We start from the raw sequence: 72,089 nt of genomic DNA, 5'->3' as shown, positions 1-72,089 counted from the left end.
CGTTTTCACTTCCATTCTGCTATTCAGGCCATTATCAATCTGTTATTTCAGATATTTTATTTTTTTAGTTCCAAAATTTCAGCTTGGTTCTTATTTACATATTCTATGTCACTAGTGAGGTTTCTTATTTTTTCATTCATCACCATTGTATTTTCTCTACCTCATTGAGCAGTTTTAACGTTTTGAATCATCTCAGGGTCAACCTCTGTTAATTATCTTTTCTCTTGAGTCCAGGTCACACTTTCCTGGTTCTTCATCTGTCATTGAATTTTGGACTGTGTCCTGAACATTGTCAAGGACATGTAGTAGAGACTCTGAATTCTGTTCTTAAGTGTGCCGATGCTCTTCTTTCAACAGGCAGCAACTTGGCTAAGATTACATTTCAAACTTGATCTCACCTGTAGTTATGTGGTGCCTATGTTCTCTGTCTGGACTTTGCTGTCTGCCCCATGTGTGAATGGTTCAGTGGTCTCCCACAGACTTTTCTAGATTTTATGCACACAGTTAAGGATTCCCATTCCATGCTCCCTCCTTTCTTAGATTTTTGCCACCCTCTAGTAGCCCTGGTTCCCCTGAGCAACTTCTCTTTTCTCCTGAGCCAGAATAATGGTTACTTTTGGTAGAAATTTTAATTGACCTATGATATACCACAACTGCAATTGCCTTAGGGCAATGCAGAAAAGATGGGAACTTCCCCCATGTTTGTTGCTTCCTGTGAATTTCAACTCTCTTCAAGGGTTCACATGCTTCCGTTCACTCCGTAGACTCCTTGGATAATTGATTTTATGTATTTTTTCCCAGCACATATAGCTGTTATCTGTGGGAGGTTGAATTTGTTACCTCAAATAGAACTATTGTTTGTGTATTTTTTTTTATTTCATTGATTTCTGTCTTGTTTTTGATATTTCCTTCCTTCCATTTATTTTGGGTTCAATTTACTATTCTTTTTCTAACTTCTTGAGGCTAGAGTTTAAATAATTGATTTTAGGCCTTTCTTCTCTAAAATAAAGACCTAAAGCTACAGAATTTTCTTTGAGCACTCTTATTGATGTTATCTTTATTTAAAATTTTTGATAGTTTGTCCATCATAGATTTTTTTGCATTAATTTTAATTTTAGAAAGCATTGCTTCAAAATATTTGTCTGGATTACTTAGCTTTTCAGCACCCCTTACATTTAGCACAAAAGGCAAATGTCTCATTATCTTACCTCACCCCACCCTAGTATTATCAGAAGAACCCATGTTGAGTCACTTATCTAGTGACCCAAGGACTGGGAACAGCCCAGTTGCAAGGCCTGGCTCTGGAGATACAGCTGAGCAGTTGTGGACTGTTATCTAGAGCATGGTAAGTTCAGTCACTTGTCAGGGAAGGCTTCTGAGAGGTAGGAGCTATGCATTATGGGGCGTCAGTAGAGTGGCCTGGAGCCCTTATCAAGGATATCATTGACATTGTCAAAAAAAGTTGTTCATACAAGGCAGTGAGCAGACCTAGCAGGACTTGGCCAAGGACATATCCCAGACAGAGGGAGAAGCATAACCAAAAGCCTAGAGGCTGGAAAGAGGAGGAAGCATTCAGGGAATTGAGCATGGTTCAGGAAGTCTGAAGATAGAGTGCAAAGCAAAGGAATGACAGTGGGGGAGGTTATGAAAAGCCAGACCTCAGAAAGCCATCAATCCCATTTTAGGACACACGACCTTTATTTTGAAGAGTCAGGTTTGGTGTAAGGATGTAATATGATCAGATTTTACTGTCATCCATTCTAGAACAACCACCCTGAGTACAGCGTGGTGGGTGGATTAGAAAGGAAAAAGACAAGAGACAATACAGCCACTGCAAAACTTTTCAGAAACATCAGATGAGGGAAGTTGGTGGCCTGAGTGAAGGGTGGAGTGATAGAATGAGACCCATGTCAGGAGTGCGGTGGGCAGGGACTGGCAATGGAATTAGATGCTGGTGGAGAGAGATGGGAGAAGCAAGGTGGGTCTCAGGTTTCCAGCACTGGGGGAGGAGATGGTTTGGGAATGAAAACGTGTAAGATCATCATTCTCAGAACATGTGATGTCACTTGATTCAGCAAAATGATGCAAGTGCAAGAACCTATCAAGTGTCCTTTAGCTTCTATACTGTTGGTCCCTGTAGAGCTGCCTCCAATAAGTATGCCTTAATTGAAAGGAGGGTTTTTCCTAACCTTTGTAGTAGGATACACAAAATGCCAAAAAATTGCAGACACAGAATTATGAAATGCATCTAAAAATCAAGTACTTTCAAGTCTTGGGAAATCAGCAAGCTCTTTGTGATAGCGGTTGGGGTGGTGGAGAGCCCAGTGTATGATGAACTTGTAGAGGCTATAGCTAGTCTCTGACTATTTGAAAACCAGTATCAAAAAGTCTTCCTGTGTATGAAGCAGTGGAAAGGATTCCCAGGAGGAAGACTTTTTGTTGTCTACACTGAGAGCCAGAAACTCTCTTGGAAGGAGAGTCTCAAGAGTGTCTCCTGCCATAGCCTGCATACAGTTATGATCAAATCACCACAGAACATCTGCTAGAGGTCTGCTTGGTCTGTCTGTTACGCAGCACCATGAGATTCAGGACAGTCAATATAACTGAGGGGAGCCTTTATCTCATCCAAAGAGGAGAATAAGAGGAAGGTTGAGTATAGACAAGCTGGTGATGAAGTCGATAGGAAAGAAGAATGTTATAGGTTGAATTTTCCCTTCAAAACGATATGTGGAAAGGACAGTCTAAATTAACCCAAGGCTTACATTCCAGAATGAATGTAAGATTTCCATGATTTCCATGAATACATGATTTCCATGAGCTTTCTCCAAATAAGTAAAGTACTTTTGAAAAAAAAAAAAAAAGATATGTGGAAGTCCAAATTCCTGGTACCTCAGAATGTGACCTTATTTGGAAATAAGGTCTTCACAAAGGTAAATCAAATCAAAATGAGCTCATTAAGTGGTCCCTAATTCAATATAACTTGTGCCATTAAATAAAAGGGAAAGACACACATTGAGAAGAGAAGATATGAAGACACAGGGAGGGGCCATGTGAAGACAGGGCAGAGGTTGGAGAGGTGCAACCACAAACCAAGGAATTTCTGGGGTTCCTCAAGCTGGAAGAGGTCAGAAGGAAACTGTCCTACAGGTTACAGAATGAGCACAGCGCTGATGACTGATTTCAGACTCATGCCTCCAGAACCAAGACAACAAATTTCTGTTGCTCTAAACCACCAAGTCTGTGGCAGTTTGTTACTGCAGCCCTAGGAAAAGAATATGAAAAGCGTGGCTTTTTCAGGAATCTGCTTTTAGCTCCTTAGTGCAAGGAATGTTGTCCAATCAATACTAATGTGGAGGTCATAACACTCCAAGGACATGGCTTTGTTATAAGGTGATTATTAAAGTGTTTGGCTTGGCTGAGCAAATATTTAGTGAAGCAAGGAACCACTTTTTCTGTCAGTAAATTACACAGCATATCTGGAAGGGTGTGGCTTGCCTCCCGGCCTCCCGGCTTTGCCTTAGGGAGCTCTGAAGCATGAGCTCTGATTTCCAGCTCTGACTTTTACTCAGGGGAACTGAAGATATGATAGGCTATTGGGTCCTCACCAAGACTACCTTGACCCAGCTCCTGCTCACTTTGAATCCTTCTTTCTAGGGAGGAAGCCACAGTATTTTACCCAGTTTCATTCCTATCTCAGGCAGCCTCTTTGTTCTGGAGTTCCAGCGTCAGGCTTTTTGTTCCAGAAATAAGATTTGCCTTGCTTTTCTTTCTTTCTTTTTTTTTAAAATTTCTTTTCAGCATAACAGTATTCATTGTTTCTGCACCACATCCAGTGCTCCATGCAATACGTGCCCTCCCTATTACCCACCACCTGGTTCCCCCAACCTCCCACCCCCCGCCCCTTCAAAACCCTCATGTTGTTTTTCAGAGTCCATAGTCTCTCATGGTTCACCTCCCCTTCCAATTTCCCTCAACTCCCTTCTCCTCTCCATCTCCCCATGTCCTCCATGTTCTTTGTTATGATCCACAAAGAAGTGAAACCATATGATACTTGACTCTCTCTGCTTGACTTATTTCACTCAACATAATCTCTTCCAGTCCCGTCCAAAGTTGGGTATTCATCTTTTCTTTTTTTTTTTTTTAAGATTTTATTTATTTATTTGACAGAGAGAGAGAGATCACAAGTAGGCAGAGAGGCAGGCAGAGAAAGGGGGAAAGAGGCTCCCCGCCGAGCAGAGAACCTGACGCAGGGCTCGATCCCAGGACCCTGAGACCATGACCTGAGCCGAAGGCAGAGGTTTAACCCACTGGGCCACCCAGGTGCCCCGGGTATTCATCTTTTCTGATGGAGGCATAATACTCCATCGTGTATATGGACCACATCTTCCTCATCCATTCATCCGTTGAAGGGCATCTTGGTTCTTTCCACAGTTTGGCGACCATGGCCATTGCTGCTATAAACATTGGGGTACAGATGGCCCTTCTTTTCACTACCTCTGTATCTTTGGGGTAAATACCCAGGAGTGCAATTGCAGGATCATAGGGAAGCTCTATTTTTAATTTCTTGAGGAATCTCCACACTGTTCTCCAAAGTGACTGCACCAACTTGCATTCCTACCAATAGTGTAAGAGGGTTCCCCTTTCTCCACATCCTCTCCAACACACGTTATTTCCTGTCTTGCTAATTTTGGCCATTCTAACTGGTGTCAGGTGGTATCTCAATGTGGTTTTTATTTGAATCTCCCTGATGGCTAGTGATTTTTTCATGTGTCTGATAGCCGTTTGTATGTCAGCATTGGAGAAGTAAGTGTCTGTTCATATCTTCTGCCCATTTTTTTATATGATTATCTGTTTAGTGTGTGTTGAGTTTGAGGAATTCTTTACAGATCCTGGATATCAACCTTTTGTCTGTACTGTCATTTGCAAATATCTTCTCCCATTCCCTAGGTTGCCTCTTTGTTTTTTTGACTGTTTCCTTTGCTGTGCAGAAGCTTTTGATCTTGGTGAAGTCCCAAAAGTTCATTTTCGCTTTTGTTTCCTTTGCCTTGGAGACATATCTTGAAAGAAGTTTCTGTGGCTGATATCGGATGTCTATACTGCCTAGAGCAATCTATACTTTTAATGCCATTCCGATCAAAATTCCACTAGTATTTTTCAAAGAGCTGGAGCAAATAATCCTAAAATTTGTATGGAATCAGAAGAGACCCCGAATTGCTAAGGAAATGTTGAAAAACAAAAACAAAACTGGTGGCATCACTTTACCTGATTTCAAGCTTTACTACAAAGCTGTGATCACCAAGACAGCGTGGTACTGGCATAAAAACAGACACATAGACCAGTGGAACAGATTAGAGAGCCCAGATATGGACCCTCAACTCTATGGTCAAATAATCTTCAACAAAACAGGAAAAAATATACAGTGGAAAAAAAGACAGTCTCTTCAATAAATGGTGCTGGGAAAACTGGACAGCTATATGTAGAAGAATGAAACTCAACCATTCTCTTACACCGTGCACAAAGATAAACTCGAAATGGATAAAAGACCTCAACGTGAGACAGGAATCCATCAGAATCCTAGAGGAGAACATAGGCAGTAACCTCTTGCCTTGCTTTTCTTCTTCATTGGCTCCTTGCTAGGACAGGGTTCTGCTCCTGATTTGGAGAGCCTGGGGCTGGGGGCCTGCGTCTGAAACTTCACTCCCTTGATCTCATCCTCTGTTGTGGATTCATACCACCCTTTCCTCCCATTTGCCCATGAAATGGGGAGATTTTCCCACCTGTCTTCCCTGGTGTCAGGACCCATCCATAGGAACGTTCTTCCACAGTCCACTCCTAGGGACTCCCTGTGATCTTGTGTTTCTAGCTTTTCTTGGTGTCTGGGTCCTGCTCACTCCCAACCCAATCCTGGTCATTTTTACAGTGGTGATGGCGTGTGCTGGGGCCAGTCACTTGTCCCCGACAGGCCCGATTTACTCACTATCAGGTTCCAGAGAGTTCCGCTGATTCTATAGTGTTTGCTGATACCTACAAAGCTGTCTTTGTCTCTTGCTCCATCAGACAAGATCTTGAAGTGATTATGCACCTTAGAGTTTCAGGAGCATATGAAGTTACTGAAGACCCCAGTATCAATTCTTACAACTCAGGTCTTTAGAACTCAGCAAAAAAAACCAGTTGGATATATACCACCCCATCCATGGTATTCAGCTCTTGAGAAAAATCCCTGATGATTTGAGTTGCTGTTCTTCAGCATCAATTTGGCACCTATAGGCCAGGGCTGTGGTGACACGGCAGCTAAACCATGCGTTTGATTTCACTTGGCAAAAACATTTGAGGGTCAAGCAAATGCTGCTTTGCTCCAAAAACATCAACCACTAAATCCCCCAGGATCCTTCAGATGTCTTGTGAAAGGACCCACCCAGGATGCAGGATAGGGCGTGGGGAAGAAGACAGGCTTTCACTTTGGTCAGTTCTGGGTTTTACTCCTGGCTCTATCACTTACTAGCCATGTAACTTTGGGCAAGTTACTTAATTTCTCAGAGCCTCAGTTTTATCTTCTGTAAAATGGGGATCCTAACAATGCTTACCTATGTTAAGGAGAGATGATGAAATTATTCATTACGACAATGAATATAAAGAACTTTGAATCAAACGAGGTATATTTGCTTGGTCACCATGACCTTCCTTCAGGGTTTTTTAAACCTGGCCACCCCCACAACTATTCTTTGACTGTTTGTCCCTACTTGGATGAGCAGCAGGGCTGCGGATTCTGTTTCAGTCTTGGTGAATGGCACTCATACCCCTTTGTCCTTTCCTTCTAGGATGATTGCGGAATGTCCTTTCTGTCTTCCAGATCCTTATTCTGTGTGCTTGGCTCCTGAATAACAGGCCCCTTGCAACATGCTACGAGTTCAACCAGAGTTCAACCAGACTTCCAGCCTTATGGAGTTCAATCAGACTCCCAGCCTTATGCTTTCCCCTGGGTGATCCATTCTGCCCAATTTTGACCTATGCCATATGGAAATCAGCTCCATAATGACGCTCTATGTTGTAAATTTAGGGGAATGTACATGAGAGCAGGAAGCAAAGCTATAGATGGCTGAACTGACTTCCTAGGTCACACTGGGTGAACAGTGGGGTCCTTCTCCAGTGAAGTAGAGGTGACCAGACATGACCTTCACCAGGTACACAGTGGACTAGTAAATGTTCAACATTGTTGAAGTGTTCAGAACCCTACAAGCATAGTATGGTTTATCCTCTGAAAATTCAAGGGGTGGCCAGAAGTCATGAAGTTGTGTGTGTGTGTGTGTGTGTGTGTGTGTGTGTGTGTGTGTGTGTTGTGTGAGCCAAAGAAGTGTACTGACAATAGAACATGCTACAACATGCTTCACATGTAGCAGGCCAGCCAGATGCATTGGGTGGAGGGGTAAGGAAAAGCACACAATGTTCTGTGTTGATGTAAAACTTGAGTCTGTTGTTTGTAGCAGACTTGTGGTAGATCTTTAAATCACATGTCAAGGGAGTTTATAGGAATGTTTGCTGTCAAGAGCAAGAGTTTCTGACAGACTCAGAAAGGCCAACTAAGAAATGCAGAAAGTAGTCTTCAGGTGAAAATAACATCTGGGACACTTAGATATACTAAGGGATATGTTAAGTTCAAGTAAAAATATAGAAAACTTGGCAAAACAACTCAAATGAATAAGAATTTCCAGGAAGAATATGGACTTTTGCATGAAACACTAAACCATTAAACTTGTCTGACATTTTTGAAGGCAGGTTACCAAAACCCAGGATTTCTGAGAAGAGAAATGACAGCAGCCAGAATGCCTTGTTTCCAGACCAGAAGCAAAGTTTCCCATGCTGCTGTGACAAATGTCTGTATTCACTGCCCCAGGGATATGGTGTGGTAAAGGCAAAGCTATCTTATGTCTTCAACACGGAGAGCTCAATTCCTGGCCAAGGTGACCCCACAAAGGTAAGAAGATTCTTGAGATAATGCAGTAGAAAAAATATGGGTGTGAGAAATTCAGTGCAAAATAAAATTAATAAAACATTTCCTGCTTATGAATCTCATTACAGTGTTTCAAATTACTGTACACTTTCTGGAAAACATTTGGTTTTCTTGCCCAGACAGCATCCTCAAATTTGACTCCTTACTATATATACCAGTCTTCTTTATTTTCAACCATCACATTCTTGCTCAAAGAACAGCCTTGCCGCCACTGAGAACACTGGAGTGGATGGGCCAAGATCCCAAAGGAGAAAGTTCCCAAAAGACACCTGTTGCAGGTCGCTGCAACCTGGGAGCCATGGGTGCTCCTCTGCTGTGTGTGTGTATGTTTTCCTCGCAAGGTGCTTCCAGGACAATAGCTGTCCCCAGTGCCTATCTTTGCTGTGCGGCGTTTAAGTCATTGTGTTGTTCCACAGTCACACCCAGACTGATGTCTCTAGTTACATAACCATACGTGTTCTTTCTTTTAATCCATCAAAATAAAAGAGCAATGGAACATGAGGGACTTTGTTAAGGGAAGAGGTGCCGAAAGGATGTTGTTCAATAGTTATTCGATCTTTAATCAGTGACAAAAGTGAAATGACTACTAGAGCATTTAGGCAAAAGGAAGAAAGGAGACAGGGTTAGCATTAGGATTATTTTCTTTTCTTTAAAAAGGAAGGAAAATACATTCTTTCAGGCCCGACACATAACCCCATCTTTACAAGGTTTTAGGACCTACTCAGTCCCAAATTATTGTGGTTGCTGTCATTGGAAACAGCCTCTGAGCTGTCCAGGGAAACACTAGGTCTCTCTCCACCAGAACGCCACTGTGACACCATTACCATTCCAACGAAACGAAAAGAAACTCCAGACTGTAAAATGAGCTTTATTGTACTTGCTATTGTTTCACAGACTAGTGAGATTCCATATATAAACAGGAAAGGGAGGAGATACCTATGAAAACAAGAAATGCCTTGACGAATAGAGGTGTAGGTTTGGACAATATGAAAGTACATATTTCAAGCTGATTGGTCATAGTCCGTTTGGGCTTGGTGGTGACATAGCGTACGTAGCTGTTCGTGTGACATTTCTAACATCCACCCGCAGTAACTCAATCCTGAGAAATGTAAGTCATGATTCTGCTTAAGCAAACCCAAGTGTAAGACTGGTTCAAAAGTCAGAGGGAAGCAAGGACACTCTTCCTGTGGCATGGTATAGCAATCAGACGTCATGCTGTATGTAGCAAGAGACTGAGGCGTGATCAAGATTTTGCTATGCACATACTGCCAGGGTTTATAAGTGGTGGGACTGTTTGCTGGTAAAATCTGCATGTCGTTTGGAATTTTGACCTCCATAAAATTCTCGTGAATTTGATTGAGTCGGTCCTTTTGGAATGGAGATGTCTGTTTACCAAAGCATACTTTTTGTAATTTACAATTCCATGACACCCTACAGAAATAATTCTTCCAAAATAGATCCAAGTTGGCTGTTATCCTGCCTTCCTGTCCTGCCTGCTATTTCATACTCTGTCAGCACACAAACACAGCTTCCTCTGGTGATCTGGAAGTTTGTTTTTGTAAAAAAGTCCCTGATATAGTCATGCTTCCTGTAATGATTTGATTTAATGCAACATCCTTAATCTTAAGATTTGATTGCAGATGAAAGAATAGAGTTAAATAATGGTGAATGAAAAAGAAATCACTCTTTTGAATTCCCCTCCAATCACCTTCTTGGAAGCTTTTTACTTTTTCCATAATATTAGGGACATTTGCAATAATAGTAATAATAAGCTAAGAGGTCATATTTCCTAGCTCAGAGTCAACAACTTCTGTTACTTTATTATTATTATTGTTATTGTTATTTTAGGGAAACGTACTCTATAATCAATTGTGGTACCTCCCTTGGAGTCTAATTTTGAGTGGATTCTACGTTTACTTGAGTATTTTGGAGGGGTGAAACTAGGCATCTTCAGGGGGCAGGGAGGCCTGGATTCTAGATATGGTTTGGCCCTGAATGAGGTCGAGCCCTTGTGAAGTTAACCATCCTGAAGCGGGAGCTGCTAAGCAAACCTTGGAGATGGAATTTTCAGCTGACTTCCCCAATTTTGACTTTGCCTACCCAGCAGTCATTGGGAATCCACCCTAACCATGGGCCTGATTCTCCAGCAGGAGTTGGGAGACAGGAATCCCGTACACCCTGTGGCCGAGGACTTTGAACTCATCATTCGAGGCCCTTCTTTGATAGACAGCCTCAAAGAACATGCTGTTTCGCACCACGCAGAATGTATCGGGGCCCTCCGTGTTCTGCTGAAATTTTCCTTTACAAATGGGGCAAGCCAGGGGAGTATCTTTCTAGAATACTCCCCTTCTTTACTGCCACTTGTGTGAAAACTGTTGCTTCCAAAGGAAGGGGCATCTGTTTGTTGCTCTTCTAGAGACGGGCATAGCGTGGGACTACATGAGTACCCTCTGCAGGGCTGTCAGATTTAGCAAATAAAAATACAAGACATTTGGTTAAATTTGAAGTATTTTACTAATCGGCTGTACAATTTTGTCATTTTTGTGGAGGTGGGGGATGAACACAGAACATTTACAGCTTCTTAATAAAGTCCATACAGGATGCAGTACAAAAATCATTAAATACAAGACTTATCCTGTAGATAAAGCATGCCTGGCGTTCTTCACTCTGGTATTATCATTACTATGCAGATTTACATGGCTTTCCCTTCACACATGACGTCTTTGGCTTTTGTACTCCTATATCAGTCTGTCCTTTGACTTTCACAGTTGTAATTTATTGTAATTTAATTAGGAATTAACTGTATTGCAATTTAATTAGGAATTAACTGTCAACTGCAATTACTAATTGTTTCTTGGTTTTCTATTTCTTCTACATTTGGCAACGTACCTAATGAAACAAAAATCCCTGCCCCCAAATTTTGGCTATCTAAATGTTCCCAAATTACTAATTTGACTTAATTCTTTTTAACCAACAAGGTAATTTGACTTGATAGAGCAGATAACAAAGATGAAGAAAAGCCAGTGAAGCACACGTTAAATAGAAAGGAAGTTGAGCTCAGCAGAACCAACAGAGGATGAAGGTGAAGTGAACTGGCTGAAGTCTTATTTCTGACTCCTGTCTCTTTGAGGGAAAAAATTGGACTTAAGCCATCAGTGTTTCTTAAAGGCTAAGAAAATTGCTATCCAGAAGTCCAAGGAGGGCTGGGAAGCCCATTCTGATTGAAGATGAACTGAAGTTCACAGAGGGTTAAATATAGGCAGTTAATCAATTAGGAGTGAAATGTTACACTTTAGACTTTCAAGTATATCTTCCCGGAGGAAGAAAACTAAGTGCATCTTGGATTTATCCAGAGTCAAATGCTGGGATTCAAGTGCACACCACAGAACATGGAAATCAGGACTTGAATGCTAACATTTCCTTTTAAAAAATACCATCCCAGAAAGCTTGGATAAAATAGCCTACATCCAAAATGACTCGCTTCAAATGTTTATCAGGCAAAGAGAAGTCAAGAAAGAATGAAAAACCAAGATTGAGAGATTAGCAGTCTTTGTGATGCCCATGGTCAAATGCCTGACCCTTTGACTGTAGTGACAAAATACAGAATCAAGCCCGAAAGCTAGGATGATAGTTTACTGAGCTCCCAGTGCCGAGGCCTCGTGCCTTCCTTGCTTTTTGCATCTCTTTCCTTCTTTCTGCAGAAGATATGAGTGCTGAGGGTCCAAGGAAGAGAGAGAGAATCGTACAGGAATAGAAGCGTCACTTCTTCAGATCTTAATTTACTTTTAATGGTATCAAAATCACATCAGTTTAAAAAGAAAATTCAATTCAAAGAAAAATCTAATGAATTGTCGTTTAAAGTCATCTCAACATCTGTCCACTTGTTCACGGCATTTTTTCACGTTTAACCAGTTATTTTACATTTCTGGAGTCTTGTCTTGTACTGTAATTCCCCCCTGCATGAGAAAGAGAACCAATATGTGACTCCACCCAGACTCCAAAGGTGGCTTCTTGGGAGGATCTGTGAGTGAATCTTGACTATGCTGTCTGGGACAATTGACTACCAGGTACCATGCATGTATAATTCATTTTCTTATTGAAATAAGACACAGCTTGCAGATTACACTGATGTGCTGCTATTTACTTAGTGGTTTTCCGAATGGAACATGACATTTTTGAATGGTCTCCCTGAGAAGGCCTGATGCATTAGAGATGTTTCAAAATACAAAAGCCTTTTTGGGTCAACAGTATTCCATTAGTTTGATTACTTCTTAGGTGTTGAGCAAGCATCTGTTTCAGTCAAAAGACTTCCAGATATAATCAAATGTTTGCCATCTAATACCTTTTGTTAGTACATTAACACAAGAGTATTGTATATAAAGAAATAATAAGTAAGGAAATGCTAACTTTCAAAACAGATGCAAGTGTAGGACTATTTACAGAATATTATATTACAATATGATTTATTGACTTGTACAAGCATTGGCTTTTAAGATACGGCATATTTGTTTTGTGTATAGTGCAAAAGATCAAACGATCAAGTCCTCCAGATTTGGCTGAAGTAGATATGCTAAATGAATTAAAAAAAAGCTTCTCCATCTCCCACACCATCAGTGCACCAAATACAATGTAAGTATGCAAGATTCCTAGTCTTGATCACATTCAAATTGGCACCGATGTAAATCCTGTGTACGGAATTTAACAGCGCAACAGAAAGCCTGTAAACATGCCTGTGGCATTATTTTCCTGTCGATTATAGCACAAGAGACAATAAAAAAACCACATATAATAACTAAAAGAGCTAATGTCTAACTAAACTAACATAATTTCTTTAAGAAATTAAAACAATCTGCCATTAAATTATCAACAGAAAGAGAGAAAAAAATCCTGAATAATAAAAGAAAAAGCTTCTTGTGCTTTGAAATTGCCCCTTAAGCCTCTAGAACTAACTCTACTCCTGTTGTTCTGACATTTGTGTTAGCCATTTGGCTCCAGGCCAGAGGTTTCAGCCATACCTTTTTTGCCATGGAAGGACTTTTGAAACTGTGGTAGCCTAAAGATATGACCACATTAGCTATAATCCATAGTATCCTTTCACTGAGAACCTGCAGTCAAATGCTCTACCACTGAGCTAAACCCTCTTTCACTGATAACCTGAATCCAGATTAATTTCCCCCTTTTCTCTGAGCCCCAGCATCCCCATTTTTATAGAATAAAATATATGTGCGTATAGTTGTTGATGACTTGCTCTCTTAATTGCAAACATCTTTCAACTTCCACAATTATGCTTGAAAAGCCAGGATGCGCCTGCATGTGTGTGTGCGTGCCTGTGTGTACATGTATGTGGGCTCCCGAGTACGCCTAGGCGGTGCCTACCCACCTACGGTCACATTCTTCGTGAGTGAATACGCAAGTCTGTCCTGGTCTGAATGAAATGAGAATTCACCCTTTACACATCCAGCCAATCCTCACCCATGCATATTCTTTGCCCTAAAGAAATGTGGCTTCTGGCCCCTAAGTTCTGCCAAGAGCAAAATGTTACCCTGTTCCAATCGGTTGCATGAGATTTATTTAGATACTAAGGGCATTCTTTACATATCATCAGATTACCAAACTCTGTTCATGCTTCAAGGAGTCATCAGTAGGTGAATTCCTCAGCTATTCTTGATCCTTAGGACCCCGTTCAACCTTGTGGACTTCAACATCTGAGCAAATTTCCAATTGTAATGTGGCTTCATTTTTCTTTTGTGCTCGTTATAGTCAACAACCATGTGCTTAGCATGAGTGAGACAACCATGACTCTCAAGCAATTGTTTTCAATCTTGGGTTATCGGTGCAGTTCTTTGGCAAACAAGTTATTTTAACAGACAAAGAATGAAGTGGCTGACAATGATATTGGCCCATAATAATAAGCTGAAGAAAGAAGGATAGGTCTGGAGGCCATGTGGGTTTGGGACCCAGAGGGTGCTGTGGCTTCAGAAAGTTCCCTTGAAAATGTTCCAGAGTGGACACTTTCCAGACTTTCATTCGTGTAAAAATGACTTGGAGGTCTCGTGAAGATGCAGACTCTGGTTCTCTAAGTCTGGGTGGGGCCTGAGAGTCGATACTGCTAATTAGCTCCTGGGTGGTGCCGATGCTGCTGGGTTGTACCCTACGTTTTGAATAGAAAACAGAAAATTACTGTGAACAAAAAAGTCCACTCCATTCGTATATATTTTCAGAACTATTAACTCCTGATTTGTTCAGTTTCACTCTGCACAATTAAATTTGATGAAAAACAGGTAAGAATGGAAATTTTTTTTGTGTGTGAGTAGAGTCCCCTTGACTCTGTTACCAGATAGCCTCCATTAAAGATAGCATTTCCCTGCTTGAAAAGAGGGTGTTGTAAAGAAATGGCATAAAAAGATACGAACTATCAACATTTCACATTTCACAACATTTCAACTTTCAGCCATAACGTCTTCGATAATTGTTTTTGAATAAATACCTTGAGTTACAGCTGATACGCTGCATAGAAATGCATATCCTTTCAACACCAGCATGGCTAAATGTCTGTCCACTGGACACGACATTATTTTAATTGCCCTACACCAAGTTTTTGAAAATATAGCCCCATTTTAGAAAGTAGGAATTTTGAGAGTTTGCTTCAGACAAAGCATTTGAAAAAGGAACCTTCTCAAACGTGGAAATGCTTGCTTAAGTCCCAGATCAAAGGAAAAAATGGATTTTGTATGTGTGTATAGTTTTTTAGAAAGAATCCACACATTCTCATTTGCACAGTGACCTTTGCCTTCAAAGGGAGCTCAGACATGGAAAGAGCTCACAGAGTTAAACCCAGGGCGACCACCACCATCAGACATTGCTCTGCTGTAACAGAAGGGTTCTTAGTTCCCTTTCCCTCAGATCCTCCTGCCTGTACTTCTCCTCGAGTTTCTGCTTCTCGGAATCCGCACAGTAGAAGGTGCAATCCGGGCTCTTTCGGATCTGTTCAAACTGACTGAAATCAGCCACATACTTTCCATTTTTTGAGAGAGAAACCACAGGCACAAACTCAAAGCCCCAGTAGATCTCCTCTGGAATATAAGATGTGCGGCTCTGGCAGACTGCGCTGGTGGATTCCACAGTGGCATTGAGGAGGACCACGAGTTCAAACTCCTTCTCCTTCAGGTTTTGGGGTGTGAGATCTCTCAGGGGGCTTGTCTCATCCAGTACGTGGTAGAATGTCATGGGCAAAATGAGGAAGGGGCTCTCTGAAGAGGAGTCCACATGAAATTTGACAGTGGCTTGGTTGAGAAGAATCCGTTCCCCCTCCTTAGTGACATGGGTCTGGAGGAGCTTGCCGGAGAGCTGGCACTGAATGAGGAGGCTCTTCCTCATGTTGGCCACCTGAATCACCAAGCAGAGCTTCCCATTCTGCTTGGTGATGACTGCACAGTGGCTGAACTTGATGGTCTCCGCCCGCTTTTTGGGTCTGGCAATCTTGGCCAGAAAGGTGCCCGTGATGAAGATCTCAATCAAGGTTGTGATGACCAGCTGAGCAACCAACAGGAAAATAGCATGAGGGCATTCCTCCGTGATGGAACGGACTCCATAGCCAATGGTTGTCTGGGATTCCAGGGAGAAAAGAAATGCTCCAGTGAGAGAGTCCACTTTCATGATGCAGGGAGTGTGATTTGAGACATCCTCCCTTGGTTCTAAATCGCCATGAATAAATGCAATGGCATAGTAGATCACTCCAAAAAGGAACCAGGTCATCACAAATGTGGCGGCAAACAGGGTGAGCTTGTATCTCCACTTCATATCAATGACGGTTGTCCACAAGTCTTGAAGATAGAGCAAGTATATGCCGTCCACTTTGTCAATTCTCACGTTGCTGTGCCCACTCTTGGACATGACTCGAGGTCTGTTGGTCTTGAGTCCAGCTCCTGCCGTGTGCTTCACCAGGGGAGCACTGGACATGCTGATGTGAATGGCGTCCATTGTCAGGCTATTGGGACCGCCTAAGGAAATGGCAAAGAAAGATGTTCCTTACTGTCACATGTAGTAGAACATCCAGAAAACAGAAATAGGATAATCACGTGAAATATGTAGGAATGTATATAGACATATGTAAGAAAGGAGAATTTGGAAGGCAAGACAAGTCTACTAGTACATGAGGAAGACAGTAGGTGTGAGGAGAACAGACTCCAATTTATTTGCCGTGCGCCCTGGGGGAAGCTATTTAACGTCTCTGGATCTCAGGCTCCTAATCTGTAAAATGGGAATACAACATACTCCTCAGGTTTTTGTGATGGTTGAATGAGATAATAGCTAGAAAGTGCCAAAACAAAGCATTATGATCAAAAAATGATGCTGATCTTCTCGTTGCGAGATCACACTCACATGCATCTACCCCACTGAGGATTATGAATATTTATGTATCGCTGGATAGCACAGATTTCCAATTTCAGAAAATTTAAAAATAAGTTGACTGAGCATAGGGTCGGTACCAATATAACTAAAATGTACCATCTATAAGACAGTTTTGATATTGCAATAGAGAATATTAATACATATTTTTAGAAGATTTTATTTATTTATTTAACAGAGAGAGAGATCACAAGTAGGCAGAGTGGCAGGCAGAGGGAGAGGGAGAAGCAGGCTCCCCTCCGAGTAGAGAGCCTGATGTGGGCCTCGATCCCAGGACCCTGAGATCATGACCTGAACCAAAGGCAGTTGCTCAACCAGTTGAGCCACCTGGGCCCCCTATTAATACATATTTTTAAAACTTTGGTAATATTATAAAATTTTGTAAAATCTTACCCTTTTGTGTGGCATTCTCTGTAACAGAAATTCATTTCCTCCCCAATCCCATGAATAATTTAGAATCCATGACCTCTCTTAGTTCTTAATGACATTGGAAAAGACTAAGTTATCAACCAACCAACACAACAAACACATAGTAAATAATTACACATTATTGATACCTTGACTGATATATTGGTTATCAAAATGTCATATTAGGTATGACATTTAGGTTGTGTCACAAAATTTCTGCCTCACTGCTTTAGAACTGACTAGAACCAACATAGGAATCTCTTGTAAAAAGCTAAAGAACAGGCATCCGACATTGTGGCAGAGCAGACCCACCTAGAAGCTGGGCTTGCACGCTGAGTCCTAGGGAATGTTCCCTCCTGCATCAACAGACAGGAACAAGCTGGGCGTGAGGCTGTACATCCCCTTATACTACCTGCCTGGAGACTGACATCAGTCACCCTACATTCTTTGGAAAGGATAATGTGAGTGATTACAGGGTAACTCTACCTGGTTGGCATTTTTTTCATCTCTTTGGTATTTTAAGGATAAAGGAAAAATCCCCCATTTAAAAAGGAACTGGATACAGTGGTCTGTGATTCATGCAATAATCTTTGCTGTTAAAGCAGCATTACCTCAACAGGAGTTTTGGAAGTAATCTTCTGGGCAAACCCTTTCAAGGAAACTGAAACCATCCATCAGAGGCTAACACTTCTTGGGGATGCAGGAGTTGTTGCACTTTTTAATTTTCCTGTTATATTAAGAGTGTGTCATTTATTGAATGGCCTTTGAAATGATTGTTTTTTTTCTTGGAAAGGAAAGTTACTTTTTCATTTTCGTTGCAAAGAAGGACCCTAAGCTCTTCACAATCTGTTTTTCTTGTGGAAGCCTAACCACTTATTTGGAAGTCAATTTGGAAGAAAAATCCCGGATATGCCTGATGAGCATAGGCTTTATCAGCCCCTTGGCAGCAATTCTCAGTAACTAAGAGGAAAGTGCCCACCACAAAAACTTGGGAACAACACGCCATGCTACCATGCCCAAACACCTAGTCAAGCTCAGAACAGGAGCAACGCCAAAAACAAATGCAGCTTATGTGCAAGTAAACACATGCACTTTACAAAGAGAGAGAGAAACTGCTAGGGGAAAGTGCATGCCATTCAATCCATGGAAATAAAAACAGAGGCTTAACTTTTCAAGTGTGAGTGACACACGAGTGTCCTGCGGGCATGAGAGCAAAGCTCCAAGCTCAGCTGTCTGCCAGATTCTGGAAAACTTGGCCCTGTTTACGTGAAAGCAATGGCATGAAGCTTCTGTTCTAACCTCTCTTTAAAAGGGACAATGTGCCAGGCTTGGGATGAGCTGGATCTTTTCCCTCTTTCTGCTGAAAGCTCTTTTGTTGCATTTCTGCATGTCTGGTGTTGGAGGTAAGGGCACCAAGAGCTACCCAAGACTGGTAGTCTTAATGGGGGAAGAAGACCTAGAGCCTCTGGAGCAGAGGTCTCGGTTTTAGTATCCGCCTGCGGAAAAGAGTGGCTGGTGGACCACATTAAAGGGTAAACACCTTTTCCCTCCCTCTCAACACCCTGTGCCCTCAGACTCTTTACTACCTTGTCACTCCCTCAGCAGGTCAGAAGGCGTCTTCTTCAAGGCAGGTGGGACGTCCTTGCTCTCCTTCACCCACCTGGCTACCATGGGATTCTGCTTCTGCCTGAAAGAAAGAGGGACGCGTGGAGTTCACAGGTGTTTACAAAGAGACCGACCCAGTGAAACTGACCCTTAACCGTCTCCCACACCCCCAGGGCTAGGGCCCTAGCATTCACCTTCCAATCCCTGATAATCTGGCATGGTGCCCAGAATAGATTAAAGGCTCAAGAATTGTTTTAAGAATTAAATTGAAGTCCCAACCATAGTCCTCCCTATAGAATTCCCACCCTCTGGAGGGAGCTCTATAGTAAAACACCCTGGAAAGAGTGGGTTAACTCACCCCCATTGAGGCCCACTATCAACTGACCGGCTAACAGGGAGGCAGGAAGGGGAAGTGCAGAGGAAGTAAACAGTGAGCATTGGAAGGGAAGAGTCTAGAATATTTTTACCGCCTGTGGAAATGCATTATTACTGTTGAGTCACAGAACATCAGAGCTGAAACGATTGTCAAACCCGAGGCATCTGACACACAGTTTTCAAACAAAGAGATAGACCTGGGAGGTTGGAGTGAATGGTCTGCATCACAAAGATGGTTCAAGGCAGGAAGAACAAGGTCCAGTCTTTAAAAGCTAGACCAGCATGCCAGAGTTCTTGTCAGAACACCACAAATTTCTCTTCAGCCTCCAGAGTTTAATGTAATCTGTTCTAAATTCAAAAGGGTCTTTCACCGCCTGCTTTTCTGGAGTACTTCTTCCTAAGACAGATATCTGTAGATCTCCACACACTTTTGTCTGTCTTACACCCAGGGGTATACATACCCTCCACAACCCTTTTCTGATCCACCAGTTATTGCAAATAGTTTACAATAAGTGCTCTCCGACTGTGCCAAGAGTGCCTGTTACCAACCTGGGTAGCCTCTCACACACTCGCTCCCACAGTGTGTTCACCGTGTTTGGTCCACGATTTCATGCATTTGCATCTGTGTCTATTATCATGGTGACCACCATCTGTGAAGACCCAGCGTGGCCTTCTTTGTACCCATCAATCTTACCTGTATGTGTTATCGTTGACATTTCATCACACGCTCTGAAGGTGCAGTATTGGGTTCTGCAGCAGACTTCCTTCATGAAATCTCTTTCATTGTTCATACCCACCCTCATTTCATATAATTTTATGTCGCTGCCTTGGATTGTTTTCCTTGGTGATTCTGCAATCTACCTGGGTTCACTTCTAAAATGTTAAGAAATAAGAGCAGCTTTCAAAAGTGAAGGATGAAAAGAACGCTGAAAGATATGCTCCTCTAAATTTCCCTGTCCTAATCCCACAAATAAGCAATATTCCATACAAGCCAGTATAGTTTTCTTTAGCCTCTGGATATTGTATTTATTTCTCCAGTTTTCACTATATTGTTCCAACCTGTGGGTGGGATTGTAATCTTAGAAAGGTGATATCTGTATTATAGTGAAGTCCTTGAAACTACTGAATGGAGAAGTCAACATTCCTCTCCTACTTCAAGCCAATAACACACACACAGGCACACACACACACACACACACACGGAATGAAGTCATTTATTGCTTGTGCTGTGGAGCATTTGTTTTCTGGAGATAAAGGAAAGGAAAACATAGTTTTGAAACAGATCTAAACAGTAGGTACATTGAAAAGGGTATTTAGCTATATGAAGAACTACACTTCCAGTCTTGGGGACAAAACAGTGAGAATAGAAAAATGAAAGGGAGTTCCCATGATTTCCTCAGAGAGGAAAAACTCTATCAAAGAAAGAGGGTCCTAAGAGAATGGATGATCAAAGAAATCAACCACACTGACCTGGAACATTCTGTCCTATCAGGCAAAAATCAATATACAAATGACCCAGAAAGCCACTGACCAATTAGAAGCAATATGCATGCAAGTAATAAGCATGAATAGAGTCAGAATACAGTTGGAAGTGGTCCAATGTGGGAAAGATGCAGATGAATAATAACAATGACAATAACAAAATAAAGATTGAGATATTATAATTATCATCATCATCATCAATAGATAACCCTACAACACCGTGTGCAGCCATTGTATGTAGTGCCCTCCATGCATGAACTTAATTAACCCTCATGCCAACTCCAAGAGGCAAACGCCATCACTAACCCCATGAGGAAAACACAGGCACCAAGAGGTTAAGTGACTCACCCAGGCTCTTAACAGCTGGCATGTGGTAGCAGTAGCCCTGTGAAGCTCCCATGCCTGCACTCTCTGCCCCCTCGAAAAAATGCTGAAGCTTCAGCTGCATCAGAATCACAGGAAAAGATCAGAGTTTCTGATTTCAGTAGGTTTGGGACGGATCCCAAGAACATGCACATCTAACAGCTTGCAGGTGATGCTGCTGCTCCAGGAACACACACATCAAAAACTACCACACTGTGATATACAATTCAAATAATATCAAGAGATTTTCCCCTCTTGAGAAGAACCCTTGTCTCCTCATTGTCCCTGAGCATTCTAAAATAACACTGTTGTACATAGTACTGAAAACGTCTGGTTGTTCATTTTCAGAAATGTCCTATCTCTACCATCCTCATAGGTGAATGCCAACTACCTAGTGGGCCAGTGGTAAGTGTTGATTTTTTAAAGCATTAAAGAATACCCCCCCCCAGTTAGTACAACCCACTGATTCCTTCTAAAATCTTAGTGCTCTGTTGAGTCAAATTTTGGGAGTTTTTAATTTGCCCATCTTGATAAAAAAAATCATTCCATGTTCCCTGGTAGGCAGAAAAATAACTAACTTCCATCTACAGAAAAATTGCTAATAACAAAATAGGGAAGCAGCAGAGCTCGTCAGCCAAAGCTCAAGTGACGTTATCCCACCTCCCTGCAAAGGGCTAGGGAGGCATGAAGTAATGAAATCCAAATCAAACTATAACTTTGGATTTCCAGAATTGCAGTTTGAGGGGATCTGACTTTAAAGCTCTATCAAAACAGCTTCTTGTTTGTAAGAAAAGTTGCTTCAAAAGTTTTCTTGGACATCATGTATTTCTAACAAAACAGTTTTTGCATGACCTGTCTCTTGGCTATGACTCTGAAATACCTGGATTAAATTTCACTTTAAGGAACCATGGGCTTAACTAGTAAGTAGAAAAAAAAATGCTCGTCAAGAATGTACTTGGGGTTCACTGAACTCAAAAGGTTTAAAAATAATTGAAAATAAAATCCATGAGGCTTGGCTCTCTTTTCTTTGGATCCTGTGACTGTGACCACACAAATACATGTGCTAGGACCTTTGGCTCTGGTCTCATGCCATACTCTTCCCTGCCCTTCAAAGCAGTCTACCACTCTCTTCAGTGGCTGGTCTGACTGTTCTTAATGCAGTCATCAACTCCATCCATGTCAGCTGAGGACACTTGACTTTGCCCAGGTGGCCTCAGAAATGGGCATGTCTACCGAAAAACAAGAATGTGGACAAAGTTGACTCTCAGCAGATTCTGAAGGGTGGCTCTCTGGTTCTTCTCTGTCGAGGAAATGACTCTTTTCTTCTGCAAACCCATTTTTCCCATCAGGCCATTGAGGACTGAGATGGCTGAGAGGAATGACAGCTTCTGGGAAGCTGTGGAATTGGTCCTTCTTGTCCACAAGAATCTTAATGATCTGAAGGGAAGCACCAGCTGAGATGATGGGAAATTTACTACTGAATTTCTTCTGTCTCGCTCTGTGTTTTGAGGATAAGAACATGGATCCTAACTGACAAAGCTAGGGTCATTGTTGGTTGTTGTAGCTGATTGTGGCTTCTAGGTGTTTGTGCTTTTCTCTGCTGGGTCCATCTACAAGGAACCCTTCCCTGGGCCTGTTCCTAGGGGTGAAGGGGTGGACAATCTGTTTTCATCCTTTTTTGTCAGATGTAGTCATGTGACTGTGTTGGCTAATAGAGTGTGAGCTGAAGTGACTCACGCCACTCCTGAACAGAGGTGTCAGACTTGGGGCAGGGCCTCAGGTGGTTTCAGATGGGCTGTTCCTTCTTCTGGGGAATGGGGAGAGGGAGGCTTCTGCAGGTGACCTATAGCTGAGCCAAAGCTTACTTGAAACACAAATGACAAAAAAAAACTGGTTGCCACTGGATTCTTGGAAGTGATTGTTACTGAGGAAAAATCTAGTGAAAGCCTGATCACAGAGACACACTTACTACATGTTTTTTGTGTCTTAGGGTTATATGCCTGATCTAAAAGTTACTGTATTTTAAAGGAAATATGGAAAATCTTGAAATACCCTAATGTAAACTTTGAATGCTGGTCTATGGCTAAACACTAAATAGAAAAAGAAACCCAGCTCTAACAAGATTCAAGTAGGGAGAAAGATCTGCCTGACCTCTAAGACAACATAGGAAAAACAAATAAATTCTCTGTAAATTGCTTCTGAATCAGCATTTGTGTTTATATTGACAAGACAACTTTTCAGGGCGAGATAGAAGGGCCTTAGATGTCATCACTCTAATATTCTGCAGAACAAGAGACCTTTAGTTAAGGTGATGAGAGACAAACATTATCACTATATGAGTGACAGCTTTCATTCAGGAAGGGGATACTTAAAAGGAACTTCCCAAAGCAGTTAAAGACATTATGGTATTCCATTCTTTCTACCTTGTGAAGAAAGTATTTTCTCTCTTTTCTTTTTCTTTTTTTTTTTTTTTTAATTTTCTAAGTGAGGAAATGAAGCCTAGAGAGATGAGATAATTCACACATGTTCATAGAGTTAGTCCATGGAAGACCTTGTTGGCAAGACAGATCTGTCTGTCTCTATAGCTGTGTTCCTGTCTAGCCACTGTGCCCCTCGGTCATCAAATTCAACTACCAAAAAGCATCTCTACTCATGATGAACTTTGATGCAGGATGAGGTAAGTTCCTGCTCACTCCATGTGAGTCCCCTTTATAGAATACATAGTTATATTTGCTTTTTTGTTGATATTATGCCAGACCTTACAGAGGTATCACATATTAATTCTCACATTGATTCTGAAAGAACCTGCTCATTTTTGAGGATTCCAGGTTAGGAAACTATGATACAGCACAAGGTTTGTTTGAGCCTGTACCCCATGTCTCTAATCTCTAAACCATGACTTCTCTAACTTCAAAGGGCGTCAGAATCACCCAGAGGTCTTGGACATGAGTGGGCCCTACCCAGAGTTTCTGATTCGGTAGGTCTGGAGTAGAGTCTGAGAATCTGCATTTCTAATGCGTTTCCAAGTGATGCTGACCCTGCTGCTATTGGGAACACACTTTGAGAGCATGATCTGCACTATGCACCACTTAATGAATTATAAAAATGCGTAGAAATTCACAAGCACATAAACTGGGTTGTCTCCAGGTTCAGTCTCATTTCTTTCAAAGAAATGGACCCTTTGGTGTAAGAAAAAAGAGAAAGTCAGTGGGGTTAAATATACCAGTATGATAGATGCCTAGTAGGGTTTTCGATTGCCAGAAGTGTCCTAGGGGATAGAAGTTCAGGCACATTATTGAGGGGAGAAAATGAGAAATTTGGGGGAAAAGGAAGGCAATTGGTTGAAAATTGCCCAAAAGTTTCTTCCCTGGATGGTGGGTATGATCCTGGAGTGGATTTTAGAGTTCACTGGCCGAGAATGTCAGAGGCCTGAGGAGTGAACCTGGACTCTCTCGCCGAGGGAGCTAGAGCTGAAGGGTCTTAGCGGTCCTTTATTAAGTCTCCTCCCAGGTGTGTGGTACAGGCATTCCACAAATAAAGGGATTTGTACTCAGGTAACTTGGGGACGCTTTGCCCATGAAACATCCTAACAGCTTACAGTCTGCACCCACTGGAGATGGACGCCTCCTGGTTGTATATTGCAAGGTCTGAGAAGTCCTACACAACTATCCCTGGCACTTACATAACATTGGAGAACACTTTGGGGAGTGCTGATCCAGTCTAAACTCTGCACTTTGTACCTGGAAGACAAGAGGACCAAAAGTTGTGTGACTTGCTCAAGGTCACTGAACTAGTGGCAGGATTAGGGGAGGAAGCAAGGCTCTGTGCTTCTCAGTCCGTTTGACAGGCAGGCATCTGTGTTTGTTGTCATGAAATATCTTGAGATGAGCTCTCCATCTAACTGGATACTGATGACAGGGTATCATAGATAGGGTGACCCTTTCCCCCCAACAACTGCAGCATCAGCACCACTTAGGAGCTCATTTAAAATGTCAATTCTTAAGTTTCACACTTCAGCTACTGAATTAGAAGCTTTGCAGATGCCGCCCAAAACTGGCAACTTAAAAAGAACCCAACTGCCCAAAGGATTATGTGGCCAGAGTTTGTCAGTGATGCCTTGGTGGGTTGGCAAGGTCTTCCTTTTGAAAACCAAGGAGTATTCCTTTAAAGACAAATCCCACATTTTGCATTGCATGTGAGTGTCTGATGATCCAGTTTGCCTCTGCGGTCAAATATTTAGCCTTTTCTCTATGTTTCCATTCCATTATTATTGTTTCAAATTCCATAAGTACTAAAAAAAATCCATTTCCATCTCTAAATGTGGTTTTCATCATTATACCCTTTCTTCCTCAATGCAGATTCTTTTTTAAATTTTTTTTTTTAATTCTGTAGAACATCAACCTTTCTCTACTCGGCAAAAACAAGTTTAAACAGACACAGGGTTCAACAGGAGACTCATTTTCCATTTTCCATGGCAAAGAATCTGAGCCCTGGAATAAGGCAGAGGTATCATTTGCAGAATATTTTTGTAAAGACAGTTTAATTTCAAGCCCTTTATTTGTGAAAGAGCTGGCTAACCTAAATGAAACATTGTACATCTGTCTGTTGTTACAAGTGACCAACTTCAGCTGAACGTTATTACTTAATAACAGCTAACTTTCCTATAGAGTAAGAATGTGCAGCAGCTAAACAGCAAATGGAAATTTCCTTTGGTTTACCACCCTTGATCTCTCCGTGCTCCAACATGTGAAGAACTTGGGTAATAAGCATACTCTCCCCTCTAATCACAGCATGGCTTGGACATGCATTGTTGTGGAATGACTGGTAAAACAGGAAAATTTATGTCTGAGGGGGAAAAAAACCCAAAGCGAATTGTGTTGCATTAGTTTCTCTAACAACATCGCCTTCGATTTTCTCATCAGGGAAGAGATTTCTTTAACTAGCTCATGGACACTCACTATTCTCATCTGTATTAGTTCAAATATAACAGAGAATGTGGCTCAGCATTGTCCCCTTCAGATTTTAGATAAGGAGAAAAAAAGGCAGAGCCTTTGGGTTTGTTTGAACGTAACCTGGAATGAATCAGAACGGAAGGCATCTGTTTTTGCAGACAGTGCTTGTAGAGAAACAAGTATTTTGTTTGGTGTATTCTGTTTAATAAAACTCAAATTGAGCATAGTTGGAGCATTAAAAGAGGAAGAGAAAAACGGGAAGCAAGCCAGGATGTTCGTTTTCCCGAACCTTCATCTCCCTGCTTGAAAAGTCGCTTGAGACTAGAGCACTGTGCTGTTACAATGTATCATTATATAATTTGCAAAATTTCAAGTTGATCTTCCCCTTAATAAATCTCTCAGTCACCAAGACATTGGATCGACCACCTTTAACCTCTCACATCTTGCTTTGCCTCACATTTATATTTTTACTCTAATAAAGGCATAGAAATATAGAAAGAATATCACATTATAAATATACATACCGATTTCAGGCTAGCTTGTCTTTCCGGCTGCAAGCTGACTACTTTTTCTTCTGCTTAGAATTAATTTGGAATTGTTGGTCTCTATCAATTGATGATTAATGGCCTTTGTTGTGATTCACCTGGACACAAGAGTGGAATTCTTGTCCTTGGTGATTTCCATGCTTATTATTATCATGATTGGAACCTCATCTCAGATAAAGGAAATTCGGACTTTTGCTTGATTTGGAACCAGGTTATTTAACTATGGGATGAGTGTCAAAAGGTTTTGAAATTCAGTTTCACTGTCGATCTAAACTTGGACTACATTCTCTAATAGAGAAACTGGATATTGCAGTATCACAAGGGGACACAGTTTATACCCAGATTCTTGGATTTGTGGTCAGTTACTTAAAGAGTTGGTCATATTTCTGAGTTGTCTGCTGGCCCCAAAGTTGAAAACATAGATGCTTATGATCACTGAGTGATAAGAAAATCTCAAGCTTCAAAATCCAGCCCGATTTTCATGTTTTTAGGGTTGCTAGGTAAAATATGAGATGCCCAGTCAAAACTGAATTTCAGATGGACAACCAATAATTTTCTGGCATAACTATGCCCCATGCAATATTTGATATATACTTACACTAAAAATTATTCATTTTTATCTGAAGTTCATTTATATGTACTATATAGATATAGTATAAAGGAAACCTACATGTTTTAAAGACTTTATATATTTATTTATTTATCGGAGAGAGAGAGAGAGAGAGAGAGGGAATGAGTGCACATGTAGGGGGAGCAGTAGGCAGAGTGAGAAGCAGGCAGGGAGCCTGATGCGAAACTTGATCCCAGGACTCTGGGATCGAGACCTGAGCTGAAGGCAGACACTTAACCCACTGAGCCACCCAGGGGTCCCAAGGAGAATCATATTTTTATTTACTGAATCTGGCATCCCTAGGGAGGAGCAAATGATGTTCTCAAGAGGAGCTCAAGAGGTCAAAAAAGGCATGGCTCACCGGAGCAGTCAGGAAGTCTAGCTAACTCCTCTCATTTTTAATCTTTCAGCTCTGAGGTCCTTGACCATTTTAGTGTTGTGGTCCTTTGGGTCAGACTGCCTTCTCCAAATGGGTTTAAGTACATAAAAATAAGCTAAAGAAGATTACAGAAGACATCAGGAATGTTAAAACACACTCATTAAAATGTTAAAAAAACCGAGGTTCTTTTTAAAGCATTAATTAATCAGCACTGACATTTTGAAGGTGTACTGAAGTGAAACCTTATTTCAACATATCTGAAACAAATGCATTGTGAAGTGGAAAACCATGATTCCTGCTCTGACCAAGTCGCAGTTGGGACTGGTAGGATTACGGTGTGTTCCCCATTCATAGTAATATATATATATATATATATATACACACACACACACATATATTATATATATATAATATATAAATATATAAAATTTTAGTTGTAGGTGATTGACAACAAACTGCTCCTCCCCCTGCCCCAGCCTAGGTCATAGATACCCCTGAATATTCTGCCCCTAATCTCTCCAGGCTCCATGGACCTGGGTTTAAACCCTGTTGTGAATGAGGCTCTGAAAAGCAGTGCTTTTGATTCTGTCACAGAAGTAAGGCCAACATCTTGAATCCCCTTGCCTGATTTCCCCATAGATACTCTTAACATTTTTAGCAATCCTTGTCTCTTTTAGAAGAATAGTTGGGATCCCTAACAATTAGAGCCACAGTTCGTTCTTTTCCAGCATGCTGCCACTGCACAGTTAGTGTTGGCAATGACCGTGCACGGGTGCACGGGGACTGGAACGACAGTACTCCTGGGGAGACATCCCAACACCCCCTACTTGGAAGCGATGGTACAGTTTCTTCTTACACTGGAAACAAAGGCGGAAAAGACAGCTCAGATGCACACACAGCTCTCTGTCTTCAGAGCCTGACACATTGCACTTCTCAGAATTGTGAAGCTGGATTTTGACAACAAGTATGCTGTTCAGACGCACCCAGCTTTATCTTACCGTGATTTCCTCCTCATTCTTACCAGGAAGAAAGAAAACTACTCATCTATGGAGTAGCCACCCCAAGAACACTCCCCTTTGTAAATCCTCCAGCGGCCCACTGCTGACAGGACCAGTCCTGCACACCTCTGCAAAGCTAAAGGCTCGATTAAGCCTGGGCTCTTGTTCCCTTCAGGATATAGTCTGGCTGCATACTTGCCTATTCCCTGTGTGCTTAACGCCCTCTGAGCTCCTTGTCTTGGACAAGCCATTCCTTCCTAAAGGTTCTCCTTCCCCCTCCTCTGTTAACTCCCACCTCTACTTTAAAAGTGAGGTTGAATATTACTTCCTCTGTACTTGGAAAAAAAAAAAAGCCTTTCTTCAGAAGCACCATAAAGTTTAAGAGTACAGAGTCCTGCTTCTGTTAGTAGTAGCTATGGGACATTCGACACTTACTTAACCCCGCGGCGCCTGTTTCTCACCTGCAGAAACTGACAAGAACTCTTACCCATGAAAGGGTAGTGTGAGTTATAATACATAAAGCACCACAATGCTCTGCCTGCTCACACTAATTATTGTGTAAAAGCTATTATCATTACGTGTTTGCAAGGAACAAAACATACAAAATATGACTTAACAAAAGGAATTATGTTTAACAAAGATAACAGCAGAAGGTTAACATTTTGGTTATAGAAGTTTCTTGGGAGCTAATAAAAAAACATTGCCCACCATACAGCAACCTTTATAAACATACACCCCAAAAAGGTTAAAAAGCTGAAAACTCTAAAGATATTTCAGTGTTTGTTCATTTGTACACCAAGAGATTACCGAGAACCTGTTATGTGCTAAGCCCTGTATGGGGTGATGGAGATCCAGCAGTGAATAGACCAACTTGGTCCTTGCTTTTGTGTAGTTTATAGTAGAGCAGGGAAAGGAGGTATTAAAGAAATCATTAGGTGAATTTTTAAAGGCATTCGTGGGAAGAATTATGGAGAGATTCAAGCATGGATGAGAGAATCGAACACAGGTGTATGATACATCTTAGTCTGGGGTCCCAGGAAGAGACTAAGGTGGAGACAGAAAGAATGTGGAACACTAGGCAGGGAAGGAAGTGGACTGGAAGTGAGACGAGTGTCCTGGACAGAGGGACACGCGGTGTTTGCGAAGGCCCCACGCAGCACAGAGTTTCCACCTTCTAGGAAGTAGGGAAGGACGTTGCATAGAGAGAGTAGAACAGGGTCAGGCAGGAGCTTGGGGCAATGCCATGCCATGTAGGGCTTGGGGAACTCCTTGAGGACCATCACTCCTGTCCTAGGGGAACTAGAAGCATCTCAGGATTTTAATCAAGGAAGAGAGGATCAGACTTGTTAAGTCATGATTTCTGGGGCACCTGGGTGGTTCAGTCAGTTAAGCATCTGCCTTCAACTCAGGTCATGATCTCAGGATCCTGAGATCGAGTCCCACGTTGGACTCCCTGCTTAGCTGGGGAGCCTGCTTCTCCCTCTGCCTGCTGCTCCCCCTGCCTTGTACTTTTTCTCTCTCTGACAAACAAATAAGTAAAATCTTTAAAAAATAAATTCATCATTTCCGACACAATATGCCGAATGAAGTGGAAGGAGGCAAGCATGGATGCTGGCAGTCTGGTCAGCTGGGGCTTCAGCAATCTAAGCGGTAAGTCCGGATGCACAGACAAGGACAGCGTCTGTGGACTGAGAGGATCCAGGGGCTCTGAGTCACCTGTTCCAGATAGTGAATAGATGCCTTTAACAGGTGGGGAGGGGGGCAGGTGAGATCTCCAAAATGGCTTCTGACGTCCTGGCATGAAAATGAGGTGGATGAAATGGGGATGGGGAGGAGGTTAAAGGGACCACACGGTTTCCTAGAACACTGGCTCTAACTCTGGAATTTAAAAATCATTATGTTCTCAGATCCCCATGCTGTTCCAACACTTGGATATTATATGTGTGCGGAGCTCACTCTGGCACACAATCTCAAGACTGAAGGAGGGTCCAGAAGCTCCAGGGGTGAGGTCTGAGGGAGAGCTCTGGGGGAAACAAAGGACAGGTCTAAGCAGAGATAAGACCAGGAGTCTGGGCTGATGTTCAAAAGACAGGGCTGGGCAGGAAGGCTGTCTTTATGTTGAAGTTGGCAAATGAAATTTGAAACATGTAAATGGGTGGGATTCACCCAGACAAGGGTTGTGGGGAAAGCAGTCCCAGCCTGAGCCTTGGGCAGCCCGGGTGCCTGGCAAAGTAGACGACCTGGGAGCCATGGGTCCAAGAAACACAGCTTTTCGCTGGTCAGGTCATCAAAGATTTTTAAAGATGTGTCAAGGGTCTATAGTGACAAACGTGCAGAGATGAAAGGCTTCATATGCCACTTCTGAGGCAGTCATTTGCCAGAGAGACTTCTGGTGCCAACTGACAGAATGTTCAAAGTTTAAAACTATTTCTTTAGGCTGTTTGACCCAGCGACTTCACTTCTAAGAGTTAATGAGAAGCGTGCACTGGGATTATGTACAAACACGCCTTCCACACTAGTTGTAATACTGAAACATTCAAATCAACCTGCATCACCAATAAGGTAGAAATGATTTTAAATTTATAAAATATTTATAAGCCAAAATATTGTACAGTCTTTAAAAACCCTGTCAAAGTGCTTAATGTGTTCAGTTAAAAACAGGTATTTGATAAAGCCAGACACACAGTATTCTTGCTCCCTGTTTCCCTCTCTGGGGAAGATTAAGATGAAATGCCTCTAAAAGGTTAATAGCAGTTATCTCTTGAAGGGGAAACAAAATTAGGAAGGTTTTTCAACCACACTTTCCATTTTTATGGAGTTAATCTGAAAATTCAATTTCCCTAGTACAGACCATTCCCAAACATTCCAGATTTTACTGTAATGGAGAAGTATTTACTGTGCCCTACTGAGAAATTTCTGTACATTGCCGTGGCCAAACCATATGAAATAATTTACTTTCAGAGACATTTAGAATGTACGACTCCAAGAACCTAGTGTTCATTAAGTGTTCAGGGTTATTATCTCATGTCAACTTAAGGCTTCCTTTAATTGAGTGGATTAGAAGAGTTCGTATTTCACTCAGAAGGTGTGTTGATAAAGCAGGTTTCCTCCCCAGTGCCTTTGTTCAGGCAGGTCCCTTTACCCCAAATTCCTTTTTTTTGTGCCCTGTGCCTGGCAACCTCCTATTCATCCCTCAAGGCCCAGCTCAAACATCACCTCCTTCAGCTTGGGAGGAGAGTTTCTCTTGCTCCAGAAGAAACTGCCTTTTGCCATTGTTCTCATCTCACGATAACATTTAAGTGTTGCTATAGTGATGGGTTTGTGACCTCTGTTTCTCCTTAAACCAGACTCAGTGTTAACTTATCATATATATATATATATATATATATATGATATTATATATGTATATATATGATATTATATATGTATATATATGTAAATGTTATATATATATATATATATATATATGTTTGAGAGAGAGTGAGAGCTAGGGGGAGAGAGCACACACAGAGGGAGAGGGAGAGAGATAAGCAGGCGCCCCACTAAGCAAGGAACCCCATATGGGATTCGATCACGGGATCATGACCTGAGCCAAAGGCAGACACTTAACTAGCTGAGCCCCCCAGGCGTCCTGTCAATTCATCTTTAACCCTAATGCCAGCACAAGTTCTACCACATGTTAGGGACTTCATGTCTGAGGGAAGAATGGGATGGACCAAAATGTCAAGGAAGGGAACTCCCCGCTGTCCAGGTTTAGTACCTGCTGACTCATTTAAAGATGTGTGAACTGACATTGTGGGCCGGAGAGGAGGCCAGTGCAGAGCGAGATACCTCAGAAAGGAGAGGGGCACAAGTACACCACTGACTGGAATCACAACCAGAAATGAAGGTTGAGGCTTTCTATTTTGAGTCCTAGCTCAAAGACCGCCCTACACGATCCCGCCTTGAAGAGAAAATGTGTTTTATATTTCTGCCATGGATGAAACTGACAAGCATGAGAGGCATCAATATATTTGATTAAGCCTAACGAATTACTGTCTATGGTTCCAAGTTCCATGAGGTTCCAAGCACACTGGCTTTCACACACAGAAGACTCTAAGTTCCCTTTCAGCAATAGCTCTCTGTTTGCTTCCTTCGAATGGGAGTCTCTGGTATTTTGGGTCTCAGAAAACCAAGAGCAAGGAAGAAGTAGAAGGATTCAAATTGAGTTTCCACTTTGGCTTTTCAGTGGTTATATGCTGTATATATTTTAAAATGTACGTAATATATTACTATGGGACAAAAAGTATATGTATCATGCCTGTATCATGCCAAAATGTCTGTGTGTGTGTGTGTGTGTGTGTGTGTGTGTGTGTGTGTGTGTGTGTGTGTAGGGGCACTGTACATTTTTCAATCCTTTGCTTTAGGCCAGTGCTTATTAAACCTTGATGTGCAGACAGATTCCCTGAAGCTCCTGTTAAAATGCAGATTCTGATTTAGAAGTTCTGGGTGGAGGTCTGAGAATTTGCATTTCTAACAAGCTCCCCAGCCAAGAGGCAGCTGCTACACTTGGGGTTGCAATCAGCATTTTGCAACCAGAGTTCCTCATCTGAATGACACAACACAGAAAATGATTTCAGGGACTCTGTTCTCTCATGGACGGCCATCTCCAGCTGTGGGGGCCAGGAAGGATGATTTCTCTCACACAACTGTGTTGCGAAAGGAGCTTTACCTACGGGAAAGTTCAAGGCCACTAGCTGACTCGTTTTTAAAAAAGAGAACATTAAAAAGCATGGTAAGCCAGTCTGTAGTCAGCAATGCTTTTCCTGTGTTGGTTTATAACTGGGAACCTCCTTTACAAGAAGCATAGCTAGAAACCAACGTCTTGACCACGTCGAACATCAAAGATCCAGTGGTGCTAACGGTCAGCTGAAGGAAGCTAAGTCATACACCCTCACCCTGATGAGACCCTCATGTTGAGAGTCAGTGGGTTACAAATACTATTTGTCCAGAGGAAAAGGAGAAAAATACGCATAGTGCTCAATGAATATTTGTGAGTGAAAACACACATAGACTCGTTATTGACAAACAAAATGATTTTCCTGATTCACAGAATGTACCTGGCCGTTCTCATTGGTGAGTCCCAGTACAACTTTCAAAAGACTGCTGAATGACTCACAGTTGCCCCAGTGGGTTGGTCCTCTATGGACTGATTTGATGCTCCCAAACATGCCAGGTCATCTGCTAGAAAGATCTCTCCCTTTCGTCACCTGCTTTCTCTATCTACCTTTGAGACACTGTTCATTCTAGGCAGGTGCTTCCCCTGTTCTCACAGTTTGGTGATTTCCCTCTATGTTCCCCAGTCAGTCCCTGTGCTTCTGTCTCTCGGAATATTTACCTCGCTGTGGTGGAACCGTTTGGTTCCTTAGGTATATCGCATTGTAGTAACACTTATCAAATTACCAGCAACCATTAGCTGAGAACATACAGGTGACCAGCACTGTGTGGGTAGTTCCTATTCCTTAACTCTAAATGGTGGAGTCACTCTGGAAGAACTCTAGTAAAAATAAGGGGCTCCACTGGGGAGGGTATGTGCCATGGTGAGTGCTGTGAATTGTGTAAGACTAATGATTCGCAAGCTTGTACCCCTGAAGCAAATAATACATTATATGTTAATAAAATTTTTTAAAAAGGGGGAACTCACACTCCAGAAAACAGTATGGAGTTTCCTCAAAGAGTTGAAAATTGAGCTACCCTATGACTCAACAATTGCACTCTTGGGTATTTACTTCAAAGATAATGTAGTGACCAGAAGGGGCATATGCACCCCAATACTAAGAATGTCCACAATAGCCAACTATGGAAAGAACCCAGATGCCCATTGACAGATGGATGGATAACGAATATCTACAATGGAATATTATGCAGCCATCGAAAAATGAAATCCTACCATTTGCAACAACGTGGATGGAACTAGAAGGTATTATGCTAAGTGAAATAAGTCAATCAGTAAAAGACAATTATCCTATGATCTCACTGATATGCGGAATTTGAGAAAAAAGGCAGAGGATCATAGAGGAAGGGAGGAAAACAATGAAACAAGAAGAAACCAAAGAGGGAGACAAACCATAAGAGACTTAATCATAGGAAACAAACTGAGGGTTGCTGGAGTGGAGGGAAGTGGGAGGGATGGACACTGAGGGGGGCATGTGGTACGGTGAGTGCTGTGCATTGTGTAAGACTGATGAATCACAGACCTGTACCCCGGAAACAAATAATACATTACATGTTAATTAAAAAATAAATAAAAATTTTAAAAATGGTCCAAAAAAATTAGGGGCTCAGACAAGTTAGAAATTTCACCTAAGCTCACATGACTGGTCAGTAGTGGTGACAGTACCTAAATCCTGGTCTGTCTGACTCAAAGTCTGGCTCATTATGCATCACACTCCCTTGTCCCTCCTTGGAATATAAGCTGTTGTACTTTGTATCTCTTGTGCTTATGCCAAGGTTCCAGCAGGGGCTTAACGTTGATGAGTGGGTGGATGGACGGATGCATGGATGGACAGATGGATGGATGGAAGCAAAGGCAGCTTAGTCTGGTAGAGCTAGAAAAAGCAGCCGTAGGTCTCAAAATGAAGGCTCCTATGTATTTGGTGTATTGATGAATTGAGGGGAGAAGAAGGTACATTGCCTCAGTTCCCTGAAACACATACCCCTGCTTACTGGCGGAAGGCTCAGGAGGGATCCTGCGTATGAAGTCAGACTTCCGGGAGGGGCACCCTTCTGAGGGCAGCACCCCTACCTGGAAGTTGCTGCTGCCCTTGTGTCCTTTCTGTGAGTGGCTCCACAGTCCCCAATGCCTGGTGCCAGTCTGCCTCCTTTCCTCCTTTCCTTTGCAACCACAACCCAATTGTCTTCAGTTCTACCTCCAGAATAATCTATTTCCAGCCCCGGCTCCTCTCACCTTTCAAGCCTTCACTGTCCTCACTGCGTCCCTGCCTCTTTTTGGCCCCTTTTCACTCTGGCTCCCTCTTAGAGCAGATCTCCCTTTCAAAAATGAGAACATGTCTATATCACTTTCCTGTTTCATCCCTCAAACTGTTTTTCATTTCTTACGTGATAAAGTCTAAGCTTTTTACCCAATGGCTGAGTTTTCCAAGTGAGACTGCATGGCTACCATTTTGGTGACATCTCTGGATGTTCTCGCCTTTGTGGGTACTTCAGGGATGAAGAACTGCTGTCCCTTCTCTGCATGCTGCACGCTGTCTCACACCTTTCTACCTGCCGTGTCTTCCCAGTGTCTCAGCTGCCTGAGAGGCCCAACCTAGGGAGAGATTCCTTAGCCGAACCCCCATGCTTCACCCGACTAACTCCTCTCACTGAGGATTCATTTAAGATCCTGCCTGTCCTTCACCGCTGTAACACGTGCTAGCAGTACCTCACCCCAGCATCATGACTTTCTCTTAGTGTGTCCAACTCCCCTTCTGGATGATGAGTTCTCCTGGAGCAGGGATTGGGCCACGTTCATCTTTGTGCCCACAGTAACACAGTCCCTGACATATAGTAGGAGCTCAAAAGAAATTGTTTTTGATGACTTATACTCATGACTCTATAAATGAGTCAACAAATGAATCAAAAATGGATTAATAACCAACCTATAAATTAAAGAATAAACAAAGGCCAAATAAATGACCCCAAACACGTGAGCAGTTTCAACCCATTTATCAGTACATGTGATGTTTTCTGAATTCCTTCTTTGAAGTGACTTGTAGTTACATATTGTTCCCCTTGTGCGAGAAGTGAGTTCCCACCATGCTACAATTCCCTGGGTTAAGAAACACTTCCTTTTGTCTGTCCTGACTCAGATGCTCCCGGAAGCTGGTCTGACCATTTCGGCTTCCTCCGCCAATGACCCTTATGCTGTGATTCACGGGTGTCCTCAAAGAGTACCTGGATGATCAGATATGCCTTTTCTCCCCAAGGATGTCCTCTTTTTAGGGAATGATTAATCATTCCTGTAGTTACTCAAGGGATGAGAGGTTTCCCCTAAGGAAATGTAATTACTTCCACATGTGCTTTGGTTCCCCCTTATTTACCCTGCCCACCCCTACACACATGCACACCACATACACACGCATTCATACATACACACACATATACAACCTTAGCCTGGAAATTGTTGCAGAACCCTATTTATCTTCATTAACTTGGTGGCCATTGTAGCAGATTTCTCAACAATATCTTCAAGAGGCCCAAGGACTTAACTTGAAGACTATCGTAAGGACAGAAGGAAAGGAGGGAAGCTCATGGATCCACAGGGTAGGCAGCTGTTTCTTCTAATTTCCTCCAGTTCTCCCCTTTATCCATCAAACCATCACATCTGATCTCTAGGATTTATTTATTAAAACCAAAGGAGCTAAATATTATTTTGGGCAGACCATTACCCCCTCCTCAGTCATGAGAAATGGGACCTAGTTTCTAATGTTATTCCTATCACTATTTCAAATAAACTATGGAAGGGATGATTGAGGAAAACTATAAAACTCACACATAGCCTAGGATTAAAAATGATGACAAGGGTTTTAAACTCTAGTGAGACAACCCCTCTATCCCAGCCACTATTTCCTGGAAGCTGTTATTACTCCCCAGTGATGCTTAATCGCCAGCATGTCATTCACTCACTCACTTACTCACTCACTCAGTCACTTATTCAGCAAACATTTAACACTATTATAAGAAAATGCAGTCTTATGTCTTGTCCTCATCCTCAAATCATACCATATAATGGAAGAGATAACACAAACATGAATTGTTATAACACCAAGCAGAATAGAATCCTTTATGGCTAAATGCTATCTTGTGGACATTATAGACTTCTGTCATAAAACTTATGTTATTTACTGGCTCATGTGTTTCTCCTATCGTACAAGACTGTGAGTTGCATGAAGACAGGGACTTTGTCTTACTCCAATACTGTATATTGTCCTTACCTAACTCAGCCTCTTCCCAGTTGACATGAATGAATGTAACATGTAGAAAGATACAAAAACATCCAGGAAAGCATTGATTCTTTCCAACTGAAAGAATCACAGAAGGGTTCATGCATTTTCTACAGGAAGAGGAAATAGAAGAAAGAGAATTCTCTTTGAGGGGAATTTCCCAGGCAAAAGCATGATATGGTGGCGAAGTACTTTACTGAGTACATTCATTTGATTGGATCATAGGATATATCAATAATTCTCAACTGTGGCTACATATAAGAAACCTCTGGGGAAATCTTTAAGTGCCCTGATACCTTGGCTTCCCCACATACCCATTGAATCAGAATCTGTCATTAGGAGGAGGGAAAAGAGGGACATATTACTTGGAGCCTCAGTTTTGGTACTTTTTCCAAAATTCTCTATTTGCTTCTACGGGTATTGAGGGTTGAGAATCATTTTGGTACCTCAAGAAAGTTAGTAGGAGGACAGATTAAAAGCTATCCTGGCAGTAGATTTTAAAAGGCCTTGAAGATCAAACTGAAGAGTTTCAACAGGTATAAAGGAGTCAGGTTCATGTAGCAAGACTTGTGGAGATGGGGAAAGCAACTGTAGAGAGATTATTCAGGATGCTATTAAATTCACCAAGCAATGCATGAACTCAAGGGCATCACCACTTTGGCTTACTAACAGCTGAAACCAACATAACTATTAGATGTGAGTGGTGGCAAGGGAACCGGAGCTGATGGGTCTCTGGGGTTTGGTCTCTGGAGGAAGAGGAAGACTTACATGAAAGCAGAGAGCATTGAAAGCAACATTGTGAGGTTGGCTCACATCATGTTTGCATTGAGGTGCTCCTCTCTAGGAAATAAATTTGGGGCTGGTGATGAAGTCTTGGAAATCAATGCACAAGGAACAGAAGTTAACCACATGAGTTAATGAGATCTATAGAAAAGAAAAATACCAAAAGCAGAAGGAAGATGAGGGCATAATCTTGGAGACTGACTGCATTGAGGAGAAGGAGAGGGGACTTTCCAGCAAAGCAGCTGGAGAAAGGGCAGCCAGATGGTTGGACAGCCATGTATGTTCATCAGAGTAGACAACTAAGAAAACAATATTTCAGGAAAGAGAACATGATCTAGAGGTCAAGGATTTGAGGGTGGACAGGAGACACTGACCCTCTGAGAAGTTAAGTCTTAGAAAGGAGGGAACACCTATTTCCCAAAGACAGGAGAGAAAGAGGAAATGTCATACCCACGACACATGTATTTATTGAGCACCTACTATTTTCCAGACTATTCCAGACACATGGGATACCAGTGTACCAACAAAATGCTTATTCTCATGAAGCCTATGTTCCAGTTGAGGGGAAGGGGAAGAGAAATAGGAAAAGCTGTAGGAAAATATTAAGCAATAGAGGATGAAACTTGATGGACTCTGCTCTTAGTCCAGGGAATGATAGTACGGTCCTTTGGAGTAAGATGAGCAGGGATGAAGATGTGGAAGGATCTGGGCTGCTTCCCGAGAAGCCAGGAGAGGAGAGAAGAGATGAAGAAAGAATTCAAACAGCCGCAGGGTCGAGGAACCCCTCACACAGGACCTGGTCTCTCGGCTGCACCTGCTGTGACTTTGCAGACGCTGTGCATCCTGGGAGCCCTGGCTGAGTATGGAAGAGGGGAGGTGCCCAGAATCGGGGACTGGCAAGGTCTCCATGGTAAAAGTTTACCGGGCCTTGGGATTACAAATACCACATTAGAAACATAAACATCTGAAAACCACAGAATGTAAATGCTCAAGGTCACAGCACACTCATCAGCTCGTGGGATCCATACGGTAATCGAGCACATTAAGAAGCCTACTAGCTCTGCTATTGAGTTTTAGAAGGGCTGTAATTTAGTATCACCAGCTATCAATTAGGCCCGTTTTCCTCATCTGTAAAATGAGAGGGTCGGATGAAATGGCCTCCAAGCTCTCTTTGGCATGGGCAGCGGTGAGTATCAGAGCACACGCGAAGTTCTGAAACTCACTTACTTCTTCAGCATGTACACTGGGTGTGTGACTGTTGGTGCTCAATGGTGCAACTGCAGGGCTAACCCAGCCATGGGCTAACTGAGCCCTTGGTCTTATGGGCCATCCTGGTTTTACAAACAAATTGACCCTTGAAAATACACAACCTAAATTCTGGTGGGAAAGATGTCAGGTGTTATGGATAATTGACAGGTTATTGATAGGACATTGGAACAGACTAACAAGAAAACTATTAGAGATGAATAGGTTCTCATATTTGCAAGCTGAGGAAATCATTTTGTTAATGTTGGCTGAAAGAGGGAGACACTGTTTAAAGGATACCAAGAAAGAAAGGAAGAGAGGAGGGAAAAAAGGAAGGAGAGGAATGAAGGGAGGCGGAAGGAAGGAAGAAAGGAAAAGAAAGAAAAGAAAAGGAGCTTTTCAAGTATTAGAATGAATAGCTAAGGATATTAAATAAAGTTATACACATATGAGAACATGTGTTATCTCAGAGAAAAGATGAATTTATGGCAATGTATGTAGGCTCTTTCTCACTTCCAGAAATTGTGAATAAGAGCTATTCAGGCCTTAAGTAGGTCCTAAAAACCCAACGTAAAATGTAATCACCTATACAATCAGTAAGGCTAACTAGGCTACTAGCTAGCCACTGTCATTTAATATTTTGAATATCATCACTTTTCACATGCAATGCAATTTGTGGATAATATGATACGTGATACTGAAAGAAATAAACCTAAGGATGTTTGCCTGTTCACACAGCTGCATTCGTCATATACTGTTACTGAGATCAAGAACTTTAGGGCTCAAAACCAAGCACTGATTCTGCAAGTTATTTATTTGTAAATTTAATCTGAATTAAGAGCTAATTGCTATTTTTAGTAGCATGCCTGATGCATTGCTAACAGTTTTATACCCAAAACTTTTGTTTAAGCAAATAAATTGGGATTTCAGTCTTTACAGTATAGGGTACAAGTATTATTCACTCTCTTTCCTAACAAATTTAATGCTGTATTTTATTTGCAATGTCATAGAGTGCTTACACATAGAGTAGCTATAGCTTACTCATAGCTTAGAGTGCTAACACATAGCCAAGCACCAGACATTTCAAAAGTGGAAGTTTTCTTCAAATCAGTAAGATTCATACTAGTGGAAATGAAATAGAACAGAGAGGAGGGAAAAAATCATGCCTGAGGTCAAGCTGAATCGTTTTGGTTGGACCTTCCAGAAATTCCCTGGTCTTTTGAGGTTTGGGTGTTTTATTTTTCCCTTTCTCTGTACCACCCTGGGTAAGCAGCAGGAAGCACTCTGGGGGTCTTACCTCGAGTCCAGGTGCTGGAGCCCAGCTCAGCTGAATGTCCCAGGGATCCAGGGTGGTAATGTCGGGACCTGGCTCTGCAGGAAATAATGCTGGGCTTCCGGGAGAGTGTGTACAGTCCAAACCTTGGGCTCCATGCTCACGTGATAGCTGAGAGAATGGGTGGGAACCAGCCCTCTACCCCAGTAGGCAGAAGCTGGGCGTTCGAGCAGTCCTCACCCACTTCCATGGTGGATCAACAGGAGGGCTCTTGGGCCACCAGGACTCCCAGCACAGGACTTTGGTTCTTATGAGTAAGTGACCGTCCCTTTGTCAAAAAAGGTAACTGTATCTGATTTTTTTTAAGTTATTTGGCAACAGAACTGCCAAATAGAACAACCATGTGAAAGGCAGTACGGCATTTTCTCATTCTTCATAGGTACTGGGTGGGTGGTGGGGGACACTGGAACCTTGGAAAATTATCTGACCGAGTATCACATTTTAGGGGACGCCTGGGTGGCTCAGTCAGTTAAGCGTCTGCCTTCTGCCAGGTCATGATCTCAGGGTCCTGGGATGGAGCCCCATGTTGGGTTCTCTGCTCAGCCGAGAGACTGCTTCCCCCCGCCTGCCCCTACTCCCCCTACTTGTGCTCTCTCTCTCTTTCTCTCAAAAAATAAATACAATTTAAAACAAAACAAAAAAAGAATCATATTTTAGTAACTCTTATAGCTGTCATGGGCCTCACACTCTGTCAGGAGCCTGGTCCTGGGGCTAGGTCACAGGTTTTGTGGTTTGTTTTTAAAACCAGGCTAAGATTTATCTCCAAAATATTTTTTGTGTTTATGTTATTATAAATGGTATTTTTTTCAATTTTAATTTCTGATTGTTGCTGGAATATAGGAATAAAAATGATTTTTAAAAAATATATTATTTAGGGGCATCTGAGTGGCTCAGATGGTTGGGCGTCTGCCTTTGACTCAGGTCATAATCTCCAGGTCCTGGGATCAAGCCCCACATCAGGTTCCTAGCTCAGTGGGGAGTCTGCTTCTCTGTCTCCTCCTGCTTGTGCTCTCTCTGTCTCTCTCCCTCAAATGAATAAATAAAAATCTTTTAAAAATTTAAAAATTAAAAAAAATTATTTATTTGAGAGAGAAAGAGTGTGTGCAGACTCCCCACTGAGAGGGGAGCCTGATGTGGGGGCTCAATCCCAGGATTCCAGGATCATCGCCTGAGCCAGAGGGAAACACTTAACAGACTGTGCCACTCAGGTGCCCCTAAAAGTGATTTTTTTCTATGTCTATCTTATCCACAACCTTGCCAAACTCACTTAGTAATTTTTTTTCACTTAGTAATTTTAATAGCCTTTTTTTTCTTCCATAGGATTTTCCACATAAATGATTGACATTTCTGAATAGAGATAGTTTTTTTTTTCCAGTAAAAAACAAAAACAAACAAACAAAAAGATCAGCAGGCTAGCACGCGACCCCTTGTGGTGGATAATTATGATAAGCAAATGGTACACACTCCCAGACATTGGATGGACCTCATGCACCTTCGTTTTCCATGATCTCCATATGTGTTTCCACTGAGGTTTCTTCCCTGCCAGTCTGCTCCCATAGTGACCTCTGGACAGGATGTGGACTATCTGCATGGAATAATGATGACCGGGCACGCAGCGGGGGCGTGGATGACTATATAGTGAGAGAAGTGCGGCACACAGGCTCCCTACTTTTTGACTAGAACGCTGTGATGCTGTTGGCTTAGTCCTCAGGGGTTTTCCTTATAGGACCGCCCTTAGGAATGACAGGTCAGAGAAGGGGCTGCTGACAGACTTCAACAGTTGAGGGACAGTAGGAACGGTTCACCTGTGTTAAACCTGTCCTCTCTCTCTGTACACACACATACACACACACACTCACACACATACACACACGCTCTGGTCCAATTTATAGATTTTTGTCATCTTCCCTTGATTTTGACAAAACTGGATGAATCACCGCATATTCACCGAATGTCATTCCATCTCCAGCTTTGTCTTGAGCACTTTAGTGATAGGGAACAACATGATATCGTGGAAAGGCACAGGGCTGGAGCCAGACAGACTTGGGTTCACATCTCAGGTCTTCCGACACGACAGTGGGGGGCAAGTCTGCAACGTCTGAAAGCTTGTGCTGAGGCCATCTGCTGGGTGCATCTTGAGGACAAGGGAAAAGGCCCCGTGGAAGGTACTTGGGCTAGTGCTTCGGACAAGGATCCAGTCTCCCTGATTCTTTTCAGCATCCTCCTTTCAGAAAAGGGAGATGCAAAAGCTGGCTTGTAACAGACTAGGATCACACAAACGCAGGGTGCAAAGCAGGACTCTGAGGAGGGTAGCTGGTTGTCACTTGGTCAAATGTGACAGCCCCCCTGCGAAAGGGGCTTGCCATCTGATTGGCGTGGAGGGGTGACGCCTGCACTAAACCAATACACACTCAGGGACCCAATTTATGAAGAGGTCTTGGTGTCGCAGACATATTCTAGGTCTGGTTCTGCCCAGAGTAAAGGAACTTTGGGGAGTCTGGGTGCGGGGAGACTCCGTGGAAAGGAAAGCCGAGCTGAATGGGCCTTGAAGGAAGGGTGTTGGAGGTGGATAACGAGACTGGGGGAATAAGCGAAGACGAACACCTTTGAGGAACGAGACCACGCAGGCAAAGGCAATAAGGTGAGGACGAATCCAGAACAACTGGACAGGGGAACTTGAGGAGGAGAGGGGAGAGGAAGGAGTGTGTGAACCTGAGCTCAGTGACGGAGAGTGCTGGTTCACAGATACGCATTCAACACTTATGACAGTCAGGTTCCACGACTGCAAGCAGGACCGCTCCTAGCTGCCAACGTCCCCGAGTCTCAGGGACACCTGGTGTTTTGGGGCCAAACTTCCTCTCTGTCTCCTTTTCCCTGATTTTAGAGAGCACTGTGGTTTCTTTCCATACAAGCCTGTGCAGTATGTACTCAATTTATAGTTTACAGGGATTTCTCACACACCCATGTATGTTTTCCACTGAAGTCTGTACTTTTTCCTAGACCCACCCGAATTCCAGAGCATGGTTCATTTGTATGCCAAGTTCACAGTATTTCTCTTTGTCACTCTCCTCTCCTCCTACAACCTAGCAGAAAGTTACCTTTTTAATGTTTCTATGTGTTTTTGATATTAAAAAAAGAAGGATGTCAAAAAATAATTACAAGGATAATTTCTGATTGAATTTGCATTGAGAACAACCCAGTAAATCAGCTTCTGCCAAATCTAAATCTTGTTCATCCAAGTTTGAGTAGCTATAGGAGTATAAACCTTTTCATAAGTAAAAGAATAATTTTAAAAAATCTGTTTGAAGATTTTTTTTTTTTAAGATTTTATTTATTTGACAGAGAGAGATCACAAGTAGGCAGAGAGGCAGGCAGAGAGAGAGAGAAGCAGGCTCCCCGCCGAGCAGAGAGCCTGATGTGGGACTCGATCCCAGGACCCTGAGATCATGACCTGAGCTGAAGGCAGCAGCTTAACCCACTGAGCCACCCAGGCACCCTGTTTGAAGATTTTTTAAAGGTGGTGACCTAGACTCTGGATTCTGAGTCTGGAATCCAGTCTTCTGGATTCTGAGTTCCTTTATAAAGTCAGTTTTTAAAAAACAGGATTGTATAAACAGGGAATTAAGTCCCTGGGGAGGAAAGTAAGCTTGTTCTGGTCATTTGGAGAATGCTTGTTACCTATTGATTCCTAGAGGACAGAAGAGACTTCCCAACATTTTCACAAAAAGCATCTCATTTAACTCCCCCAAGAACTGCCCCAAGTCTACAGATGAGAGACTGAGAAGTTAGATAACGGGTGAAAGATCACGCAGCTCTCCAATCTAGGACTGTTGCCTCCAAATCTACACATTTCCTCTCTAGCCACTTTAAGGAAAATCCTGTATTCACCTTAGGCTGGGGCGGGGTGGGGGGGTGTTAGGATGCTGAGGAGTCCACATGGGGAGCAAGAACCTTGAATGGAAGCAGAAGGAAACAGCATGTTTGATTGATGGTTTCCCATGTGCCCCCAACTGTGCAAAGACACGGAGGCTCAGAACATCAGTGTGCCTTACCCAAGAGCTCCGTGGCTGGGAGTCTGCATGCCCAGAATTCACATCTAAGAATGTCGGTTTCCAAAGTACAAAGTCCCTTGTCATGAGATCAGCCTGCCTCTCTTAACACTACCTGCCAGGGGCTTGTTCTCGCTCCTCTTCTGTTTCTGTTGGGGCTTTCAGAACTCTTGTCGTATATGTTTGTTCTCCTATTCAGAAGTTTCCAAAGTATTAGCCCCCTGACTTTTGCTAAGAAAATGAAAGTTTCCATTCTTTTAATTCTCTTCTCACAAGCTCTTTATGTTTTGCTGAACTTTTGTTGAATCACAGCACAGCACCAAGAAACCAGAAGGTAGTCCCAGCAAAACAAACTTCAAGCTATAGGTCCGATGCCAACAGCAGCTAATTGTTCTGAGGGAACTGGCATTGCTTACTCATTCTTTTTCCCTCGTTAGGACTGTCTTTGTCAGATCCTGCTTGTGTTCAAAAGGTCACTGATCTTATGAAAGAATAAACTTGAAAAGTCTTGCTTTAATCACTGCAGTAATTAGCAAATTTGGACACTGCATTATCTTTCCCTTTTTACTGGAAACACAGTCAAGAATGGGCTTGTCATTTATCCAGAATGTCTCAGGAGAACTGAAGCCTGTAACTTGCAAAAAGCAGGTATCCACCCAGGTGTGAAAGGGCCTGAGTTTCTAGAATATTCCTTCAGGAACACATGTAAGCTCCCCTCCACACTAAGCCTATACTTTTAAATCAAGATAGAGGTGAATTTATTGACTCACTTGGTTGAGTTTCAGGAGGAAGGGGAATGGGCTAGCCACCCTTAGAAGGGGCATGGAGGGAAAGAAACTCACTATCAATGGGCTCGGAAGGAGCCATCCTTCAGGCCTCGGAGGACTCTGATTTGCCAGCCAAATGAAATCTCTCAATCTTCTATTTTTTCATCTGCGGTGTGAGTTGGGAAGAAGCCACCAAGCCCTCTCCACCATCTTTAATTTTTGGCACCGTCAGACCACCAGCAGCTTCCTTCCCTCAACTTCCAAACCTGCTTCTCACCTGCTATGATAAATGAGTCAAGAGGGTGTCAGCAAGAGCGTCTCTAGAAAGTTCCTACTGTCGGTTGCTCCTTCAGTCCTCTATCTGCTTCTCTGATGATTCATTCTCTTTGTGCATGGTAGACTTTCCCTCTTCTCTACCCCAGGCCCCCACTAGTTTTTTTCCCCAAGGTCCTATGCTCATCCACCTTTATTTCTCTTTATACTGTCTCTTGTGTCCTCCACCTAGCCCTCCCGACCATGCCTGGTTCCATCACGTTAACTGCTGCTGACCAACAGCTCTTCTTCTGAGATCCACTCTGTGTTTCCAACATCTTCTGGGATACCTTTCCCAGAGAAGTGCCCAGAGCTGACTTGTCCCGAACAGAAATATTTTTCATTCTCCCTGAATTAGGTTACTTCCCTTGACTTTTGGTTCCAAACAATGGCATCCTCATTCCACCACCTGTCTGTAAAATCCTTCTCTCCTGCCTAATCTAGTGCAAGCTTAGAGATTCTGCCTTCTAATGTACCTTACAAGTACCTTCCTTTCCTTTTCTGCTGTCACTCTGGTCTCCAGGTCTTCATGTCTTTTACTGGCCTCTCAAAACAACCTCCTGGCAAGTCACATGGCCTTCACTGCCAGACGGGTTTCCTAAAGTGTAGCTCAGAGCCCCAAAACCAAAGCTTTCATTGACTCCCCACTGCTTACCAAACTGAACCCGAAACAGTCCTTGGCAGCCAGTCGGCCCTTGAGTCTCATCTCCAGAGGCTCAACCTTGAAGGGCGTTGTCTCTTGAGGCCAATGACCTTGCTTCAAAGATGGCTTCACCTCTTCTGAAGTGAGTTACATAACCTCTTCTGAAGCAAGTTACATAACCTCTGAGCCCTGCTTTCCTCTTGAAAACAATGTTCATAACAAAGTCTACTGGATAGGATGGACAGTTGTTGTTAAAATTAAAGCAGTTCTATAATCAAGATAGCCTTCTGTGAGCACTCAGCATCATCACCTTGACTACTGCCAGCACTGAGCCTCCTTCTCTCCCTGGTGCACCTGCCATTCTCTAACTCTGATGGCTTCTCCTCCCATTCTGACTCTCAAAGTCCCGTTCATTCTCCAGTGCTCTCTGGAATGTCCCAGGGCTTTCCTGACGGTCCCAAACTATCTGGTCTTCTCTCTTGACTGTCTCCAGCTGTTTGGAATGGCTCCTCCAGCAGTTCCCGTGTTCTGCCTGGCACCACAGATGTTCTGCTCTTAGAGTGGTTTTTATTATTCCTCCACCTCTTTCTCACCCACACATCCTCACAGAAGCAGACTGGGGCTCCTTGAGACTAAGGACTGAGTCTTCTCCCTTGGCCATCCAGCCTCCTGCTGAGCAAGCTGCCCGCACACACATGGTGGGTCAAGGGGACTGGGGCTGGAGCCTAACTATCCAAAATCCTGATCAGATTTGATTAAAAACTCATGAAATATGCATTTCCACCCACTTTAGAGCTAGTATGTCATAGACCATTTCTTCAGCTATTGAAAACTAAATGAAGCGTTCTACAAAAAGCATAGTTTATAGAACATCCCCAGGAGACTGGACTAGACAAGCTAATATATCCACCATTTAAAAATTTATTTTTGAATATAGATACACTCACACAGCCTTCGACTCTGAAACACTGTGTGTTGGCGTAGACTGCTCCCAGTCAGAGTGAGATGCATTTGATGATGATCCCAGAAAGGTGGTTCTTGTAAGTTTTAGTCCTAGAATATTTCATCCTTAAAATGGGAAATCTTACGAAACTCTCCTCAACTTAAAATTTAAAACACATTTGGAGCCAAATGCCTGTATTGCCCTAGGTAGGCTAACACAGATCAAAACAGAGCCCTTGAGGGTGACTTGAATAATGTGACGTTAGGGCCTGATGCCCTGGATTGGCCAAACTGGGGATAAAAATCACCCTCTTCTTCCCCAGCAAATTCCTCCTCTTCTTTCTTTCCCTTGTTTTCATCCTTCAGATCAGACTTTCAGTCCTCACTCCCATGCTAAAACTATGGAGTTTTATTTCAATTTCCTTCTTTCCTAAATATTTTGCATGACGCCTATTTTCCGTGTATGGTTTACTCGACTACTTTGTTGTAGGCTCAGTTTGCCCCGTAGAAACTCCTAAAAATATGTCTCCCTTCCATAATAACCTCACTTAAACAACTCTAGCAGTCAATCCATCACTGTGTAATGTTCAACAAGGGAAAAAAAAATGCACCAGTTCGTAGTTTTCAGATATATGTATCTTTAAAACACTTGGGATAAAAGTTCTCCGTTGGCATAAATGCAGGTCACGGTTCAACTGAAGATGTAATTATAGCAAAACCCTATCTGCATGTCAATGGGCGTTGATTCTACAGCTTCACCTGAGGGACTGTTGGGGTCAAGCTCTGGGAGTGTCGCGGAAGAATCAGGTAAAATCTCCATCACCGTGGACTCCCACTTCAGTAGGCAAAAGAGACAAGTCGATGGGATCTTGTAATGTGGGGCCAAGCGGGATGAACCAGCTAGTGCGGGGAGGGGAGGGACACCTACACAGGGCCCCTAGCCCAGGTGTGGTGGGTCATAGATGGCTTCCTGGTGCTCGCGCCAGACCTGCATCTAAGCCAGTGGAGGACATTCATCCCCTCGCTTACAGACAATTAATTTATAGACATAGTGAGGGAAAACAAAATCCCAAGAGGGAGAATGGAGATGATCTTTCAAAGGAATGATAAAATGTGGTGCATGATAAGACTAGACAGAGCAAGGGCCTCACTGACCCCCAGGTTCAAATAGGAAGTGTATTTACAACTCACATTTAATTCTGAAGTCACAAACAAGATTCTGTGGCTGTGGGCTGCGTACATGTAGTTTTTTGTTTTTTTGTTTTTGTTTTTGTTTTTTTCACTTTTTTAAAATTTCTTTTCAGCATAACAGTATTCATTGTTTTTGCACCACACCCAGTGCTCCATGCAATACATGCCCTCCATAATACTCACCACCTGGTTCCCCAACCTCCCACCCCCTGCCCCAAACCCATAAAAAGCAATCAGATGATTTAATCAAATTACCTCTTCGAGGCTTGCCTGTATTTTTCATTCTCATCTACTTTTACATCATGTTGTATTTGTGTGAGGGCATGTGGATGTGCCTTTGAAAAGCCATGTAAATCCCGAGGGAGTCAGATGGAGGTAGAGAAACAAAGAGGAGAAGGGTAAGCACATACTTAGAGGCTGACTACCTGTAGTCATGCAGTCCCGAAAAGTAGGCCAGTCATCCCTGGGGACAGCTCGGGTCCCAAAGGTACAACTCGCAGCCAAGGAGCATGTGAACATCACAACATGTTCTTTCTCGGAACACAGGACACCTTGCCACCCCATACCAATCGTAGCCTGGGAAGGTGTCCCCCGTGGGGGTCCACAAGATATTAGTCAGAGGAATGAATAGTGGTGGTAAGGAAGTAGGAGGAAGTGGGAGGCAGTTCTGTAGCCCAACATGGTTTATGACTTGGGACTCAAAGTTAAAGGATGCCTCTGCCGTGACATCTGGCAGAGTTTTCACACCCTGATGAGGACTGCAAAGGCGAAGTGAGAGCTACAGACTTGATAGATTCCTATCTAAGTACAAGCTGCTGTAGTTTTTGGCAGGGCGAGAGCGACACAGAATCCCGTTCAGGTCTCTTTGTTTGCCGGCAGAACTTCCCAGGGTAGATGATGCTTTAGGAGACCTCCTCCAGCTTTTCGGGTAGGGGAACCACTCCTGCCCCCAGACCCCTGAGCCAGGAAGATGTACCTAACAAGTCTCTCCCAGTTCCCAGAGATGGAATCATGGAGGGCTGGAGTGGTGTCCTCACCTCCCCTTACCTCCCAAGGCAGCTTTGGCCACCTTTGAGAAGCCACTTATTCTGCTCATACAGGCCAGGTGGGTTGTGGTGTCAGAAACTGGACACTGAGTATTTCTTGATCGGATTATCCCAGTGTTCTCATTGACAAAATCAAGCCACAGGACATAATACCCAGCTCCTTTCCTAAGGAATGTTGTTAAGACCAACATCAAGGGCACCTGGGTGGCTCAGTCAGTTAAACATCTGTCTTCCACTCGGGTTCATGATCCTGGGGTCCTGGCACCCTGTGTCAGGCTCTCTGCTCAGTGGGGAGCCTACATCTCCCATTGACCCTCCTCCTGCCACTTGTGTTCTCTCTCTCTCTCTCAAATGAACAGATAAAATTAAAAAACAAACAAACAAACAGACACATTACCACGACAGCATTTTTTTTTGGACACTCTTTAGATAGCAAAGTGGGGGGATGTTTCATCTTTAATATGGACCTCGGGTGGAAATTATGGATTTGAAATTCATTAAAAAAGACAGGATGTTGGAAATAAGGCACCACAGTATGGTGATGCTGTGAACACTGGACTATACACATACAGTCTCATTATCAGTGTCGAGGCTAAAGGCACAGCCTTGTGCATTTGTCACTTGCGTATATTTTTCTGTCTGTGGTGTGGCTCATTATCTGTTTATGTATAAATTCTTTCCGTGGACTTTTGCAAACATAAAGACAGGGCAGGGTCTCATTCCTTAGTATTTGAAGAATTCTAGACAAAGGAACCAAGTGCTCTAGGGTCACATAGTTCTCTTCAGTCTCTAGCAGGTATGTGGGGCTGGGTTTTTAGGAAGAGTACAGGTGACGTCAAGTTTTGTGATGCTTCAAAGCAAAGGATAAACTTCTCCAATGTGTTCTCAAAAGGCAGGAGGAAAGGGTAACTCAGGAAGTAAGAAAGCCAGACTTGGGAGCTGACCTTCTGTTCTTTGACAGAGTGGCATAGGATGGAGCAAGATATCCATCCTACCATATTTGGCATAAACATTGCTAAGTGAGAGCGTTATCTGGCCTGGTGGGCATGGATTTTGCAAACATTCATATGGAGAAATGGTGTAGTTACCCTGCTGCCTGACCTGGAAACACCGTTAACAGAAATGGAGGGAAGAGGCTGTCCCTTGCCAGACACATGGATGTTTCATGGACATTTCATGGGGGCAAACCCTCCAGTCTCTTAGAAAAGAAGCACATTCTCGATGCCTTTAATATCATGCTTGGTTCTAGGCTCAGGACTAGCACGAGGTTCTTCTGGTTTTAACTTGAGTTAGGGCTTTTCAAATGGAAAACGTGCACCATTAATTCCCATGCCCACACAGTCTGCTGAAGGAAAAACAGAACTTTGATAGCATCTTGCCCTTGGGCCTAATTATGGCCTAAAGGTTTGGCCACAGCACAAGGATCTACATTTCACGGCAACCTGCCAGTGAAATGAGAAACATTCTACATATCGCCCAGATCAATTTTCCATATATCACCAATCATTAGATATGTATAAGCACGATGGTATTTTCGCTTATCACTTTCCAGTTACTCAGAGGGCAGCCATCAGTTAACATTTACATAACTGAATGCAACCATTCCTTCAAAAGGCAAGTACTGGGCCTTTATTACGTATGACACAGAGTGGATTTATCATGAAGGTAATGAAACCAAGCTTCAGGGAGCCTCACTTATACTCATACCAGCCCTCTCCAAAACCTTGTACCTAATTTTCTAGTCATGATTTTGCATTCATTTTCCTTAAAGAGCTCCCCACCCCCAGCTGTATATTTTTCAAGCCCCATATGATCTTGATCAGACTTTGGTGAGGTCCTGGAGAAAACACAAGAATCTCAGTTATCAGCCTGAGACTAGGGCAACTTCATCTGAAATAGGATGTAGATTAAAACCCAAACCTAACTACCAGGTCCTCAAATCAGCTGAGAATTTGATCCATGCTGCTGGAGTTCCCTTCTGAGTCCCCTGTTTATTCCCATGGCCCCACAATGATCTGTAATCCAGAGACATGGTCAGGGGGAGAAGCCAGAAACACAGATGGGAGCATGAGTGGCTAATGGACCCTGGTGGCTCTTAACCAGCCGATTCTCTGGTGAGCAGAGAGCTTGACGTGGGGCTCAATCCCAAGACCCTGGGATCATGACCCGAGCCGAAGGCAGACGCCTAACCAACTGAGCCACCCAAGCTCCCCAAGGATTTGCTTGTTTTTCCCCTTTCATCTCAACCAAGTAACACGTACAAAATAAAACTTTTACATTCTACATTATTTTCTCTCATTCTGTGCCCTCATTTCTCCCTTTAAAGGAAAGAAGGAGGCTACCCTTTTTTTCTTTGGTTGAAGAAAGGTCTGGCATTCCCAGGGCTGCTCATTTCTGGCCACACAGTTTCCCTTCCCTGTAACGAGCACAGGAAAGCTGCCAGAATGACAGCCAGGAGCCAGGGGGTTGGGTCAGATCTGTCCCCTGCCAGGGTACTGCATCCTTGAGGGGCACAGAGCAAGGCCCAGTTTGGTTTGTTTTGTTCCTCTGCTACCCACTTCCCAGCTCTGCCACACTCCATTCTCCAGCTGGACCCACAACCCCACAGCCCAGGGCTCTATGAGACAAAAATAAAGGGCAGAGGAGAGGGAAGGATGGATGATAACCACGGCCTGATATGTCTCCTGCATTTACCCACTAATATGCAACAACCTCTTCTTTGCAAGCCTATAAGCTAACAATAACTCTGGCCAGCACTCCCGGACTATTTTTGGAATAAAGTTACTCTGACTTGAAAGACGAATTAAAACACATTGGGAGACACCCCCATTTCCTCCAGCATGAAGTGCTTAAATTGTTGCCGGCAGAGAGACGGTCGCTGAAGTACTTATATATTAATGACTGCGGGAAATGATTAGGGAGATTGATATGTCCTGAGCAGGCGCTCGCCATCTGTGCCTGTCACACTTACGGCTCCATCCCTGGACTGCTGTGTTGGCTGTAAGATTCCGATGCGACCAACAGGCAAAGAGAGTCTACGAACGACTCTGGACTCTGATGTGGGGCATGCGAGGAAGTCAAGAGGGTTGCTCAGTCTCTAACTGAGGGGGTAAGGCAGGAAAGGGTATTTCAAGTGCTTGACATTCGCTGATTACATCTGAAAATGTTTGCCTCTACATGGTCAGTACCACACATCGGTGTTTTTTCTTGTACCATCCATGTTGCTGTCTTTCAGGTATATAATTACACACACACACACACACACACACACAGCCCTCAGAAAAAGAAAGGGCAGCCCTTCCCAGATTTCCTCCACACCGGGGCAGAGCAGGAGTGCACTGAGCCCTGTGTCAAGAAGCCAACAGACCTGTTTTTGTTGGCTCTCACGACTGCTGGCATGGGAAGCCTAGGGTCTCTCTCTCTTTCCCCCCAAAAAGCAAGCCGTCTGCACTGGGTTTAAGCATGAGGAGAGGAAATTGGGGAAATAGCGCTTTCCGTAAAGTGACCACAACTTTTGGTGGAGGAAGGAGTGGTAAGAGGGTGGGAGGGCTTTTTAAAAATGTGTTTTCCTTAAGCGACCAGAATCACAACATTCAACCACGTCTATTCCTCACAAACCCCCAAAGTACATAGGCATCTCCTTAGCTCAGCGAAGACGTGTCAGCTCCGTTATTTGATTAGCATTTCTGAGATGTGATTACCAGATCTGGATAAACTCTTCTACTTTCTAGCCTTTTCTGAAGACTTGTCATGTGACCTCTGGGTGGCTCCGGGCATGGTCATTGATTCTATTCTCAGCTAGAAAAGTAGGAAAACTGCTAAAAAATCAAAACCAAACCAAAGGAAAAAAAAATAACAATCCCCCACAACCCAGGGAAGGAACAGCGGAGGGAGCCGAGCCCGAGGTGAAGTGCTCACTCCGTTGCCCTGCGAGCCTCCCAACCCGGTCCACAGAGGGATGGCGTTTCAACTCGCTGTGGTGGATGCAGTTGACGCTTTTCTTGGGATTCTTGGGACAACTTTGAATTGAGAGAATTTTTCACCTAAGGCTGTTGTTGATCGTTACAGGGTTGTTTAAACATTGAGGAGAGAGGACAAAAGGGGGTAAGATCTGGGATAACAGTCGATTGTGCATGCGCATGTGTGTGTGTGTGTGTGTGTGTGAGAGAGAGAGAGAGAGAGATTTGGGGATTTCAAAGAAAAGACTTTACAAATCAGTTGTCAGTTTTGTTTTCAAAATTATTTCTTCAGGTAAAAAAAAAAGAATGAAAATATTTTCCATTCAGAAGACATAAACCTCCATGTGTGAACGGAGTGGGACGAATCATTTTGCTCTTTAATTTTCCTGAGTTGGACATTGCATTTGTTGTCAGTGTCCTAACCTGTGACGGTCAGAAGTTGGGAGATCAAGAAACACCTCATTGAAAGACAAATTCTTGTTTCCTTCAGGCGACTAAATGCGGAAGTGCAGACGGGAGATAAAAAAAAAAAAAAAAAGCTAACTTCACGGAGGCAGCATGGAAATTCCACCCAGAGGAACATTTCTTAGCTGGGAGCCGTCTAAACTCACAGGAAATCATACACAGGTTCTAAGACACATTATCCACAGGTTGTGAACAAAGGTTCATAATGTTTCCAAAGTCAGAATTGTTTACCTTCCTTCCACCTACCGTGGAAAACTTACGTAACTTTTTTTTTCTTTTTTTTCTCCTTAGGATAGGTAACAGATTTTAAAATATTCCAGTGAGGTTTCGCCTTAAGGCAACCTACACCGACTTCTCCCGGGACAAAGGAAACTGACTGCCAGAAAAAGACCCCAAACTCTATAATCACTGAAAATCAGTAACAAACTTTCTCTGACAGACACTGTGAGAGAAAAACACTTGCAAGGAGAAGTCGGAGTCATTCCTTCCCTCCACCTAGATCACTTACACCCACAGCAAACAAGACAACATCTGGATATTGTTTCACAGGCAAGAATAAAGCACTTTCCCCCCCATCATTAAGTAAAAAACCCGTTTTCCACATGCAAAGAGCACTTGTAAATTTCCCCCAGATAAGCTTGGAAGTTTTGAATGATTTAAGTGAGTTTTAAGAGAATCACCAGTCGCTCATTGCCTGGGAGTAAAGTTTTTCAGAAATCTCTCCAGCCGGCTGAGTGCTACGGTGTTGACCGAGGCGCGTACCTCCTACCTGCAGGGACAGATGCACTGGACTCCTGCCTGGATGGGAAGCTATGACCCGGCGAGGAAATGATCGGTCGATGCAGGTTGTCTTGGGGAAGATAGCGTTCAGGTTCTCTCAAAGTGAAGAAAAGTCTCTCGCTGCTCGCTGTCAGTCAAAAACAAGTTGGTACAAGTTTGAGTAGGATTTACCTGAAGGAACTGAAGAGAGGAGGAAAGAGATTGGAAGAGATTGAGCAGAGGGAGGAGGGACAAGGAGGGAGGAGGGAGGGGGAGAAGCAGGGGGAGAAAGGGAGAGGGAAAGAGGGCTCCATGATGTCAGCAGTATGCCTTAAGGAAATCTACAGACCAGCAAAAAATTCTAGTGGACACCCAGTCCTGAGCCCTCTGAACACCTGTAGGAAAGAAAACTAATGTCCTTTTAAAGAAAAGAGCCAGTTAATCTTTGAAGAAACTTTGGCCACTCTTATCAAGCCCTTTTCAAAGGCCCTTTTGCCTAAATAAACCGTAAATAAATAACCAGATGATCTCTTCTAACCAGCTCTCCTATACCCCATGTTCCCTCCTCCTCTTCCCTCTCCCCACTGCAAATGAATGTTGACAAAAATCCCTGCTTCTTGAGGAAAGCAAAGAAAACTCATACAGATGACACACATATGAAATATATAGGAGCAAAATGTCACAGAGAAAAACTCTGTGTTTTTAGCTCAATCTCCCTATAGCCTCTGTTTTTCCTGACCAAAAAAAGCATAAAGAAGTTAGATAGATATGGGTAAAATTGGGTTCTTTTGCATCGTGGAAGTTGGGATTGAAGCTGGTTTCCAGCATTTGCGCCCATTGTCCACGCTTTTATGAGAAATGGTCAAGTTTTCATCTTTGAAGCAGAAGTCTAAGGGGAGGTCTCCGTCTCTGGAAATGGAGGCAGAGTTTCTTTCTGGAATACAACTGTATGTCTTCCCTACACCAAGCCATTGCTTGTGGCCATCGCGCCAAGGCCCAGGTAGGTTGCCAGGCTTCCTGCGGCCAGATTGCACGCGGACCCTGGCAAGCCCCCGAAGGAAGGACGGCTTTCTCACAGGTGCCTTCCGCAGCGAGATCCCCTGCACTGGTCCAAAGGCAGCACCAAGGGAAACCAAGGGTGTCTGTCACAAGAATGCTGATGACACATTCATGCGTCCCCCACACAGGCTCCCAGGCAGGGTCAGGGCTCTACAGCCACTTTAGGCTGGAGAGGAGAGGGGGTAACTCAATCTGTTTGTTGGGAAGCAAATGAGGGGAACAAATGATAGTTCCCCTCCCCCGAGTGCTGGTTCTACACGCCTGTGCATTCTCTCCACTTCACCCTGGGCGCAGCTGTTGCTTTCCAGGGGCTCGAACTTTCTTCTTTCTTTCTTTCTTTCTTTTTAAGGGGAAAGTGTGAAACTGCCTACTTTATCCTACCCCCTCCCTTGACTCCAAGTCTTGGCATGAATCACGCCCTTTTTTCTGATTCCCAGTGGGCACAGTGGGAACGGTGCATCAGCCTTTGTCCTTCTCTTTCCTAGGGAGCAGGGGCCTCCTCTTCAGCCTGTGAGAGCGGGGCGGCCCCTTGGAGAAGATGCGGGGCTCCCCGGGGACTCAGGGCCAGAGAGAAGGAAGAAGACATGCGGGGTGCAGAGGTCTTCAAGCTGGAGCTCTTACTCCAGATCATGGAATCGGATGCCCATCAGAGGAGGACGTGATGAAAGCTCCACATAAAACAAGGAAACACAGGGGTCCAAAATAACAGGAAGGGGAAAACCCAGCTTCAAGGCCTGACCACGTCCTAGCCCGGGTGGTTTGCACAGGCTGTCCCATTGCCTGGAACACTCTCCCTCAGATCTTCATTCCCCCAGACAATCCCAGTCAGGACTTGCTCAGTGGCCCCTCTTCAGGGGGTCCAAGCGCCCATCTCATACGGCCCCGACCCAACTGGTTACCTGGTTCCCCCCACTTAGCACTGTATAAATTGTCGTGACTCTTTGTCATTTCTGTCGGTGTCACTTGGCGCGTGACTGCAACTGTCCTTTCACTACGTGTCCCTTGAGGGACACAGGGCACATCACAGTTCCTAAAACAGTTAATTTTCAAGTAGATAGATAAAAGATTACAAAAGGACAGTATGACTTGTTACTATCGAAATTTAATTCTTATTCTCTTACTGTTAATGAGTACCTCCCGTCTCAGCTTTAATTAGCCAACTAACATTTGAGTACTTTTTCTCAATTTATAAAGTTCGTTCAGAAATGTTCTTTCATCTGATGCTCAGACCAAAAAGGCACAATTAGTTTAAGGGCGAGGACGTGGAAGCCAGAGAGGTTAAGTGACGTGCTCAGAGTCACAGAGCTGGAAGGCGTGAGGGGTGAGGCTCAAAACAGTTCTCCTCTCTCAGCCCGTGCATTTTTCATTAGGCTACATTTTTCTCAAACTAGTCTATTGTGGGCATACATATGCATGTATCAGTTCCTTTGACTATCAAGCCACACACTACATGAATGATCATCACAGGCTAATACTTTGGCGAGGTTTAGTTCTCACAGGACCGTACACAGCAGAGCTCACAATCCTCCATAAAACACTCTTAAAAATGATGAAGGGAGAAAATGAGTTCAAAATAGTGTGGATGCGGGAAAATCATTTATAGGTTAAGACACTATGCTCAAGTTGTTGATGTTTACCTGTTTTCGTTTTTCGTCTGGGGCCACATCAACGATCAGACGTCGAGATGGTAGGTATGACAGAATTCATGAAAGGAGGCGAGGCATTATATATGCGTGAGAAAGTGTTGAGTCGTGAGTGGGAAAGCTCTAGAAAAATATCTATGAGTTTTTTTGTCACAGGGGACAGATTTTCCTTGGCATGTTTTAATAACTGAGTGATTTAAGTATTTCCAATGCTGCATGAGAGAGGGAAACAGGACAACTTATTAATGTTGACGAAAACCACTTTGTGTCACCGAATCTCCCTCCCATCCAGTGAGTGAAACCTGCTTTATAACCCACTTCTGGGGAGAAGGGTCCAGAATCTACAATCAGGTTACTTAAAAAAAAAACAGCTAATCATCTTATAACTGAAGATGATCAATGTTATTGATCTTTTAGCCTAAAATAAAAAATAAGGATGAATGAATAAACAGCAAATATTCCTTCCTTCCCTCCCCCCTCCCTTCCTTCCTTCCTGTGTCAGATTTTGAGCATACAACAGAAGTCTGCATTTTTATCTGAAGTTCTAAAGTGATGTCTGAAAACCGGACAGAAAAGATCGCAAGAACTAGCTCTTTCAAGAGAGCCGTTTCCCAAGAATAATTTCCAAAAAAGAAAAAAAAAATGCTGCAGTGCCTCCAGTTCTCATCTTGGCTTCAATGGAGACATAAGCAAATAATACGTTATATGTTAATAAAAAAAGAAAAAAAAGAGACATAAAAAATAAGAGGAAAAGGGTAAATTTTTTCTTTTTTTTAAAAGATTTTATTTATTTATTTGACAGAAAGAGATAGAGATCACAAGTAGGCAGAGAGGCAGGCAGAGAGAGGAGGAAGCAGGCTCCTGCTGAGCAGAGGGCCAGATGCGGGGCTTGATCCCAAGACCCTGAAATCATGACCTGAGCCAAAGGCAGAGGCTTAACCCACTGAGCCACCCAGGCACCCCACATTTTTACCTTTGACTAGATTTATTTAAGTTGCATTAGATGTGGGACTATTTACAGAGGATTATGCCAGTTTTTAAAACTTCCTAGAAGCTGTGGATGGCCCCACTGGATTCAAGTGTCCCCCACAGGCCAGGCAGGACTTGGTTGGAGCGGGGTGGGGGAGTTGGGGGTGGTCATGCTTCATTTGCTCCCATAGCCCCTGGCCCAGAAATACTTAAAACATCCTATTGGAAGGCAGATGAGCTTTGGAGAATGAAGAATGACCATCTCAGTCATATCAAGACTCTGCAGACCAGAGCTAGAGGCCTGTTTGCCTTTGACCTTGCCAGTGGGAGGCTTGTCTCAGGAAGCCCCAAAGTTGAAATCGTGTTGGAGTGGCTCTGTAGAAGCAGCTAACCCAACAAGGATGCATGTGCAACTTATTAAAGTGCTCCTGGGAAACATCTGAGGAGAGGATGCCGGCCAGCAGGGGAGGGATGAAGCTAAGGGGGCAGTTTTGGGCTCAGGCCATTTCCCTGCCTAAATCTGGAGAGGGTTTTGGAGTGAAAGGGGCACCTTTGATGAGGCAGCTGGACTTCTCTGCTCTTGCCCAGCCAGCTTTGCTAAGTGTGGACGGGCTAAAGGGGAATCCCACTGCCTCTGGCTTTCTGTATCTGCAAGGAAGTGGGACTGGTAGCCCAAGGACAGCCTTATGAAGAGGGTTGGGGGCAGCTGCAGGACATCAGAAGCAGTATGCACGGAAGCCTGCGAGTGTGCACCCAGCAGCAGGGGAGGAGGTCCGAGGGGATCTGGGCAGACCACCGGCAGCACAGGCTCTTCCTGTGAATGCTGCAAGTTCTCCCTCCCTCTAGTATACCTCCTCCCTCTACTGTGAACTCTCACTCCCTTAGCAGCCCCTACTCTCCTCCTCCGCTACAGCAGTTTCCTGCTCAAAATGGAACTGGGCAGGGGCGACAGGGTGGCCCAGTCAGTTCAGTGTCAGACTCTGGGTTTCAGCTCATGTCATGATCTTGTTTTCGTTCATTTTCATCTGTTTCACCCCCATTGGGCTCCACGCTCAGCATGGCATCTGCTTGCGATGTTCTCCCTCTCTCTCCCTCTCTACTCTCCAACTCACGTGCCTGCGCATGCACACACACTGCCTCCCAAATAAATAAATACATCTTTAAAAAAGATAAAAAATTAAAAATAATAAAATTGGGGATCTCGTGCAACATGGGGGGTTTGGAGGGTAGGAAAAGAATAAAGAAACAAGATGGATCAGGAGGGAGACAAACTTGTGAGACTCTTAATCTCACAAAACAAACTGAGGGTTGCTGGGGGGAGGGGGGGAGGGAGGGGGGTAAGGTTATGGACATTGGGGAGGGTACGTGCAATGGTGAGTGCTGTGAAGTGTGTAAACCTGGTGATTCACAGACCTGTACCCCTGGGGATAAAAATACATTATATGTTTATTAAAAAATAATTAAAAATTAATAAAAAATGACCCTTTGGGAAAAAAAATTGGGGATCTCGGCACGAAAATTTAGACTTTGACTTAAGATGCCTACGGTCTTTTTAAGCACATGGGCAGTTCCTCAGAGTGCCAGGAGGATCCCAGCAGGGCCTTCTAGCACCAACAGAGGACTCTGTTATTGATATCACATCAATCTAATTGGATTCATAACTAAACTGGGTGTCTCTTCTTTGCTGGGTTATTAAGACCCGACAGTCGCAAGACAGAAGTGAAGAGCAGTTCAGCAGAAATACTGGGAAAGAGTGGACCATAAACAGTGTGGTAAGTGCTCTGTGATGGAAATATTCTAGAAACTCACAGGAAGGGCAGTAGACTCTGCCCGGGAGTTGGAAGGTAGGCTTCCAGAGGAGGGAACAATGGAGTTCAAACAAGGCTTTCATAGGCTGGGCCAAAGATGGGCTGTGGGCATTACAGAAAGAAGGAACAGAACAAATAATGGTGCAGATGAAACAAGCCATGTGAGCTCTCCCCTGGGCCACTCAGCAATGTAGCTCTAACCTTAGCCTCAAGGAATTTTGTCCAGACAGCAAGAACCACAAAAACAAAAATGGATTCCATTATTGAGTCATTAGGGTGTTTCATTGACTGTGAAAGTATATAGGTCAAGTTAGCTTTAGTATGACCTCATGAGCCTGAAATTTACCCTTCTTTTAATAACATCTATAGAATAAAGGCCACATTTTTACTTATTATTAGTATTTGGTTGATATTAATTTTTTTTTTTAGCTTAAGTGATCTGAGCACACATTTGTCCTCTACCATTTCTACCTTCCATTCAGACATTTCAGTCACCAAGCAGAAATGAGCTTGCCCAGAGCTAACCCCAGACATCCCATTTTATGCGGGCAACTTACCAGCTCTCCAAACCATCCTGTACTTAAATACCTCCTCTCCCCACTTTGTAGTCCTGCCTCTCTCACTGAACATCTCTTCATGGTGTGGCTTTAAGGGAGAGGGAAGATTTTATTAGCAGTTATGTTCCCAAAACCAAGCAAGTAGAAGAATCAGAGAGGCTTAATTATAGCTCAAAGGAACTTACAGGCCATCCCAACCAGTCTCTTAATATTTCAAGTTTGAGTCAGAAGACCAGAGAGTGACCTTCACAGGGTCCACAGAACCTGAAACCCAGGATCTACACCAACATCTCGTTGAAGGTTCTCATACACTGTGCTATACTATACTGGTCCCTACTTTAACACATGTTTGTACACATATAATTTATTCAAGTGGCAGAAACCCACATCAAAGCTTGTATTGGTGTAAAAAGAGAGCGGGTCTCAGTTTGACGCGGTCAGGATGTGAGAACATGCCCTTTGACTCATTCCCTCCCCGGATTTCACAGAGGGGCTTGGAGGTTCAAGCTGATTGAATGTTAGAACAGGAAGAATAATTACTCCGAAGTTGCAGGCATGAGAATCTCTACACCAGGTCAGACTAGAAACAAAATAGTGTCCCCAGGCATTTAGTGCAAAATGGAAGCAGCCCTTATCCCAAATCTCGCCCTTTGTGTTTGGCTTCAGTGGCTGATGATTGATGACACATACAGCATCCCTGAAGAACACGAAGATTCAGAATAGTTTCGTTTTCCTTTCACGGATCGTTCCCAGTTCTAGCATTCTCTCTCTTGGTTCCTTCTTCCCATAACAGCCATATGACCCAGACAAGGTCCTGTGGCATTAACGTCCTGCTTCCTGCTTGCTTCAATCTAGAACTCAGAGTCACTCATTTTTTTTTTCTTAGTTGAGGCTGAGACAGATAGGGAAGTAGATAAACGCACGTTTGGCCCTCTTCTGTGGAATGCAATCATGACCAAACATGCCAAGTTTTAGGGCATCATTTAGAGAAATGTGGCTGTTCTGTGTTCCATGAAGGACCTGAGAGATTTTGAAACTATCAACAATAACAACAAAGTCTGAAAAGGAGCTTAACAAGCCAACTACTCAAGTCATAGGGGCTACCAACTGAAAGAGTAAGACAAAGTAACTGTCTTTCTGTAAACTTAATGGAAAAGCTCGCCTTGTAGGTACGCTGGCTTTAAAAGTTTTCCCAGATCCTATAACAAGGCCACTTACTCCTGTCTGATGGAAGAAAGACCTCTTAGAGCATAGAACAGGTGAACTGCCCTCACCAAATTACTTATAAGGTCATATGTTTTTGAACTTGATATCATGTACTGGTTTTTAAATGAGGTTCCATAGGACACAGTCCTTCCAACTGATAAATCATTTGCCTTATTCACTCTTCTAGCAGATTTCCAAAATCACCTCTCTCCTTGTCCTTCGGTTCCTAGGGGAAAAGCAGATGGGACTGAGAACAACCTCCAGTGACCAAGAAGGTTTCTCCATCTTCCCACCACCATTCTCGACAAAAAAGAATTCCTCCTCAGGAAAACACAGAGACTTTCTCACATGCTTCTTTAATGGGATGGCACAAAAAGTATCCCAAAACGCAAAAGTTACTTAACAGAAATATAATCTCCATGTTATTCCTCTGGAGGGTGAGCAAGCACCCTGGTTTTCTCATGATTCACTGAGTTTTAGGTTTGAAAGTTTCATATCCTGGAAAATCCCTCAGTCCCAGAAAAACTGCTGTGGCTGGTCACCCTATTCCCATGTGTGTCCTTAGCTCTTTTGTAGTCAACCGCTAGATTTTTAAAACTTGATTTGAAAATGAAAGTGTTATATAGGCATGATCCTAATTTATTAGCAACAATCTGACCGTTGCTGGGGCATGTATAAAATCCAATTTTGTCAAACAGGAATATGTGTACATAAAAAGTCAGGCACAAGAAACGTTCACCATTCTGTATAGAGGCTGAACACTTTCCTTTAAACCTCCACCAGAGTGAGTTGGTGATTTAGGTCCCCACCTGTCGCATGGCTTGGGAGTTGGCGAGTTACAGAGCACCGCTGACATGAACCCAACCATGACCCCGTTTCTCCTGCCTCCTTCAAGTTGGGCATTGTGGCTTTTGCTGCTGCTGATGCAAACTTACACCTCCTTTTAGATATGCACAATTTGTTTCTGGTTCACCTCAGACCCACTTTTGCTAAATGAACTGTGGCAATTCCCATCAGTGAAAGGTGTATTGCAGGGTCTGGTTTTCAGTGTTAACAGTACGGGCAGGTAAACAGAAATGCAAGGTCTAGAGGGTAGATTCACCCTTCCAGGTCATTGCAACTGATCCAATGCAAGCTTCCTTTCAAAGCCTAACCGTGTCACTGATCTGGCTATGTGTTACACGCATTGTTTCACTTCTTCTGTTGCTCTCTTATTGCTGTTTAATCCCGAACCAACTATACAGGTAATCTGCTAGGCCAGACAATGAGACATGCGTGACCGTGGACCCTTTCTCCACCAGATGGCCAAAGGCAGTATTTTACACATGGTAGGTTGAATCTGAGTTGGAGACCCCCTGAGTTACATTTAGAATATTTAAAATAGAATGATGCAGAAAATGTTTAACAATCAAGTAGGGAAGGCAAAAGCAGTGAATTATTCTACTTTATCCCTGTTTTCATATTTCAGTGATTGCTCCTTGGTTAGTGCTGAACTATATACTTCAGCTTTAAAAAAAATCACCAAGTTGACTGATGGTGCCTCTTTCTTTTGGGGATGGAGACTTCAAAGGACAAGCAAGGTGTGCAACTTCGTCTGCTGCTGTGGACACTACCCTTCCTCACCACACTGCTCTAGACTATACCCTCTCTACAGGCCTCATTGTACTGATGCTTCTTGCCCTGAGTTTTGGGTTCCTGAGTACACACAGAGCTTTTTCCACTTCTCCCACGTTCAGTCCCTGGCTTCTGGCTCAGCCCATGGGTGCTCGTTGCATGTTCTCCTGCCCTTTATTTGGGTTAGCAATTAGTGATATTATTATGCTATAACTCTTCGATTTGTAATGCCTGGAATCACTTCCCTATGAGCCTGTATAACCCCTATCTCTTATAACAACACAAAAGAATGTCATAAAATGTTCTGTTTCTGCCTCAATACCCCTATTTCTACATGCAGGAGGGCCTAGGAGAATTCTCAGGACTCATTTTAGGTTTTTATTATTAGCAGAGCTGAGTAAACAACTCAGGTTTTTACTCTGGGATCTTTCCCATTGTAGAATTATACCTTTTGACAAATATTCTAGTTATGGTGGAAAAAGTGAGTGATGTAAATTGGCTAAATTATACAATGTGCCAGATCCCAGCTGAATTTTCACAAACTCCGAAGGACTTCACACCAGAGATGTAATATGAGTGTAGAAAGAGGGCATTGGGCACTCAAAATACCAGCTATAAAGCCCATCTGTTCCCTGTCAACCTCAAGAGAGGGTCCATGCTGCTCAAGGAAACGCTGCCTGGAGAAGGTGCAGCTCTACTCAAAGCATACACATGTGTTAGACAAAAAAGTGGACTCAAAGGGCAGGCTGTCCACGGTCACTCATGTCCTGGCATGGCACCTCATCTTATCCAGTGCCCTTGCAGACACAGCTGAGTCACCAGCAGAACAAAGAGATGATAAAGAAGGCCAATAGAAGGAAGCTTTTGTTTTTTCCTCCTTCTGTTCTTCTCCTTGATGGTCCAGCCTGAATCAGAGAGTCTGGAGAATTCTGAGGCAAGCCTGGGCTCCTGAAGGCCACGTTGTGCCACCACCAACTTCCTTGGAGGTTGCTAGCACCTATCCAGGCTGGAAATGACATGACTTGATTTGCTTTATCCCCCCATGAAGAAATATTCCTTGGGTTATTTGTCCTTTGTACATTTATTTTTGGCCAGGGGCTGGAGGACATTTCTGTCTCCATCACCTGTTCTGTCCCACGAGCTTGGGTTCATCACTGCGGTCCCCCTCGTCCGAAGTCAGCGTTGACTGATAACTCGCTCCTCATCACCCTATTCCTGTTGTCGACTTCCTGCTAATCGCTGAAAACTTGCCTGAGCTCACTTCCCTCCTGAAATCTGTGTGTGCTGACGAGGCAGCGGTGATGCCAAAGGCACAGCGTTCTGGCCTATCAGTCAGTAAAGAGCACGTATAGCTCAGTGAAGCCTGCGCCCCAGCAGGAGTGCTTGGATTATCAGGTCCAACTCAAGCTGATCTCTTGGGCAAACACCGTCATGTATTGTTTTTCAAATTGCCTAATGGTATATCTTATCCAACTCGTCAGTTCTCACTTTACAGTGCAAGATTTAACAGAAGAATTGAAGGCAAAATGTCACCCTTGCCTTAGAATGCTCACGTGTTTCATTCTTTCTGGCGAGCAGCACGACAATATCATGGCAGAAAGTGTAGATTTAGTCTCAGACAGGTGTGGGTTTGATTCTAGAATGGCTGCGTACTGACAGCATGACTGGGGGTAAGTTAACTCACTTCTCTGAGCTGTTTTTTCACTAGGGAACAGAGGGAAGCAAATTTACCTCCTGGGCTCCTGTGCGTTTAGGTGGGAGAGGGAGTGGTAAGGGTCTGACTCCATGAGCACTCTGTCAGGGGACACTGGGAAGGTGGCTGGTATCAAGACACTCTTCCTGACCATTGCACTTGGCCACTATGACAGGATACTCTTGTTTTGCCGGAACTAACACCCACTAATGGTCCTGTGCATATTCCTGTTCTAATACCTAGATTATCCTTTCTTCTTCTGTGTCTGAACTGTGGGACAGTTAAATGGGATACTCCAGTTCTTTTAGGATCTCCGTGTTTTCACCAGTCCTTCTGCAGAGACCCCGAGCTGGCTTAAAATACCTTCCACGATTTGCATGCCCTCAAGTCCTGCTGCTTCTTCCAAGGGCAGCAGTGTAGGTCTGAGAGTTTTCTGAGTATCACTTTTATTTTTCTTTTATCAAAAACCACTTGAGTAGTCAAATAGTTAGATTAGTTGAATAAATAGAACTTAATTAGCTCATTCCTAGGAACCTGGGGTTTTATCAACTAATTTTCCTGATGTGACTTGCATTGCAATGATAAGTTATAAGGTTTATGCTACTTAGTTAAACATTGTTTTATGACTTTTATGGGAATTCGTGTTCCCAGGAATCAAGCCCGGGAATCTATCTCCTATCTTGGTTACAGAACCTAGGATAATATTTGATGTTGCCCAAACACCCCTTCTGTTCCTTGTTTGCTGCTGAAGCGCTTACTCCACCTGATGCTGAATCAAATACGACTAACTTGCTGATGTGTGTAAGCAAGGAGGGGCGGAGATTAAGAGGTGGGAGTGTATGGATGGTGTTCTTTCTTTCTTCTGATGCAAGATGCTCTTACCAGCAATGTACACAGGGAAAAGTTGGATTGTAGAAATCATGTGGGCAGGGTCAGCAGGGTCCAAATTTGGAAACAGTGATGCTTGTCCATTCACTGAGTCCTGCAGATGGAATTTCAGCTAAGAGGGAAGCAAGGTCCTCTCTGGTGTTTGTTAGGTGTTGGGTTCCCTCTTCAGAGTGCAGTGAGAGAGTGGCAGGTAATGGGAAGCTCCTTTTATAGTTGTACATGCAAAACCATGTGTGTGTGTTCCTGATTCACCTGGGGAAACAGCACAAGATGGAACAATAATGACAACAGTGACGTTGTCCTTCCACTGAGAGGCTAAGTGTACCGGTGGCCTTAAGAGCGTGGTGTACACAGTAACAGGGATTTCTTTTAACTCCAATGTCTTATTAAGTCTGTTTATCATCTGTCTATCTATCTACCCATCCATCCATCCAGCTGTCCTGCATTTTCAGGTGTTATGATGGAATTTTCTCTTTTTCTTTAAACTGAAGCTCAGGATAACTTCCCACTTTAAATTTCTCCTGTCAAAAGGACTAAATTCAAGTTTGGCTCTCAAACATGCATTTACACTCTTGTGAATAGCAAATCCCAGATGTGAAATTTGTGGAGTAGGACTGGTTCTACTAGTCTAATAGAGAAGTAGGTAAATACATGCCCCTTCAACACACACACACACACACACACACACACACACCATACTGGATGCCCCTTCAACACACACACACACACACACACCCCATACTGGCCCGGTAGCAAGTGTTGTGGTCATAAGGTAGGGCTACATGAAACATAATTTTTTTCTGAAAGATTAAGTTGGAACTCTACTTGCTTTGTAATATATTTCTGCTTTATTTTTTTAATAATCGAAAACATAGGGTTCATACTTTGCCTTAAATGATTAACACTTATTTCAACTAAGATTTTAGAAACATGCCTTTCTGGTTACTGTAACTCATCTCTTAACCCCCAGCAGATAGTAGGGAATATGGAAATATCCTCATCCTTCATATGAGTTTCTGTGAATTCAAAGACAATCAAAAGGCAGCCCTGGGTTTTTATTTTTGGCTAGCATTCTGCAGAAAGATCCCTCCAAAAGTTTGTCTTCATTGTATGGCGTCAGTAACCAATACTCCTGGATCTGATTGAAGTTGGCAGCACAAGAAAACTCTAGTGAGCTCACTGCTCAAGAAAAATCAAGGCTTCATTAGTGGGTATGATTCTTATTCTGGATCCATTATCCCATACGACAAGAAATTGTGTGTCTGGCCCAGACACACAATTCATATTCGTTTTAATCCTAAGAACTACCATTTGTGGAACTCTCACCTTGAATTAGGAATTTGATTTAGGTGTTTTACAGCCACCATCTTGTTTAATTATTATTAACTATTAAGTTATTTATCCTATAGTACATCTACTACCATATTTAGCAAATCAGTGTCTATAAGATAAAGATTATTCTTTCTACTTTATAGATGAGAAAACTAAGCCTTAGATTAAGTCATTGCCCAAGACCAAATCGCTAGTAATGTGAGAGATTCAGATCTTGGCCTCACTTCAAAGCTCATTCTCTGAATCACTGTATTTTACAGTCACCCATGAATTCACAACCCATGTGGATCATAATAGGGTTGACTGAGCTCAGTAATGGGTCACACCATGAAGAAGTCAGAAATGCCTAAAAATGAACACATGGCATCAGGCCCGAGTCCTGTTTGATTTCTAGCTATATATATCCTTCATCTTTTTAAAAGAATATATAAGTGGACTCATTCACAGTTTAGTTTCAGATGAGCGCGTTCTCAAGCGAAGCGACCATGGGGCAAACTGTAGCCTTTGGTAACTTCCTTCCAGTAGTGTTTTTAGCATCATGATGGTCATGAACTAGAACGGTGGTCCCCAATCCCGACTACACATTAGAATCACCAAATGAGACTTTTTAAATGGCCAAAGGATTCTGATTTAATTGGCCTGGGGTGAGGCTTGGACATCAATATTGTGCTTATGATTCTGGGATGAGGAGAATAAAACCAGGGTTGAGAAACAGGGAGGCAAACAGAGAAAAGATGTTGAGCACAGACCTAGCATAAGGTAAATTCAGATTTCCAGTCCAGGTGTTCAGGCTTCTATCTCTTCCCACTGAGCTTCCCTCTGTGACTTCCTCCTGTTTTCAGACCTTCCTTGTGATCATGCTGCCTGTAGAGCCTTCCATGGCCACTGAGAGGCTTTCCCGAACCTTTCCATGCACCATTCCCAACCTTGAAAAGAGCATCTTAGACCCACAATGTCCATGTGGTCATCTGCCTCCAGATGTGTCCAAGTCCCTTAGTTGGCCCATTGGTCTGCTCCCAGTCCACCACTCTGGTTACTTTGATGACTTCTTCTTAAGAATGGAGGCTGTTCTTTGTCTGGAGTCCCTACTGGTTCCCATAAGTTCTGCAGAATAATTACTTTAAAAGTTACAAGACAGGGGGCACTTGGGTGGCTCAGTGGGTTAAAGTCTCTGCCTTGGCTCAGGTCATGATCCCAGGGTCCTGGGATCGAGCCCCACATCGGGCTCTCTGCTCCTCGGGAAGCCTGCTTCCTCCTCTCTCTCTGCCTGCCTCTCTGCCTAGTTGTGATTTCTCTCTGTCAAATAAATAAAATATTTTTAAAAAAGTTTTAAAAGTTACAAGACAGGGGAACCTGGGTGGCTCCATTGGTTGAGTGTCCAAGGTTTGGTTTCAGCTCAGGTCATGATCTCAGGGTTATGGGAACGAGTCCTGCTTCTGGCTCCATCCACAGCAGTCTGCTTAAAGATTCTCTCCCTCTGCCCCTCCCCCATCTCTAAAAATAAATAAATCTTTAAAAAAAAAACCTATAAGACAAATTCCCACGGTTTCATTAGTTATCCATCCCATTGTCCCTAGGGCCTGGTGAGACACAGCTTTTCCAGGGGTCAAAGGAAAATGCTCCTCTTTCCCCACTTCCCTAAGTCATCTTGAACTCAGCTGTGCAGAGATGGGTGGAGCCAGAGGTGAAGATCTTAGTCTTAGATCCATTAGTGAAGATCTGGTCTTTGATCCATTTAGAGGAGGCAGTTGGAGACCAGGGAGCTCTGGGTTTCCCCCACCCAGGGGAATCAGAAGTTCTACAGACAAACTCCAAGCCCCTTCAGATGGAACAGATGCAGTGTTTGGATGAAGTGGAAGGCACAGCTATGCAGAGGGTGGTCTGGTAACCACTAGACCTAGAAAGGTCGATGGTCTATGGTCAGGTCCTAAGACTCAGTTTAGGTTGGGTTTCTGTGCCATGTCCAGAAAGTGGGTTCATCTCTGCTTTCCTGGTATTTTTAGGGTCTCAACTAAGTCCATCCATTTGTCCTTGCTTGTGTACAACGTGCATATGAGAACTAGTTATTGCTAGGCTCAGGGAGAATTAGGAGGTACAGTCTGGTTTATGTTACATATCGATCCCTCCTCAGAATACATCTGATCTGGTACAGTCCTTTCTTTCTCCCTCCCAGACTCTGGTGGGTGAGAAACCAGTTTAACCACAAAGAGCTTAGCGAGCCAGCGCCAGGAGCTTTGTCTCAGGTTCGGTTTGTGTAAACAAGATGGTCACGGAGATGGGGTATTATTTAAGAGAAAAAAGAGGAAAAAAGAAAAGGCATTGCCTTGGTGCATTTCTTAAGTGGGTCAAGCTCCATACCATCTAAAAATGAAATAACTAAGGATTCAGGCTTGAGAGTCACTGAGCAGGTCTTTATTCAAGTAACAAATGGGCAACAATAGGAATGCAATGGAAATGATCTCACGTAGTTTAAGTCCGAATCAACACAGTAGCTCCAAACAGTCTGCTTTACTAGTGGTTATTTTATGGTAAGCATCGTCTAGCACAGGGACTAGCAAGCCACCGCCCGGAGGTCAAACGGGGCCCACCGCCTATTTTTATAAATCAAGATGGAGAAGCAGGGCAGCCGTGCCGTGTGCCGACAGACTGTTTATGGCCGCGAGGTGGCGGTGTCACAAAATTGTGACCAGGAGGTGTGGCCCACAGAACAGAAGATATTTACTATCTGCTCTTTTGGGAAAAAAAAGTTGCCAACCCTTGATCCGGCAGATCAAACAGTATAAAACGAATCATTGGAAACAAACTTCCTGGTCACAGTAAGTACAGAAAGTCTCCAGAAAAAAAGGGGGGGGTTCTTTCCAATAAGTAATCATTGAGCACCAAGAGCATGGTCTGTGCTGGGAGTATAAGAGAATAAAAAGATTCTCCCTTTATAATCCTGCCTTACAGCCCCATAGAAAATGTCTGAAAGACGATAAATGGTCCTAAAATGTTGTAGTATGAAAAACACCCCAAATTGTAACTTTCTAAAAATTCAGCCCAAATCTCGCGAACAGTGCAGACAAGGGCAAGAGACTTCCAATGTTTCTGAATTATACGTAAGTTATGTCAGATCGTTTTAGCCGCATTTCCATTGCTGGCCGTTCATTCCTTGAATGAAGACTTGCTAAGTGACTCTGAAGCTTGAGTCCTTCGTTATTTCATGTTTAGGTTGTGCTGAGGTCACAGAGCCAGGGGGAGAGTCAGGAAATCGAATCTCATGTATGTGTTTCCTCCTCATACTCTGCACCATTTGGCTTCACAATTTGGTTTGTTCAACATTCACCAAGTTTAATGAAGCTGGTACAGACCCGGCTCTCTCCTACCAGCTATGAAGATAGCAATAAGTAGAACAGACCCTTGGAGCAGTTGAATTTTCTTTCCTCTTTCCCTGGAGCTTCTAAGTGAACACACAGATGCCTCATTTGTCAGGAGGAAAAGAAGGCAAATGAAGGTCAGGGGGACCAATGAGGTGACTGAGAGGCTGGGAACGGGACCCTAAAGAGGCTGGGTGTAGAAGGAGAGCTGCAGGGATGGAGGATTCGGCCTAGCAGATAGAGTGCTGGAGGGGGAGGCAGGGGAAGGGGAAGTTTGGGTGTGTGCACGGGAGCAAGGATGCCAGTGTGGTAGGAGAGACATGTGGGGTGTGAGCCGAGCAAGAAACCTTGTAGGGGCTCCAGGCATAGTAAGAATTTGAAACGAAGCTGCTTGGTCACTCAAAATGATAACAAATGTTGGATGGGGCCCTTTCTCTTTAAACTCCTGGCCCTGGGTGTTTGTTTTGGACTCAAAGGGTGCATGTTTGCATGTGTGTGCCTGTGTGCCTGTGTGTGTGCGCACGCATGCGCACGTGTGTGTGTGTGTGTGTGTGTGTGTATGGGAGGGGTCTTTTTCCACACACAGCCTCATGTATCCCCAGATCGCTGCCCATGGGGCAGAAACAAGCACCAGAGGGGCAGCAGTGGGACAACATGTATTTCGGAGCAACTATGGGTGGATCTGGGAGCACATGAGCACGATAGTGCTGGCGCCCTGATTACGTTTTCTGTTTGGGTAGAGAACCAAGAAGGAGCATAGAAAATGAACCGTTTGGGTGTTGCCTGAACAAAGCAAAATGATCCATGCACACAGGGGGAGGGTAGAGGCGACCACAGGTCCAGGTACGTGTGTGCCTGTTGAGGATCATCCCTCCCTGGACAGTAGAAAGCAGTTTACACCCAACTCTAGGACCAAAAAAAAAAAAAAAAAAAAAAAAAAAAAAAAAAAAAAAAAAAAATTTTTTTTTCTTGAAAAGTTTAGACTAAAAAGATGGGATAATCCATGGAAGTTGAAAGTCCCATACTGCTCTGCCCAAATTTATTCAGGCAGTTGCCTCCACTGTACACATCGTCACAAATTTGTTGTTTGTAGCAGAGAGTCTGGATCTGGAGAGCGAATTCATTTGTACAAGATGAAAATTCCACTGGGCTACTCCGGTCCTCGCCATCCAGAGAGACGGGAGGTATCCAGCAGGCCTTATTGCAAAGGCCGCAGGCTCATGCTTCCCACTGGGGAGCTTTGCTCCAACACCAGGCCTTCGATGAGACACCGGGAACTAAAGCCATGCCCCACTGCATAGGAAGGTGACCTGGCTGCCTTGCATTTGGGGAAATTGCAAACCTGAAAATTTTCA

The 72,089-nt window shown here is 43.3% G+C and overlaps 1 protein-coding gene across 1 annotated transcript; it reads right to left on the bottom strand.

Annotated features, from left to right (window-relative positions):
• Window positions 1–14,293: 14,293 nt before the first annotated feature.
• On the bottom strand, window positions 14,294–54,822 carry KCNJ15 (potassium inwardly rectifying channel subfamily J member 15). The gene is made up of 3 exons (XM_046001434.1): window positions 54,613–54,822; window positions 18,412–18,512; window positions 14,294–16,008 (listed from the first exon to the last, which is right to left on the bottom strand). The coding sequence occupies exon 3, from the start codon at window positions 15,986–15,988 to the stop codon at window positions 14,861–14,863; it is 1,128 nt and encodes a 375-aa protein (XP_045857390.1). The 5' UTR covers window positions 15,989–16,008; window positions 18,412–18,512; window positions 54,613–54,822; the 3' UTR covers window positions 14,294–14,860.
• Window positions 54,823–72,089: the final 17,267 nt, after the last annotated feature.

This window comes from Meles meles, chromosome 4 (genome assembly GCF_922984935.1).
Source record: "Meles meles chromosome 4, mMelMel3.1 paternal haplotype, whole genome shotgun sequence".
Lineage (NCBI taxonomy): Eukaryota > Metazoa > Chordata > Mammalia > Carnivora > Mustelidae > Meles > Meles meles.
Note: the sequence above shows the minus strand (reverse complement) of the source record. Positions and strands in the feature narration are given on the sequence as shown.

Bases quoted from the DNA above. Each gene is read 5' to 3' on its own strand.
- KCNJ15 (XM_046001434.1), bottom strand. From the start codon at position 15,988: ATGGACGCCATTCACATCAGCATGTCCAGTGCTCCCCTGGTGAAGCAC.